This window comes from Caretta caretta, chromosome 19, assembly GCF_965140235.1.
Source record: "Caretta caretta isolate rCarCar2 chromosome 19, rCarCar1.hap1, whole genome shotgun sequence".
NCBI classification, from domain to species: domain Eukaryota; kingdom Metazoa; phylum Chordata; order Testudines; family Cheloniidae; genus Caretta; species Caretta caretta.
Genome location: NC_134224.1, coordinates 569,123 through 641,211, shown reverse-complemented (window position 1 = coordinate 641,211; position 72,089 = coordinate 569,123). Strand labels below are relative to the sequence as shown.

General features: G+C 43.6%; 1 long non-coding RNA gene across 1 annotated transcript; it reads left to right on the top strand.

Moving 5' to 3' along the window:
- The first annotated feature begins 17,992 nt into the window (after window positions 1–17,992).
- Window positions 17,993–47,088, top strand: LOC125624776 (uncharacterized). Its single transcript, XR_007353384.2, has 3 exons — window positions 17,993–18,190; window positions 36,729–36,829; window positions 46,522–47,088. It is a non-coding gene; the product is annotated as an uncharacterized LOC125624776 (long non-coding RNA).
- Window positions 47,089–72,089: the final 25,001 nt, after the last annotated feature.

The window sequence follows — 72,089 nt, the reverse complement described above, 5'->3', positions numbered from 1 at the left end:
ACCATGTGCAAGTCACTTAATCTCTCTGTGCCTCAGATCCCCATCTATACAATGGAAATAATATTACTTCCTTTTCTCCCTCCTTTGTCTGTCTTGTCACATTGTTTGGGGCAGGGGCTGATTTCGCTATGTATAAGTACAGTGCCCAGCACAATGCGGCCCTGCTCGTGGCCTGCATGCACTATAATAATTGGAGTGCTTGGGAATGAACATTTAACACTCATCTCTTAGTTCCATCCACTTCCACTAACAAAAACTGTGTAGATTTGTGTCCCAAGTGTGCCCACTCGTGAAATCATCAGCCAATATACTCCTCTAACGGACACAGTCATGCCTTTACAGAATGCCATTTCTCACTTCAGAATTATATGCATAGTTCCAATTTTGTATGGTGACCGCTCTTTATGTACTTAATTTTGTATGTTAAAAAAGTCAAAAACTGTGGTTCAAAAGCCAATGGAAATTCTGCAAAGCTAGCACAGCAGTTTTATGTCCAACAGGCAATTCAGGATTCATCCCAAATACATTGCCAAAAGTCTGCACGGTAATGTTTGTATTGTCTGTGTAAAGGCCAATGCCCCTTTGTCTTTTATTGGTGTCAGTATCAGGATTTTCTGTATGCAGATGGCACCAAACTGATTAGTCCTTTATCTGATGATTAGTAAATCTTGATCAGATCTGGGCATCTTATTCAAAGGAGTATATAAAATTGTTGATACTGTCTGCCCCTTTCCCCCTAGAACCATTTGTCAGCTCAGTCTCCATCTGCTATTTTGTGTGTACACAGGCCCAGGCGAACGTTAGTTGAGACTGCATTGTAGCTTTGTGAAATAATGTATCTGATTTGTTGGATGACAGTATTTCTAATGGAAAACAACATGGTAATTTTGGAATGTTACTGATTAGATGAAAATGATATTGCATCAAAGTTACTTCCTTAATTTATTCTGAAAAAACAAGATGGCATTCTCTATTAAGATGTTTAATTAAAATCTCTCTCTCTCTCTCCATACAAAATCTATACTTCAGGTCCTGTATGTTTGTGCTGCCTGAAAAGAACAAAGGTTGATTAGCATCTTTTACCCTCTGGTTTTCTTCATGTCACATATACATTCATTACAGCAATTCTAGCCTGGTTTAAATGGTCTGAAAGAGAAGACTACTCTGTTACACAGCTTGGCTGAATAAGGCGGAACAACAAAAGCATGCAGCTGAGCTGTTTAGATTTATAGAGCTAATGCGGGAGGGGGTTAGCTTCAAAAGGTCAATAGGAAGAGCTCACTTTTGTACAGAAAAGGGACTTAGAGTGTGAACTGCCAGTTTGTCAGAGGGAGGGAGAATGTGGGCTGGTGAACAGTTACCACTGCAAGGGAATTTGAGGGAAAGAAATCACAGAGATAACGATGCCGTTTGTGTGATTTCACACATGAAAACAAATAGAAACTGCTCCATCACCCACACAGAGCTCCAGGACTCCCTCCCAGACTAAGACAAGAAACAGGAAATTTGAGCATCAGTGACAGGGGACCCTGGCAGGCTCCACACACACACACACACACACACACACACTCTCTCTCTCTCAAAGAATCTTAAAGAGCCACACTCTACCCATGAGGGAAGCAAAGAAATCCCACCTCTTCTCCACTGCAATAGTCACTAATAAATCACACCTTTTTGAGCTATTCTGGACAGTGAACTGCCTTGTTATTCTGTGATGCCTCTTTTCAACTCCTTCGCCCACCACCAGAATTATTCACCCACTGCTCTGAAAAAAATCACCCGCATTTGAGGGACAGTCATACCTGTGACTTTAGAGGAACATTTTTTCACAATATAGCAACTATGCTATTATCCTAGGAGACATCACATGAAAAAAACCAGCCACTGCAATGAAAATAAAAATAGTCAGCTGTGCTCTGAAGTTTGTATCGGGACTAAATGTCCCTCATACCTGAGCCTCTCTGCGTGGTAAACCAGTGCAATGCTGGTTTAAAACAAGAAGAAAAATCCTTATGAAACAGTTTTTGTAACTTGGTCTTTGTGAGGGCAAAAAGCCCTAACAACATAATATACTTATGTCTGAGAGAGTGGAAGGGAAAATAGGGCCACTTTTTTCTTTGCAAAGTGTTTTGTTACATATTATTAAATTTTTTGCTCAGTATAAGGGTGTTTTATGAATAATTTAGCTACTGGACATTAATAATTACATGACGAAACAGTGTCTGGGGAAACCCATAAGTTCACTCCCTAGGGAGACAAAGTGTCTGATTCTTCTTTCATTTACACTGTTGTGAGGAGTAATGTTGTTGAATGGAATTGTACTGGTGTAAAACTGGTATTCACTAAGAAATGTATCTGGCCCAGGGTGATCAACATATGTGCAGGGTGCAGCCACACAATCTAATGGATAGCAGGAGGCCAGGGCTCCAGCTGGGGAAGCTGCGCACGTGAATCCCAATCACATATTAATATTACTATTAGTACAACAACACGGTTTCACCACCACGGCGTATGGGCACCATGTTGTAGGGACAGTCACGTACACAGCACTGCAGCCTCCTCGCCACCTCAGCCGTCACTCTGTCAATATCTGTCCTGACAGGCGTTTGGGGAGTGAGCGGTGTATGGTGTGGAAGAGGGGCTATGTGGGGGTTGCACGGTCTGCAACCTGCGTGTATAGTCTGCTGTCCTCCCCATTCCAGTCTGCTCTCCCGCATTCCTTGGCTCTCACATAGCAGCTGGCAATGGGGAGGTTTTTCTCACAAGGGTTGCAGGTGAAGACAGGGACTCGGCCAGAGCCTTTGGGCTCAGGGCTGCCATCTGTCCCCTCTCGCTAGGAGAGGGGCACACTTTCATATTCTTCCCCTCCAGCCAGAGGAGATTCTTTCCCCGCCCCCACACCTCCCGAGCTCGTTTCTTCCTTCTGCTTTCCCCTCTGGTGGGACAAGAGCCTCCTTCCCCCTCCCTGATGTGAGCAGAGATGGGGAAGTCACCTCTCTCCTGCTGGGCCCACTCCCTGTCCTGTGAATGTGCAGTGGACTCAACAGTTCGGAGGGGATGGGACTTTCCATTCAGGCACAGTGCCTAGATACTGACCTGTGCGTTAGGCTGGCAGGAAGACAGGCAGAAGGAGGTCCTAGCTGGGGGTGTTTGGATTAACTTCTGCCAGCTTCAGTCAGTGTCACTTTTGATTCAGTGCCATAAACAGCAGCCCAGTCATTCATGTAGCAAGGCCACCCCCTGTTTATTGTACCTTTCTGATGGAGGTACAAGGGCCTACGGCAGCCAGGCCCAGGTGCATTGCAGATCGTGTCAAGCCTCCATCAATGTGTTTTATTAAGCAACTGGCAGCAGGCAACTGGCTCCAACTCCCTTTTTTAGCCCAAACCAAAACACAGACACAAAACACTTCATTTAAAGTGTAACTGCACGTGCTTCTCACAGTGTTTAACGGGGAAGCACTTGAGAGAAGCGTGAAGAACAGCTGAGCAGGAAGCAGATTCCTTCCCAGCCCGAGAGTGTGCAGAGAAAGAGAGCTGCTTCTTCTGCACATTGCCGCAACGGGGGATGGCTGCAAGGGTATGAGTGGGAAAGACCCACAGGGGCTGAACAGGTTGTGGACTCAGGAAGGAAGCAGCAGTAGGTTGGGTACATATGGGCAGAAGGGACTAACAGGTACAGATGCGTAGGGGTGTAGGAGAAAAGGGGCATTAAGAAATGATGATGTTCTGGGGACCAGCCCTGAGAGGAGGTTGTTCTGAGGTAAATTCTAAGGAGGTAGAGAAGTAAGAGGGAAATCTCTACATAACAAAAAAAGTGGAACCCCAATTTCCAATCCTGGAAACACATCCCCCAACCCCAAACCCTCTTCCCCAAAATATGTTAGCAAACAGTCAAGAAAGAACAGCAGCAAAAGCCACAGACACAATTTGTGGCACCAGCATGATGAGGCCATTAACCTCTCCACTCATCCACATCGATAAGAAATCAACAACAATACCTAGCTCTCACATCTGGTAAATGAGGATAATGATCCTGGCCTCTGCTGTATAGTACTTGAAGAAAACTGAAGAAACTTGTACTGCACCAGCCGTATTATAATGTATTAGCACTTTCCATCAGAATTACTTGGTACCAATAACTATCACCCACCGTTGACAGTGTGTTCAGCCCCACACAACACTCAAAGTAAAGAGACCCGCTGCCCCACGGAGTTTACAAACTAAGCAGGACATAGGAGACCAGAGACAGGAACTAGAATTCTCTCTCTTTCTGATTGGGTCTGCAGAGCATCTGCACTTAGTGTACCATTCACTGCTGAGTGAAGTATTCACATAAGGGCAATTGACTGACTAAGTCCCAGGTTTAGCCATTAAAAAAGACCTGAAGCAGCGGAAAACTTGTGCTGGTTTTCTTCCTGGGATGAATTTTACCCTTCCACATTGTAGACTCCTTAGGGCAGGGACCTTGTCAAAAAGGCCATCTTTGTCTCTAAACGCCTGCTATGCCTGGGGGCTACAGAATAAATAACTACAGAACGGCTCTGGTCTTGCTGAGATTTTCCATTTGCATTCTATTGGGAATGGCACTCAGCTTAAATGAATGTGGCCTGTTGTATTGCATTTGAATACTGCATTTTCTCCTGGGACCACTTAATCTCCCTATAATGCTGCTTTTGGGGGGTGACAAGAATCATTTCTCCCCTGAACCCCATAGTCAGAAGTTCAATCCCTATTCAGGGGCCCATCTCACACATACCCACACACTCCTCACAACCAAGCTGCTTCATAGGCAGCCTGCATCACCCAAGCAAACCCTCTTATCCCTAAAGGCAATGAAGAATCTTCTACTAATCTGAGAGTCCTGCATGTTCCCTGCCCACACAGATGGCAAAGGGCAACTAATACTTACAGGGCAGTTTAGTTGTTAATAGCTTAGAGACCTGTATCAGTGACAATGGCCAGTGGAGATACCTAGAAATACTGGCTAATTGACATTGTAAACAAGCATCCAGCCAGCCCCACCTCCATCAGCCTGTACTGTTCTGGTGAGCCCACAATCATATTGCACCTTCTTTAAAGAAAAATCACACACATATTGTGACATTCCCCAGGGTTCAATATGGACCAATGAATAGCTGTGCCCCCTCAGTTCTCCAACTTGGGGTGCCTTTTACACAGCTTTGATGTGAGAGAAACCACCCCGGTCTCCTCACAGACAGCCTCTAGCATGTAAATCACTCCCAGATATGCTGTACGAGCCAGCCACCACTGCATTACACTGCAGAGCAACACCAGTAAATTCCAAGTCCCATTCTTTCCGCTAGAAATGCAAATCTTGCACTGCCTAGCTCTCTCCGGGACAATACAAGGTCATATAAGGTCTGTCATTTTATTAATAGAAAATGATATGCACAAATCTTGTTATCCCAAATGGAGCGTTCCAAACACTTCAATTCAAACACACTGATCGAGATAAAACAAGTTTATTAACTACAGAAAGATAGATTTCAAGTGATTACAAGTAATGAAGCATAAAAGTCAGAATTGGTTAAAAGTAAATCACAACCCCTCACTTAACAAGCTAGAGTGAATTTAAAGCAAAGGTCTCTCTCACCATATGTTCTAGCAGCCTTAAAGTCCTTTCCGTCAGGATTCCTCCCCAAGTCCAAAGCTATTTCCTTTATTCTTCAGGTGTTGTGGATGCCATGGGTGCAGAGAAAAGGAGATTACTTTGGGGCACCTCCTATCTCTTCTTATAGCTCTTTCTCTTCTTTGAGAATCAGCTCCAGCTGAGGTTCAGGAGACAAAGTCTGTGTGGACAGGAACCCCCAGCTGTTTCTTTTGTCAAGATGTGGATTTTCGCCCACATTCTCTTTCCTGCCTAAGCATGACCACTTAACCAGGTGATGGTCCATTTGATTTGAGTATGACTGCTCAAAGCTCAAGTATGAAACTGCAGAAAAACCTGAGAGTCTCTGGATTAAGTTTAGAAGCATGAGCAACAAGGGTGATGTTGTGGTGGGAGTCTGCTATAGACCACTGGACCAGGAGGATGAGGTGGACGAGGCTTTCTTCCAGCAACTCATGGAAGTTACTAGATTGCAGGCCCTGGTTCTCATGGGAGATTTCAATCACCCTGATAGCTGCTGGGAGAGCAAGACAGCGGTGCACAGACAATCCAGGAAGTTTTTGGAAAGTGTAGGGGACAATTTCCTCGTGCAAGGGCTGGAGGAACCAACTAGGGGCAGAGCTCTTCTTGACCTGCTGCTCACAAACCGGGAAGAATTAGTAGGGGAAGCAAAAGTGGAGGGGAACCTGGGAGGCAGTGATCATGAGATGGTCGAGTTCAGGATCCTGACACAGGGAAGAAAGGAGAGCAGCAGAATACAGACCCTGGACTTCAGAAAAGCAGACTTTGACAACCTCAAGGAACTGATGGGCAGGATCCCCTGGGATAATAACATGAGGGGGAAAGGAGTCCAGGAGAGCAGGCTGTATTTTAAAGAATCCTTATTGAGGTTACAGGGACAAACCATCCTGATGTGTAGAAAGAACAGTAAATATGGCAGGCGATCAGCTTGGCTTAACAGTGAAATCCTTGCTGATCTTAAATGCAAAAAAGAAGCTTACAAGAAGTGGAAGATTGGACAAATGACCAGGGAAGAGTATAAAAATATTGCTCGGGCATGCAGGAGTGAAATCAGGAAGGCCAAATCACACCTGGAGTTGCAGCTAGCAAGAGATGTTAAGAGTAACAAGAAGGGTTTCTTCAGGTATGTTAGCAACAAGAAGAAAGTCAAGGAAAGTGTGGGCCCCTTACTGAATGAGGGAGGCAACCTAGTGACAGAGGATGTGGAAAAAGCTAATGTACTCAAGGCTTTTTTTGCCTCTGTCTTCACGAACAAGGTCAGCTCCCAGACTACTGCACTGGGCAGCACAGCATGGGGAGGAGGTGACCAGCCCTCTGTGGAGAAAGAAGTGGTTCGGAACTATTTAGAAAAGCTGGACAAGCACAAGTCCATGGGGCCGGATGCGTTGCATCCGAGAGTGCTAAAGCAGTTGGCGGATGTGATTGCAGAGCCATTGGCCATTGTCTTTGAAAACTCATCCTGACACAGGGAAGAAAGGTAAGCAGCACGATACGGACCCTGGACTTCAGGAAAGCAGACTTCGACTCCCTCAGGGAACGGATGGCCAGGATCCCCTGGGGGACTAACTTGAAGGGGAAAGGAGTCCAGGAGAGCTGGCTGTATTTCAAGGAATCCCTGTTGAGGTTACAGGGACAAACCATCCCGATGAGTCGAAAGAATAGTAAATATGGCAGGCGACCAGCTTGGCTTAATGGTGAAATCTTAGCGGATCTTAAACATAAAAAAGAAGCTTACAAGAAGTGGAAGGTTGGACATATGACCAGGGAAGAGTATAAAAATATTGCTAGGGCATGTAGGAATGTTATCAGGAGGGCCAAATCGCACCTGGAGCTGCAGCTAGCCAGAGATGTCAAGAGTAACAAGAAGGGTTTCTTCAGGTATGTTGGCAACAAGAAGAAAGCCAAGGAATGTGTGGGCCCCTTACTGAATGAGGGAGGCAAACTAGTGACAGAGGATGTGGAAAAAGCTAATGTACTCAATGCTTTTTTTGCCTCTGTTTTCACTAACAAGGTCAGCTCCCAGACTGCTACTCTGGGCATCACAAAATGGGGAAGAGATGGCCAGCCCTCTGTGGAGATAGAGGTGGTTAGGGACTTTTTAGAAAAGCTGGACGTGCACAAGTCCATGGGGCCGGACGAGTTGCATCCGAGAGTGCTGAAGGAACTGGCGGCTGTGATTGCAGAGCCATTGGCCATTATCTTTGAAAACTCGTGGCGAACCGGGGAAGTCCCGGATGACTGGAAAAAGGCTAATGTAGTGCCAATCTTTAAAAAAGGGAAGAAGGAGGATCCTGGGAACTACAGGCCAGTCAGCCTCACTTCAGTCCCTGGAAAAATCATGGAGCAGGTCCTCAAAGAATCAATCCTGAAGCACTTACATGAGAGGAAAGTGATCAGGAACAGCCAGCATGGATTCACCAAGGGAAGGTCATGCCTGACTAATCTAATCGCCTTCTATGATGAGATTACTGGTTCTGTGGATGAAGGGAAAGCAGTGGATGTATTGTTTCTTGACTTTAGCAAAGCTTTTGACACGGTCTCCCACAGTATTCTTGTCAGCAAGTTAAGGAAGTATGGGCTGGATGAATGCACTATAAGGTGGGTAGAAAGCTGGCTAGATTGTCGGGCTCAACGGGTAGTGATCAATGGCTCCATGTCTAGTTGGCAGCCGGTATCAAGTGGTGTGCCCCAAGGGTCGGTCCTGGGGCCGGTTTTGTTCAATATCTTCATAAATGATCTGGAGGATGGTGTGGATTGCACTCTCAGCAAATTTGCGGATGATACTAAACTGGGAGGAGTGGTAGATACGCTGGAGGGGAGGGATAGGATACAGAAGGACCTAGACAAATTGGAGGATTGGGCCAAAAGAAATCTGATGAGGTTCAATAAGGATAAGTGCAGGGTCCTGCACTTAGGACGGAAGAACCCAATGCACAGCTACAGACTAGGGACCGAATGTCTAGGCAGCAGTTCTGCGGAAAAGGACCTAGGGGTGACAGTGGACGAGAAGCTGGATATGAGTCAGCAGTGTGCCCTTGTTGCCAAGAAGGCCAATGGCATTTTGGGATGTATAAGTAGGGGCATAGCGAGCAGATCGAGGGACGTGATCGTTCCCCTCTATTCGACATTGGTGAGGCCTCATCTGGAGTACTGTGTCCAGTTTTGGGCCCCACACTTCAAGAAGGATGTGGATAAATTGGAGAGAGTCCAGCGAAGGGCAACAAAAATGATTAGGGGTCTGGAACATATGAGTTATGAGGAGAGGCTGAGGGAGCTGGGATTGTTTAGCCTGCAGAAGAGAAGAATGAGGGGGGATTTGATAGCTGTTTTCAACTACCTGAAAGGGGGTTCCAAAGAGGATGGCTCTAGACTGTTCTCAATGGTATCAGATGACAGAACGAGGAGTAATGGTCTCAAGTTACAGTGGGGGAGGTTTAGATTGGATATTAGGAAAAACTTTTTCACTAAGAGGGTAGTGAAACACTGGAATGCGTTACCTAGGGAGGTGGTAGAATCTCCTTCCTTAGAGGTTTTTAAGGTCAGGCTTGACAAAGCCCTGGCTGGGATGATTTAACTGGGAATTGGTCCTGCTTTGAGCAGGGGGTTGGACTAGATGACCTTCTGGGGTCCCTTCCAACCCTTATATTCTATGATTCTATGATTCATGGCGATCGGGGGAAGTCCCGGACGACTGGAAAAAGGCTAATGTAGTGCCCATCTTTAAAAAAGGGAAGAAGGAGGATCCTGGGAACTACAGGCCAGTCAGCCTCACCTCAGTCCCTGGAAAAATCATGGAGCAGGTCCTCAAGGAATCAATTCTGAAGCACTTAGAGGAGAGGAAAGTGATCAGGAACAGTCAGCATGGATTCACCAAGGGCAAGTCATGCCTGACTAATCTAATTGCCTTCTATGACGAGATAACTGGCTCTGTGGATGAATGGAAAGCAGTGGACGTGTTGTTCCTTGACTTTAGCAAAGCTTTTGACACGGTCTCCCACAGGATTCTTGCCAGCAAGTTAAAGAAGTATGGGCTGGATGAATGGACAATAAGGTGGATAGAAAGCTGGCTAGATTGTCGGAGCCATTGATCACTACCCGTTGAGCCCATGTCTAGTTGGCAGCTGGTATCAAGTGGAGTGCCCCAAGGGTCGGTCCTCAAGCCGGTTTTGTTCAATATCTTCATAAATGATCTGGAGAATGGTGTGGATTGCACCCTCAGCAAGTTTGCAGATGACACTAAGCTGGGAGGAGAGGTAGATATGCTGGAGGGTAGGGATAGGATACAGAGGGCCCTAGACAAATTAGAGGATTAGGCCAAAAGAAATCTGATGAGGTTCAACAAGGACAAAGTGGAGAGTCCTGCACTTAGGACAGAAGAATCCCATGCACCGCTACAGACTAGGGACCGAATGGCTCGGCAGCAGTTCTGCAGAAAAGGACCTAGGGGTTACAGTGGACGAGAAGCTGGATATGAGTCAACAGTGTGCCCTTGTTGCCAAGAAGGCCGATGGCATTTTGGGATGTATAAGTAGGGGCATTGCCAGCAGATCAAGGGACGTGATCGTTCCCCTCTATTCGAAATTGGTGAGGCCTCATCTGGAGTACTGTGTCCAGTTTTGGGCCCCACACTATAAGAAGGATGTGGAAAAACTGGAGAGAGTCCAGAGGAGGGCAACAAAAATGATTAGAAGACTGGAACACATGACTTACGAGGAGAGGCTAAGGGAACTGGGATTGTTTAGTCTGCGGAAGAGAAGAATGAGGGGGGATTTGATAGCTGCTTTCAACTACCTGAAAGGGGGTTCCAAAGAGGATGGATCTAGACTATTCTCAGTGGTAACAGATGACAGAACAAGGAGTAATGGTCTCAAGTTGCAGTGGGGGAGGTTTACGTTGGATATTAGGAAAAACTTTTTCACTAGGAGGGTGGTGAAGCACTGGAATGGGTTACCTAGGGAGGTGGTGGAATCTCCTTCCTTAGAAGTTTTTAAGGTCAGGCTTGACAAAGCCCTGGCTGGGATGATTTAGTTGGGGATTGGTCCTGCTTTGAGCAGGGCGTTGGACTAGATGACCTCCTGAGGTCCCTTCCAACCCTGATATTCTATGATTTTGTTGACACCTGGCTGAGGCACTGAATAACCTTTTGTCTCTGGGGAACTGGTTTGTGATTCTTTCCAAGACTCAGAACATGTCTTTAGTAATATCATAGAGTAGAATCGTACAACTTTATATACAATGTTGCTACATATATTTTACCAGGACACTAATGATCAGTAAATTATGAGTTTTCAAATGATGCCTCACAGGGCATACTTTGAATGAAATCAATCATAGCCTTGTAAGAGCGGTGAATATAGGGGTACAGGCTGTCACACATATCTCTAGCAATTCTAATACTGAGATTACCCTATGAAAATGAATGCTTCCATCCTGTGCTTACGAGGCTATACAGCAGCTGGCCATTGCTAGAGAGACTGTGACATAATAAATGTCTGTTTCTGCCCACCCCTCCCCTTTGTGAGGAAGAGAGCTGCAGCCTGGGTAGCTGACACTGTTTCCTAAAGTGCAGAGAGAATGCAAACACCAAGGAAAGCAGCAACACATCTTCTCCTGTACTCATGTAAGCAGCCAAGTGTTCTCCTTCTAGAGCCATCAGATAATGCACTTGGAACCAAAATCTCACTATGGACATTATAATGGTTATTCATGCTGTAATTGTTAGAACTGGTGAAACAGTGTTATGACACATTCAGCCACAAGTTATTTTTATATAAAGAATAATCCATGTAACTTCTATGGCAATTCTATTTGACATTGATTCATATTCTGCACTGATCACCGTAGTATCTCTGATAACTGGATATGGCCCATGAACCCACTCATTCCCAATGTGGGGGAGTTTTTCCACTAAACCAACCTGCTCTCAGCCAGGCCCATTAGCAGTTCTGCAGAATGCATCCGATGAAGTGAGCTGTAGCTCACGAAAGCTTATGCTCAAATAAATTGGTTCGTGTCTAATGTGCCACAAGTCCTCCTTTTCTTGTTGCGAATACAGACGAACACAGCTGCTCCTCTGAAACATTCTTATGGGTTTGCATTTCAGACTGGGGGCTCAATTCTGATTCTCAGACACGAGTGAGGAGTGCAGTCAGAGCTGGCGCTATGCATAAGCAGACTCAGCAATCGTGTAGGGCCCTGAGCAGCTCAAGGGGGCTCCTAGTCACTTTTTATTATAAGAACGTGCCTGTTTTAGTATGGGGGAGCAAAAATATTTCTGTGCAGGGCCCTCAATCGACTAGCACCGGCGCTGAGTGCAGTATAAGAACCAAGAGAGAGAAGAATAGTTTGGACACCATTTTCATACCATGTCACCTCACTGACTGCAGTGAAGTTACTCCTGATTCGCATGGGGCTCAGAGAGCTCCGAAAGAGATGACTGGTCTGGTGTACAGGGAGCAGTCCCGAGGCCTCAGACTGGCAGGACCGATGAATGAAATCACCCTTTTAAGGTGACATTAGGGCTGGTGACAGGGCTGATCTCTTCAGAGACAAAACACTCCTTTGGCTGCACTGTGCTCTATGTGAGAGAAGCAACTTAAGTGCCTTTCTGGCAGAAATGTGTGAAATTCACAATTTTTGTCACTGGAAGTTCACACTCAAATTTTTACTTTGTTTCCCACAATTTTACAATGCCCAGGATTTTGCCTTAACAGTACTTTTAAACAAAACAACTATTTTTGCATTGCAAGTTTTTGACACACAGGCTGTCTGCTGGGAAAATGACCCAAATATTGCTTGAAAATTGTGTACACCTGCAAGTAACCTTGAATTGTGATTAATTTCTGCCCTTTAAGAATATCCCAGATACCTCTGTTCTCTAGCTTACATTGCTTAAAAATCCCCTGATTTGCAGTGATACACGCATCCAATGTGGAGCAACAGAACGTGCCCAAGATTGTGCTTTGATCCCTCAGCTGGATGCACTGGCTTTATTACGGATGATCAGATCTAACTCTGAATAAACTTGGCTTTGGTGGGTATAAGTCACAGACTTACCGTGACTTTAACATAGTTTCTGCAGTGTAATAATCTACAAACTGTATCATTTTAAGCCATTCTGGATACAGCACGAGATCTATCACTCCTTCTGTTCTGTGAAACTTGGATACCCTGACAGGAATGCAATTCTGAAGCTAATGCAACGCTAACATGAAGCTAAGTCTTGGTATGATGCTTTATTCCGTATTAGCAAAACCGTGCCAGTACCAACCTGCCCAGATGACAAAGAAAGGAGAGGGAGAGGATGTCATCAGAGAAGGGACAAGGGCTAAAGCAATTTTTTTCAGTTACTTTTCTATTTTTACTAGCCTGTGGCATCAGATTTTTATGTCTGAACTACTGTCTGACATTGGTAATGTCTAGAAAAAGATTTCTGGATTAGTGACAAGGAGTCTTACTCCCACAACTTGCATATGTCTAATTCAAAATCAGAGAAGTGTGTCCAACAGACACAGTGGAGAGACAGGTTGTTGAATATTTTTTCTCTCATCACTAAGAAGGATTCCCTGCTGGGTGTAATCAAGATCCATAAACTTGCAGCTTCTATCAGCGTGAATGCTGGTATCCCAGCATTGCCTCGTTTCATGGTGCTAAATTCAGCCCTATGTAGACATCCGCTTATGTTCTGATCTACTGAACAAGTAGAAGGATGATGCAAGGTTCATTTGATTAATTTTTCAATGTCATGTTCTGATACAGTTTTATCAATTTGTAATAAATGAAAAACCTATATTCTGGACATATTATGCTTCCAATTTTACACACACACAAAAGCCAGGAATTTCAAAGTTATGGTTCCCACAGTAACCATAACCCAGCCATGGAGCCCCTGGCTACTATTTCCTATGACTGTATATGATGATACAAGGTAGAAGCTCGATCCCAGGAGACATTTAAAACTAGACTGGACAAAGCACTACTCAACATAGTGTAAAGAATAATCCTGCACGGGCCTCTGGGGAATAAACTGGATGATTTAATAGGCCTTTTTCATCTCTAACTTCTATGGTATAACTTTCTAACAGAATGTCTGTAAAGTTATAGTAACTGTGGGTGCCCCCTCTCTCTGAGAATTATACACCCCCAAATTCAAGAAACTCAGCCATAATTTTACATGAATGTAGGTTTTTTCATTTAATTTCCTTGGTTTAAATAACAAGAAACCCCACCACTCCCCTGAATGACTGCAAAGTGAAATAAATGCAATTGCATTTATTTGAATGTGCAATAACCAAAATACAATCATTAATTTCAGTGAACTGATATTCTGATATCCCACATTTTGTGCACCTATCATAAGGATCATAACATATGCTATTGAGCTGGCCACTCACAGCTCAGTAAACTGATTCAAGTTTACCACAGTGGCTATTCCTCACTGGGGACTGTGTTCTTCTCAGCTACAAATTTTAAAGCATAACCATTGATTAGTTACCAGTGTGGGAAAGAATCTAGAAATATTTTAAAGGATGGAAAGCTCCTCTCAGAAATGGTCAAACAGAACTGTAGTAAACATGGCACATGTACAAAAATCACCTTTGGGCTGGGAACAAATGTAGTGCAATTCACCTAGAAATGTATGTCTAAAAATAGGGCCCTGTATTCAAAGTGCTTCCTCAGTAATAATTATTGCAGGGTTTTCATGATTTTTACAATATAGTTCAAAAATAAAGAAACCACAGATGATTTAAAAGAAAAGCCAAAATTTCAAGCACGGAGAGGAAACAATATACACAGAAACCGATCTGTCTTTTTCTCTACCTCTACAGCAGTGACAGTATATTGAAAAGCCAGGCTGTTGAATATTTTTTCTCTCATCACTAAGAAGGATACCCTGCTGGGTGTAATCAAGATCCATAAACTCACGGCTTCAGTCAGTGTGAATTCTGAGATCCCAGCTCTGCCTTGTTTAGTGATACTAAATTCAGACCTAGGCTTGGCGTAGACACGCATCCTGTGTCACTCTGGGCTATTGATCCACATTTTAAAGTATTTTTTAGTTTCATTTAATTTCCCATAAGTGTAATCTATAGAATGTACAATCATTTACATTACAGGTCAGTAAATAAGAAGTAATTAAATTAAAACAGTAAAGCTGCACGTGCACAGGCACTGAGAAAGCCCCCCACCCCCACCTCCCCCCATCATCTGCTTCTCAAAGATGCTGTCAGAAATGCAGCTTGTCAAGTAGAACTCCCTAGTACCTGTAAAACATTTATTTGTTATAAGCAACCGTGCAGAATTTTTGATGTTATGCATATTGTTTTCTATTGACAGCACATAGTTACATTCCATGAGAATTCTATGATTGCTTTCTTTGCTATTTGCCAGTCTCACATTATTTCTGTGGTAATTCTTCTTTTGGGTTTGTCTTCTGATGACTTTCTTCTAAGCATTCATTAGTGTGTATGTATGTTGTTAACTGCCAGGGTAGCAGTAACTAGCTGGCCACGAGCTAGCACTTATTAATGGTGATTAACACTGAGTGTACATCTTAGGCAATACCTGATTGTATGTAATTTTACCGGTACGTTATTGTACACTGGGTTCATGCTTTACGCATAGCTTGAAATTATACCAAAAAAGTAATGATGTTTGTATATTTCTGTTTCATTATGTTTCAGTGATGTCTAGGGCTGCTCATACCATCCACCCATATAGGGCAAATTCTACTTTCAAAAAACAAATGCTCTTGCGAGTTGAAAAAATAAATGTAGGCCCCTAACTTGCAGGCCTCTCTGTGTGTGGAACTCCCACTGGAGTCAACTCATATGTTTGTGCAGTGCCTAGTGCAATAAGGCCCTTGGACAGGCAATGGATGTTCCACGTGTGGAGGAGCTACAGGTATGACTGATTATAAAGGGCCCCCTGCAGCTGCCTCTCAAGCTGCCAGTGAAGGGGCGTCACAGGGGCCCATCCATCCCTTGCTTAGAATGCAGGGAGTTCCAGTGGGCTCTGTCCACGCCTCTTGCCATCAACCTAAACCTCATCTTGGCTAAAGCTGAACTCTGAACTTTCTTCATCCCAAATCTCACGCAGCAACCTCTCTGGTGAAGACCATGTGTCTGGAGAATGGCCAGCGCCTTCTGGGTGCTGCCAGCAAATACATTAACTTGCCTGACTTAGCTGCCTGTAGAGTGGTCCTTGTCACAACACTACACCTTGGAGCAGTGCTTGGGAAATACTGCAGGTTTTCATGTTTCTCCTTTTTTATTTCTGGCTGCATGTATTAATAATACAGTGTCTCTTTGGACATATTTAGGTGCGACTCCCTTGCTGGTGGCATGGGATAGCTGGCCCACCTGTTCTGCAATGCACTTCCCTATATATAAAAAACTGAATAACTGATTAAATGAGAAATTAAGGATTTTTAAAAATGTATTCCCTCTTTAAAAAGAGGGAGCTGTTACATTTCACTGTGCTCTGTAGCTCAGCAGCAGATGATACCAAGATTTATGGCCATCCGACCTAAAGTTTCTATGCCCATGTAAGTCTTTTTAGGCAATCACTTTATTTATGAGTTTGTAGCTTTTGTTAAAAAACACCACCACACAAGATCCACCACAGGGACCTCTTCAACTAGCTCAGCCTGATTATTTCCCTGTTCTCTAGGACCATAACTCTTAGGCTTTTGATTCCCTCAGTCCTGAAACTATAAAAATCTTGTTTCTATAAGGTCTTTTATTGTTACCCATATAGTCAATAGTGTCATTTTCATTCATATCATTCTGTAGGGAAGTTAGAGGAAATGAACCAGACAGAACAGCGCTATAAATAAGACTCAGCTACACAGTTCCCACTGTATATTCAAAAACCTTCTTTTAAAACCACAAAAAATATAAATTTGGCATTATGGGAAGTCTTCTATTTGCCTGAATTCAGATATTATTTTCCATGCGGTGGCCAGTATTCATTGTTGACTTTATGTGAATACAAGATGCATTTGCCTAAAACTAGCTCTCTGACTACAAACCTCAGAGCAGCAACACATTGCATGTACATTAGCTCATGCTTAAGAGGAAAAGAGCTCAGGAATGTTGGAATTCTCAGAAACAAAGGATTCCACTCTGAGTGAATTCTTAGTGAAAAGAATCTCTAGGCTAAATAGGGGAAGCCTCACAGCAAATGGATTAACACTGGTTTTCTTATGGGCTTGCTGTGCAGTATGATGGATTGTTTGCTTCACAGCAAGATGATGATGTATAATAACGGTTACCTTTCCTCATGGATATCTGAAAAAATGTACAAGAGTCTACAGGCAGACTTGCTATGCTGTCAAGAATAGCAAGTGTTGGCTTTATGTAAATTCCAGTGAACTAAATAGGATTAGGTGCCATGTCATAGCGCCGGTGATCCCTTGTAGCTTTACCTCGAGCTAGAAGAGTACATGGGGGAAAGTTTGGCAAAAGGTGTCAAAATCTAAGTTTTCATGACCAAACCTGGCAGCGGCAAACTTTGTGCAGATGCTTTGAAAGGAAACAAAGTGACGGTCCTGTAGAAAGCTGACACCTGGCCAAAGGCCTCCTTCCTCTAATGATTATGATGCCTATTAATTTTATACTAGGAGGGTGGTGAAACATGGGAATGCGTTACCTAGGGAGGTGGTGGAATCTCCTTCCTTAGAAGCTTTTAAGGTCAGGCTTGACAAAGCCCTGGCTGGGATGATTTAATTGGGGATCAGTCCTGCTTTGAGCAGGGGGTTGGACTAGATGACCTCCTGAGGTCCCTTCCAACCCTGATATTCTATGATTAACCCCATCCCCTGGCCCCAGTGCTCAGAGTGTTGTACAACGATTAAATATAACAAAATCATTACAAAAATAACGAATACAGCAATTAACACAAAACCCTCAACTAAAAGACAAATAGACAGAGTTGTACAAGGGCAGAACAGAGAAGGGCTACAAGCAGGGCTGGCAGAGATCCCAGTAAAACATCCCCTTGCAAACAGAAGTTTTCAGAGGAGCTGCACAGCCTGGGTGTTTCTGCCTGCAGACGTAAGTTGTCAGGATGAGCTCAGGGAAGGCTCTTCAATATAACCAAGGATAGCGCTCTGAAAAGCCTTGAAAACCAACAATGCCAGCTGGAAGCAAATCTGTGGCTTTGTAGGTAGCCGTGGCAGAGAGCACAGGCTGGGTGTATTATGCGCATGGTTGCTCAGCACAGTGAGCAAACATGCTGCCACATTCGGAACAAGCTGCAAGTGTCCAGACAGTGTCCCCAGAACCCCATGAGATGGGGGTGGGGAGGTGCAGTATTGGGTTTCCTGGCCACAAGGATGTGCACTGCTGCTGCGAGATCATTGAGAAAAGAATAGTTCTGATTCAGACCATTCAGGGAAGGGACCTGATCACAGACATCAGAGAAATTCTTATAAAAATGATGGAACTCGTTCAAGCCATTCCATACCTTCTTCCTCGTGATTTCTGAAATCTGGCAGATCCCATTTGTGCCTTTCAATCCTGCCTGCCTGCACCAGGTGAGAAGCAATTTTCACATGCAGATCTAGATGTATTTTTGTTCCTTCAGAAACCACCAATGGTAGAGAGTGGCACTAGAGAGAGTCCTATGGTAAAGCAAAAAATATTTTTAGTAACAGCACAGAGAGCCCAGGAAAGCACTGGCCAAGTCCTGGATGTTTATTTGCGGGGGGGGGGGGGGGGGTTGGCGGTGATGACGGGACGTGCGTTTGCAATTGTCCACAAAATGATCAGCTCCCTTTGATCTACTTCATTTTGCCTGGGTTGTTATGAATTGGGAGCAGAGAAAACCATGGGAAACTAGAGCTGGTGCATAATGTTTAAAAAGCTATAAATGTATCCAGAGAGCTCCACAGAAAAGTGCATTGTTTGTGGCAGCCCTAAGAGTTTTAAAGAACGTGTATCTGTTTGTGAGTGAATATCCCCCTGGTACCCATCAAGTTTAATTGCTCTTCAGCTGGTGTGGTTTGCAATTTGTTTACTGTATATCATTTCCTTATTTCAGCTGATGTCTGCACGCCACGTATATTTGATCTTTATACATTATATAAAGAAACCTGAAGAAAAGTGCACATTTTTGACACTCCTATTAACGCTTATGAACACCAGAGTTAGAGTAGACTGCAGCGACAACTACAGGGTTTGCTAATTAAATAAATTCATATATTGTATTATCTTTTTCTACTCTTCCCCTTGAGCCTTTGTTATTGGGGGGAGTGGGCCAGGAACAGAGTGATGAAGGATGGACTGGACAAAAATAAAACAAAGCAGCAAAGCAGAAAACACAAAGGCCTAAAGAGAGAACAGACTGGGCAGCTAGAACCACAGAGCACAATGAGACAGGGCACCCAGAACTGACTCACTTTGATATACCTCTGTCTCAGCAAAAGAGAGACTTGCTGATGTAAAACTATACGTCAGGTCCCTGACCCTCAGAGTCAGCCAGACAATCTCCTCCAAAGGTTTGCTTTACTTTTCCTAGCAGGTAATACTTGGTGCAGCCCAATACCAGAGTCCCCTGAAGAGCGTTCCCTTGGAGTACCCAGCTCCTGTCACTGGACACTCACAGAAATTACCAAGTTCACTGTCTCCAAAGAGACGTTGTACACATTCAATTCAGGATTCACACTTTACTTGAAATTACAGCACTGAGATGTACCTATGACAAAACAAGCAGAAATTTATTAGGAAAACAGAGATTTAAGTGATATAAAGCGAGGGTATTGGAAACAGATGTGGTAACAAATAAACCAAAAGTATACCACGCGACTGAGAGACTAATAATAATTTCTAACAAGTTAAGATCTTTATCTAAGATAAGTTTTTCACCTAAAGCAACCCTTCAGCATCACCAGTCCCCAGGGCTAGGATCCAACTTTCATGGATGCAAAAAGTGCTTTCCTTTTTACTCCCTCAGTGATGCATAACAAAGGGGTCCTTTCCCCCTTCTTATAGTCCAGAAAACCTTTGAAATGTATCCTTTTGAAGCATATCCCCAGATAAAGGTCTTCTCTCCTGCTGCTTGGTCTGTCTACAGTGAGCTGATGCCATCTGCTTTCACCCTGCTTTCCTCCTGTTAACTTGTTTGTCCTGTTTACCTCAGATACAAATGTATTTCCCATTGGTTTAGGCTTACCCTGCTTAATTTACCAAGTAGACAGGTAAATTAACATTCCTATGTGTGAAAACATTGTTTATCACCCTGCCTGGTTACCTACTTTAAACATCCTTGCATATAAAAAACTTCTTGACATCCATACAGACATCTCACAATGCTTCTGATGACCAGTATGATATAAGCTTTCATTTATGATCTCGCACAACCTTCTTTACATATAAATACTATGGCACCAATGTGTTAGGTGTCATGAGTGTGTCAGGCCTGAGAGGAGTTGCTGTTACAAACCCTTTGCTAGTTGGCACTGAAGGGCTCTAGGGTCACAGGGGGAACTTTAAGATGTCCTGATGAACCCAGAGAAAGTTGAGTTGCCAGTGATCAGCACCAGTTAAATTTTATCCATACAGGAGAAAAAGAAGAGGATGGCACAGATGTAATGGAATCAGTGCTGATTCCTCTCTGCATGTATCACTGCACCATGTTGTCCATACAGGGTAGTGTGTCTCAGACAAAAGCTAAACCGGTCACTACGCAGCAGACTGCTATAGGAGAGCCAAGACAGCAATGCTCTATGGAAGTTAAAGGCAGGGGAAAATTGTGCAATTACTAATTTATTTAGTTTTCAGAATTTGAAATTTAATGATGATACTTTTGTCACATCATTCATCACTGACAGACACTCCCGAGATGGATGATTAAAAACAAAACAAAACAGAAAACGCAAGTGCTGTTTGTTGCTCAAGGCATGTGCTAGTCTGTTGTTCTCAGATCTCTCCAGTAACTGTTTTTCTCATAATAGTTCTGTTAGTTGCAACTCAAAAATAAAGCAATAAAACATATTCTGCAAATGCTTTGTGGGGCCTCAGCAACGCTCCAAGGCTGGGAAGGCTTGTAGAGACCCATCATTTATGGTATTATGTTACCTCTGAAGATGCTGTTGCTGCATGTGCTCTGGCCAAGATATTGGGGGTGGGGAGGGGGGCTAAAGTTAGGTGTCTACATACAGTGGCCTTATTTTCAAAAGCAATGAACACCTAATAGCTTCCACTTATTTAGGTGCCTAAATAAGGAAACAGGAGCCTGACTTCAATCATTTCTCAGAACTGCACTGTTAATGTCCATTGACTGGTCCATTGGAAGCACTGCCGTCTTTTGGACATTAGTCTCTTATTGTAATAACTTCTAGGCTGCGCAGTGTCCTCTGGGCACAGCTCACTTCCTGTAAGTGCTCCTCTGTTCGCTACACGGAGAACTTTCCTTCCTCTCCTGGGATCACCTCCGGAAGGCACTGGCACCCAGACTGAATGCTACAGTAGGAAGCAGACTGTCAAGGTTCCTCCCCCACTCTGAACTCTAGGGTATAGATGTGGGGACCTGCATGAAAAACCTCCTAAGCTTATCTTTACCAGCTTAGGTCAAAACTTCCCCAAGGTACAAAATAGTCCACCCTTTGTCCTTGGATTGGCCGCTACCACCACCAAACAAATACTGGTTACTGGGGAAGAGCTGTTTGGAAATGTCTTTCCCCCCCAAAATACTTCCCAAAACCTTGCACCCCACTTCCTGGACAAGGTTTGGCAAAAAGCCTCACCAATTTGTCTAGGTGACTACAGACCCAGACCCTTGGATCTTAAGAACAATGAACAATCCTCCCAACACTTGCACCCCCCCCCTTTCCTGGGAAATGTTGGATAAAAAGCCTCACCAATTTGCATAGGTGACCACAGACCCAAACCCTTGGATCTGAGAACAATGAAAAAAACATTCAGTTTTCTTACAAGAAGACTTTTAATAGAAATAGAAATAAATAGAAGTAAAGATATCACCTCTGTAAAATCAGGATAGTAGATACCTTACAGGGTAATTAGATTCAAAACATAGAGAACCCCTCTAGGCAAAACCTTAAGTTACAAAAAAGATACACAGACAGAAATACTTATTCTATTCAGCACAATTCTTTTCTCAGCCATTTAAAGAAATCATAATCTAACGCATACCTAGCAAGACTACTTACTAAAAGTTCTAAGATTCCATTCCTGGTCTATCCCCGGCAAAGACAGACTATAGACAGACACACAGACCATTTGTTTCTCTCCCTCCTCCCAGCTTTTGAAAGTATCTTGTCTCCTCATTGGTCATTTTGGTCAGATGCCAGCGAGGTTACCTTTAGCTTCTTAACCCTTTACAGGTGAGAGGAGTTTTCCCCTGGCCAGGAGGGATTTCAAAGGGGTTTACCCTTCCCTTTATATTTATGACACAGACTCCACAGGAGAGATGTGCTGCACTCACTCTGGAAAGAAGCTGTACCGGGGTCTCCCCAAACACAGTGTCAGACCCTCCCTCAGTTTACCCATTCTCATGTTAGGCAGCAGGTGCATCAGTAGAGCTTCCCTACCCTCAGTGTTTCTTTCTCTTTCCCCAAGGACGTACTTGTTGTTAAAACACAAACACAGTTCAACATCAATCAAAACAGGTACACAGGTCCTGCCACCCGGCCCCTCATAAGGCCTTTGCTCAGAGGGCTTCTGATGCCACCTATGCAGTAGGTATCCCCAGCCAGGTCTCTCAACTCCCTACCCACTGCTGCGCCCCATCCCAAGTGAGCAACTCTCTGGCTTTCAGAAAGACCAAGCAACCTTCCAGCTCGCACCTGACCCCGGCCTCACAGCTTCAGTATTGAGACAGCTGCTTAATCACAGGTGGGGCTGGACCTAACTCCCTTGAAAGGGCCAGCTACGCTGTGACAGAGACCTTTTGCCTTTAACATTTTTCTAAATAGATACCAAGTGTTTTATTTCAGAAATGATGTAAAATGCTGCCCTGAGCCAGTCAGCAAAGCTGTCTCCTGCGGCGGCTCCCCAGGTAGCTACCGCTCACTCAATGCAAAGTGCTGAAGAGAACGAGTTTCAATGCAGAAGGTTCTGCACATGCATCAGGTTCTGGCTGCTGGACGTAGACTTATTTTCCATCAGAATTTTCGCATAACAGATAAGAAAAGTGTGTAAAGTATTTTTGTATCAGAACAGCCCAGTCCAGACAGCCGTGGCAGAGCCGTACGTACAGGCAAATCTCTATGGAGCAGAGCTGGGAGCATCTCCTACCTTCACTCGCACTCAGAGTCCTCTCCCTCATACACACACCCGGACAGCACTCTGCAGAGCAGTGCTGGGAACAATCACCAAAAGTTGGCTCCTTGTGTTCATGTAAACAACTTCTTGCTTTTGTGTTTTTGATTTTAAAACCGCTAGAGATGATGCTGAGGCTGGAAATCTAGACAGCATTTTAATGTTAAAAGGTTCTGAATTTTACTATTTCCCCTATTACCTCTTCTATGGGAACTATTAACTGTAATTTAGGCCCAAAATGTTAAAAGCAGTATACAGATTTAAGGATTTTTTCATACCAATTACAAATAATTTCTAGCTACACTTCAATGCACAGGCTTTTATCTATTGTTATAGTGGAAAAATAACTTTTCTCTTGTAGCATAGGGTATCTGCATAGATTTGTCTCTTATTATTTTTAATGCTATTGGCAAATAGGGAGTTAAAACATTTCTGCTAAATATGTTTGAAGTTGTTGAACTATATACGCCTAAGAAAATTACAAGTTTAAAAATGCAGCTATCCAAAGTTACAGTTTAATTAACATATTAGTAGAATATTCACAACTGATGTCACGTTGCAGTTCACATTGTGCTCAGAGGCATACAGGAGGCTCCTCTGCCATGACTTGCAAGCAACCTAGAAACACCACGATTATCATCTCCAACTTGCTGAAAAATGCCAGCATTTGAAAGACCAATCTCTGCATTTTAAGGAGAGTTCTGATCTCTCTCCTGCAGTTCCTGCAGCAGATTCCTCTTTGTTCTTAAACTACATTTTTACTTTCTTTACGAATTTGTAATCTCGCTTGCGCTCTCTCTTTCACACACACGTATAGATTCTGACATTATTATTGACACAAAAGCCTTTAATTACTTAATCTCTGAATGTTAGCTGTCTGTACAGCAACTGCGATGGATAATGTGAAATAGTCCCTGTCAGACCATTTCAGTTTATAGTCTTTGTCAAACACTCTGGCGAAATGAAAATGGAGAGCTAAGTGGTCCATTTTTCCCAGTGTTTTTACTGAACAGTCTCTCTGATTTGTCTAGTCAAGTCAGTTTGTGTGGGCTATGACCTCTTGGCTCTCCAAAGGTCACTGGATCACGACCTTGTGACAATTGTTTCTCCTTTTTCTGTCATTGTGAATCATGTTCTTACGTTAATGGGGGAGAAGTTTTAAAGAGAAGGGCTCACCAGTTGTGGAAGCCATCTGAGGAAAAATTCAATCATCACATCATAGTAGTAAATGTAATTTGTCCAGGAATTAGGTTGCGTGTATCCATTTGTAAATATTCTTTTCTGCTTGAACTGACAAACTAAATTATAGACAGTGTCCCACCCCTCACAGATGGTCCTGAGACACATTTTGGGGTTCAGCCAGGCCAGTAAGGGGTTCAGTCACTATCTGCCTTGTAACCTTGGCTGTCTTATGGCTGTGCAGCTGTGGTCCAGCACTCTGGCCCCCCACAGCTTACCAGAAGCCCACAAGCCACCCCCGGCTTTGCCCAGCCTGACTACCCCAGCAGGTTGATGTTAGAACCCTACCAACCCTGAATTCACCCCAAAAACATTTTCTTGCAGGGACCAGTCCCTCTCACTGGGCCCTCACAGAGCAGTTGTCAGGTTTACTGCCATTGAAGTGACAGTAAAAAGCCCTGATCTGTCAGCTCTCTACAAACCTGCACTGCATAGAATTTACACAGCAAAGACTATTTATAGTGAGAGCAAAACAAGTGTATTAGCAAAAGAGCCTGGATTAAGTGATACCCGGGAAAAGGGATAAAGGCAGAGATTGTTACAAGCAAATAAAAGTGAAAACACACATCGAAAAGTGACAGTCTAACACTTAGTCTAGCAAGATACAGTCTTTGTTCAAGATGATTCCTCTCACCTCCAGTCTTCCCTGGCTGGCCTGGCCAGCACCCAACACAGAGATCAACTCGCTTGGTTCCTTACTCTCCTAAGGTGAAGGATAAGGATGGACTCACTCTGTTTCTTATAGCCCCAAAGGGCAGGTTTTTGTATCACAAGTCAGGAAGGCCTCCTGGGGATTCAGCCTCCTGCATCTTTCTGGGGTGCACGAGCCATATTAATTCTCTGTCTCGAGTTCAAAATCAGGATAGCCCCCACTGATTTAGCTTGAAAGCTTTGTTTACTGCTAATATGTAAATTGAGGTAAACTCACATTCCTTTGTCTTGGACAGACCTGTGTATCACATTTACCTAAGCTATGCTGTCTGGTCTTAAACATGTTCTAGTAACATCCTACAGAGGGAATTCATAACATCACATATAACTTTAACACATGCATTTTACAATTATATTAATAACCAGTGTGTTATAAGCTGTCATGATACATCACAAGGTGTATTCTGTACAAATATTATTGCAGTAGTGTGTAGGGTGTGAACACAGGGGTGCCTAGAGTCACATCCTGCACCTTGCCTAGTGCGGTGAACAGATAAAAGTAACTCTCAGGTGTGGGAGGAAGGGATTACAATACACAGAAGTGATCTGCCAACAAAGAACTACACACCTGAGCTCCAAGCCACAAAAGGATGTACTGGTGAGAAAATACATGGGGTGAAATCACGGCTCCACTGAAGTCAATGGCAAAATTCCTGTTGACTTCAATGGAGCCAGAATTGACCCGTAGTCTAGTTTATGCCCACTGACACACCAGTCCTACAATTGCATTTGAGTTCTTTTTCTGTGTGTATTTCATGTCACTACTTCAAGGAACTCATCCTCTCACCCAAGAAATCAGACCACCACACAGCCAGAAACAACACCAGCAACTTGGGATATTTCATTGAGTACAACATTTTGATGGTTTCAACCCCTATGGAAGCTTGGAATTAACAAGCTTTTGCCAGCCATCACCTGTCCGAAATCCACCATCTCTTTCTCCCACCCCTTTGCTGTTTCACCTATTGCAACTCTTTTGAGGCAAGATATGTTTTTACAGCAACTAACACAATGGCATTATTGAAAAATGAAAACCAATCCCACACAACAGCGCAGCCCTGTGATATTCTCCTTCTCCTGACCCCCGATGTAACACTCAGAAAGTACTCAGGAACCCAGTATGTTAAAAGAGAGGGCAAAGAAGGTGGAAGTGTCACACTTGGACACTGGCTCCCCACGCGGTGGCACTCCCATGATCCTCCATGGCCCTACTGACTCCTCCCTCACCTTTCCTGAAAACAATAAACGTTACGGTGCTACTCAGATTTGCTTTATGCACCTTTATGCTTAATGCACCTTTCCCCACAAGGCTCTAACATAAGCACTCACAAAAAAGAGGCAATTGGGGCTTCTGTGTGCACCATCTTGCCGGGGTGAATAAGACCCAGGCATCACTCAGTGAGGCTGTTAGCTTTATATGCCTGCCTCCCCTGGGACTAGTTTTATTGGTAATAGCCATTTCTTCAAAAAAATCACTTAGGACTCAGCGATTGTTCCAGCCTCTCATCTTACTTTGCAAAGGGATTTGTTACCCTCAGTTGTGTAAAGCTTCGTTTGATGATGACCTTGGTGATGCTGGGAAAATATTTCCAACTTAGATCTCCCCCAAGGTGACAGACTCCCAATGTGGAGTTACCGAGGGCTTGTCTACACTGACAACAGCGCAACTACACCACTGTCGGGTTAGTGAAGATGCTAGCTACGCCGACGGGAGAGCTTCTTCTGTCAGCATAGGTACTCCACCTCCCTGAGAAGAGGCAGTTATGTCAACGGGAAAAGCCCCCCCCGTCAGCATAGCGCTGTCTACACTGGGAGTTCAGTCGGTATAACGGCGTGTCTCAGGGACGTGGATTTTTCACGCTCCTGAGTGACGTAGTTATACCAACATACTTTCGTAGTGTAGACCAGGGCTGAGAGTAAAGACACAGACAGACTCAGGAAGTAACATCCATAAACAAAGCAAAGTCTCCCACGCCTGTCCCCGTTTGTTGTCCTATCACAGCACTGAGCTGGCAGAGCAAGTGACAGCTCAAATTACAGTCATGCACAGACCTGCAGAGAGCCATTATGGACAAGGAGGGAGGGGGTTGTCGAGACAGGCACTAGGAGCACATGTTCCGGAGTAACTAGACATAGACGGATTTTTGGATGTGTCATCCTAGTTTCCTCAAACACCTTCTCTTATCCTTATTCCTTCGCTCTCACTCTCTAATTACCCTCAGCCATCTGAAAATACACAGCCACAAAGGTTGTGCCTAATTCATGCAGTTCTCCAGTCTTCTGGGGGTGTAATGAACAACAGAACCAATGCATTACACCAAACTGCTCATTGGCAGAAAGCGGAGGCTACACGTTATACTGACAGGATTCACCCCAAAGATACAGAGTGCTTTAATTTTATAGTAAAATGCCCACATCCATCGACAGGAAAACTTGGATTTTCTGCATTGTGGTTACCTTTGCTAGCGCTTCTCATTATAACTGTGATTTATTTACTAGCCCACAGCAGTGATACTTTGAACAATCATGGGGAAATGACATTCAAGCCAGATTTCAGCCTTTGCACCCCCTCTCTGACACTCCTTGAGCTGCCTGTATGATTTCCCTACCCAGTGTTGTCTCTGCAGACTGCTCCGAACAGGAGTGGGCTCCTATCAATGCTGCTCATCAGTCCACCTGAATGTCAGATGGTCACTCCATTTATGTTTCCCTCATTCCCGCTGGAGGCTGCCACAGCAAGGATATAACTTCCACATGCTTCTCCCAGACTAGGGGCACCAGTCGCTGTTTTCAAACTGGTTTTAAGATTTTACAAACCAGAGTTATAAGAGTCTCCTTTGAAAGATACCAGAAACATAGACTAAAAGAACTAAGCTCATGAGAACTTTTCCTTGAAATTATCTTGGAGAGAATATTCAATGCTGCAATATACAATTTAAATTCCTCATACATACCATGCACACCCACACGTGTGTGCATACACAAAGAAGCCAAGCACTGAATTTGGTTGAGCTTCCTTCTGGTAAAGTTGTGAATTACAGAACTCAGATTAATAGGATGGTGACTTTATTGCAATATTAGCAAACCCTACTTTGGAAATATTTTAATGCTCCAACAGCTCTGCATTGAATGAAGGTGCTCTGATTTCTACCTTGCAGAAAGGAAACCCAACTCAATAGAAGATAAGTCATTTAGCATGTACAGAATAAAGACTGAATAATGTAGGAATGTACCTTGCAAGTTTAGGTGTCCTGCATTGCTATCAGTGCAACTGTCCCATAAACTCTGGTTAATTTAACAGTTAATGAAATATCAGTGTTTTTTAAAGCTATAACATAATGGAAGAATATCTACAGAATTCCAGCTTCTTCTTTCATGGCAATGCACTATCATGTCACAGATACTGTTGCTTTTCATGCACACACATTGTGTGGTACTTGATGAACCTTGTTCACAAAATATTTCACATGATCTATGCACACTTTTATGGGGCCCTAATCCTCTTCCCTCCACTGTAAGAAATCAGGTACCTCTTTCACATTCCCAAGGGTGCTGCAATCCCAAACTAAGAGGAAGGCAAATATACCAAAAGGTAGATTGTAAAATATAGTACTGAAAGATTGGAAAAGGGCAATTTGCAGCCATATTTCATAACAGTAATGGACAATAGATATTGCAGAATATACAGAAGCCATTGCTAATAGTTAAGATTTGTCTTTATACACAGCTACAGTTGATAATGTGATACATCTATACTTGTAAAAATGCGATTTTTTTCCCCAAAGTGGTTTTATGAAAAAACTAGGTGCTAGATTTTGATTATTTTAATAAACAATACGTGCACATGGAGGCACTAATATTTTGCTTTTCTTTCTCATTTCTAAACTATTTGTTTTAGTGCTCGTTTTTGTGTTCCCTCGGCTGAGGTTCTGAACAGCTGTGAAGTCTCACAATTTCTGTGCAGCAAAAACTATCACAGCTGTACCAAAAAGTTTGGCTTGGACTTTGTTGTTTTTCACAAAAAACAAAGGCACTTTTGCAGGTGACAAGCTGGGATAAATTTAACTAACTGATAAATTCAGCACTATTCTCTGAAGCAAAATATAGAGGCACAGAATGCTTTAGAAAATGCCTTGGTTGAAAGCTATATTATCTCCCATGAAATGCACAGCTTGGCTACGCTAATCAGATTATGTCATGTTAATATTGTCTTTAGCTGAAAACTGTGTGAAATAATTATATACAAATGTATACGTTATTGGGGGCGGGGGAAGGGAGAGTATATATAATTATTCTTTAAACTAGTATCAGATCTCCCAAAAGTGGAAACCTAGTTAAGTTCCTCCATAAGTTTAAAAACTCTCCTTCCTTTTCCAGTGGGTTTGGGCACCTGCCATCAGACAGACCAATAAACCTGGAAATGATCTTTTCCCTCTTATGCTTTTTTAAAGGTTACCTCATCTCTCTCCTGGCTTCCAAGCCAGTATCTGACCAACAGTACATGCCCTGGAACTTGCAATGAATCCACAGCTTCAGGAAGATCCCACTGTCATCAGTATTTGTTTAGATTGTGGTAACGCCCACAATGTGTCACATGCTTCCCAAACACAGAGAGTGATCCAGTCCCTGCCTCCATCAGCTCACAGGTTAACATGACACGGGGGAAAGGACGTAACATAGCTTTGCAAACACACAGCTGACATGAATTTGTGGCTTCATTTAAGCGAGTGCATGAAATTCCCCTGGCTTGTGCTCCCTCCCATCTTAGCATCATGCAGCAGAATTCAGAAGCATCTCCTCCAAAACAGGCAGTTTACAGGAGACGCTCTTATAGGGCTAAGTAGCCGTAGAACAGCTTGTATCGCCTCTTCAGACCCACTAGTGAGGGCAGAGCAAGGCAACTGCACTCACTTGAAGTGGGGTCTGATGCCTTCTGGTACAGAATTCTCCCTACTGTACAGAACAATAGAGAAAAAAATATCTGCCAGTGCATTAGAAACCACTACAGCAGCTTCAAGTACACCTTATTCCCTGGTATGTCAATTACCACAATGCAGCACGTGCAGACCCCACACCTGGTCTTGCAACACCCCTTTGGCTGGAGCAGGGGACAGTAAGTCTCCAACACTCAGAACTCACAGAAAGGCTGCCTGCCTAGGCAGAGTCACTAGGAAAAGGATATCCCAGCAGGACAGGCCTTCCTGGCTCTGTGCTCCATGTTTCAATAAGTGATTCTGCAGTCCTCCAGGGTATTTATATGGGCCCCATCACCACAGCATCTAAGTGCCTCACAATCTTGAATGTATTTATCTTCACAACACTCCTGTGAGGGAAGCAATGTTATCGCCATTTCACAGATGGGGAACTGGGGCACTGAGAGGCTAAGTGAGCTGCTCAAGGTCAGACAAGAAGGCTGTAGCAGAGCAGGGAACTGAACCCAGGTAGCACCCTAACCATTGGCTCGGTCCTTCCTCTACCCTTTCTCTTTCTCAGTTCCCTGCATTTAGAAGCAAAGAAAGGGCAAAGACTAGCAAAACAGCCTTCAGAAGCCAGCAAGAGAATTCTGGAGAAGAGACATAAATACTTATCAAGGGACGACTCCTCTGAGCACCATATTTCTTTTCGATAGCAACGGGGGAATTTTTTCTTATTGATTGCTTTTTGTAATCGAGCTTAACAAATAGAACTTCCCTCAAATGATTCTTCCAACTAACCTGATAGAAAGCTAACCTTGTTATATTTATTGACAGAACATTGAAATAAATATTATAGGTCTAGAGGGAATGTTTCAGTCCATTGATTTTTTTTTTAAGGAAATAACAAATGGAGCATATTCCCCTTGGCATGTTATGTTGGGAATAATCTGAAAAAATGCTTAGCTTGTTCAAAATAAGGCTCAAAAACTTCTCCTTTCAGTCCCCAAGGAGCAGGGGACCTTTTGCATAAATCTGATATTGCCCAAACAATCAATTTTCAATTTTAATTATTTTAAGGATTCTCTTTTTGTGTTTGTTCAGGAAATTGAAAAGAGAATCTGGTTTTGGTTTTTAATTTGTGGCAGTGAAAGGACATGAGCCCCTTGGGGGAATATTTGTTTCTTGAGGATGGGGTAGGGGCTAGAGTCAGCTATTGATAATCTAGTAACATTTCACAGAATCTTCCAATGTTCTTTGCCCCCAGCCCCAGGAGACGGGGAGATCATGCTGCTCCCACCTGTCACAGGTGCTGGAACTAGCCGTGCAGCCACACCCCCGGCTTAAAGTGGCTTCCATCATAAACAGAGTTCACAGTTTGGTTCAATGGCTCTCCGCACCCCCACTATACAAATGGTTTCAGCGCCCTTGCCACCTATCCATCAGCATGTCTGATCCCACAGCATCCACAGTGCTCGTAGTCTGCCCAGGAACAGTGTTGGTTTGAGCTGAAGGGACTTCTGGGAGTTCCAGTATCTCCCATTTGTAGGCAAGCCAGCTGACTGTCCTGCTATCTACTAGTTACTTGGGGATGCAGACAAACAGGGTACCACAGGAAGGGGCTGGGGACCCTCTGGGGTGTGTGTTTGCTTTTCTTCAAGCAAACCAGGTTTTGTATAATTTTTCAAATAATATGTGATTGAGCAGCAGCAATTACAAAACTCCGGTTTCCCTAACCATGATGCCTAGGTGGCCCAACAAAGCTTTTCAGAAAGAATGAAACACTCAGATACTTAAGGAAAGTGTCGCTTTTCAACAGCATGACTCGAACAGACTCCACACACAGACAGTGGAACAGCCTGCTCTTCAAGGTTTACAGGCAACACTGAACCAGCTTCTGCTGCAAGATGTTAACTTCTTTGACATGCCAACAGTCAGTGAAATCACCTCTCAATGTGGGTTGTTCTGGCTCCCCAGCAGCATGAAGCTGGATAATATTCTATAGTAAATGTGGCTGCGTTATAATGAAACACCAGAAAGGTTTCTATAGGCCAGTCATTCTCATATCCAAACCACTCAATTAATTTATTTCACTACAGGGACTTGCAAAGAAACGAACTTTCTTAAGAAGTTGCGAAGCCTGAGACTAGTCCTTGATATCTGAACACACTGTAAGTAGCTAGTGGATGCCGTTCATGTGGTCTCAGAACAAAGATAATTAAGATTTAGTTGGGGATTGGTCCTGCTTTGAGCAGGGGGTTGGACTAGATGACCTCCTGAGGTCCCTTCCACCCCTGATATTCTATGATTCTATAATCTGATTGGTCTGCACTAAGTCCATACTATGTCAAGCATATAGCAGCAAACTTTGTAAATTATACAGGCTGCCTCTTGGGTTTCACCTCCTTCTGTCTGATTTGGAAAAAGATCATCACATCCTTCCACTGTTGGTCTGAACAATGCTCCTCTACCAGCTGAATAAAACTGATTCAGACGATAGCTAAAATAGCAAGAACACTTGTAGGGCTAGGAGACAAGCGACCATTTTGGCCATAAATAGGATGTACATCATTCTTTCACCACAGGACTCAACATCTGTTATACATACAAATGGCTCCTAGATGTGGATTTTCACTACACCAAACATCTTATTCCTAGCAATGGGCCACACAGGAGTCCATTACAGCCCTCTTGTATCAGGGCACTAAGTGAAGTCACTATGTTCACTATTATAAAAGAAACGTACGAAGCCTTCCAGTACAGTGTTTGTCCATGAAAAGTTGAAAATGATTTTTTCCAGTTCTGGTGGGAACTTCACTTATTTATTGAGTCTGCAGACTCATAATTCTTGTCTGTCCCATAAAAGGATCGTTTCATCCATGTTTCGCAGCAATAATTAATTCCTCCCAGTATATTGTGCCTTGAATAATCAGGGAGATTATTTATTACTTTACTCTGTATACATTAGCGTTGTATGGAGATTAGGCCAGTGCTCTCGGAGGCTAAGGCTTCATGTACACAAATTCCTTATTTTCTCTATTGCTATTAAACAGATTCGGAAACACTAGTTTCCTCCGGAACAAATCTTGGTTGTTGTATTGGTGTAGCTGGTCTGGATTTGGTGTTTAGGATTTGCCAAATAAATTCCTAGTTGCTTTGGGTCCTGTCTACCTAGAAGGGTGCCTCTCTCACCCTGATGCTTCTTAGACACCCTTGAACCCCCAGGAGGGTGAGTATTAATGGATAGAAGAAAATCAAAGCAGGTGTCTAAACCGTTAAAGTTTGTCATTGAGGACTCATATTGTTTCTCAAGTGCTACCATTTAGTTTCCGCACTCAGTGCTGTCTCTGCTAGCAGCACTATTGATAATTAGTGTGTGCACAGTCTATCTGCACCATGTCACTTTTAATAATAAGTGTGTGGAGGGGGATGGGAGGGAGAGAATGCTATTTCTAAGCATGGATGATGTTCCTTCATTTAAATGCTCATGATCCTACACATCTGCTTTATTCTAGCTGGCTTTGTCAAAACCTTCCAGTAGACACTGACCATCCAGGAACAACTGGAAAGCTCACGGAGGGTGACAAAAGGAATTTTTTGCCCCTCCCAGACGCTGTGCTGAGTGCCTTGCATATTCCAGTCAGCACTACAGAGCATAGAATCACACTTATGTCAGATACTTTATAACGATTTGTTATTTATATTGCCATAGCACCTAAGAATCCAAGTCATGGTCCAGTGCTAGGCATGGTACTCATATACAACAGAGAGATGGGCCCACGCCAAAGCGCTCGCAATCGAAGTATAAAAGTCCCAGATGCAACAAAGCAACTGCGCAGATTAACGTATCCTCACTGGAGGGTCTGAACTTCAGCAATACTCCGGCATTCTGCATGCCCCACTAAACACACATTCAGCTAGGTAGTATATAGCTAACTATTAGGAAAACAACATAAACAGCTGCCAGTTTGGACCTAAAAGACAGCCCCCTTGTGGTACATTAGAGATACAGCAGAGTCTACAGCTGTCCTCCAAATGAGTGCTGATCAACAGATGATAATAGATCAGAAGAAAATGAGAAGAATTGAAGCACAAAGCAACCAAGTCTGGAATACCATCTGGCTGGAAATTCCGGTGACTGGCACAGTCTAGTCATCAATATGTAAAAACAAACGTAGAAATATGCCATGAGGAATAAACCCCACCTTGCCTCTGGGAAGGGAGTTGGGATTTGATGCCAAGGATTTTAAGGACAGAAACTGCAGAAGGCCCAAATTCCAGCACTATGTGAACCAAGAAGCTTCACCACTTGCCTAGAATTTGAATATTTAGAGGAAGGGAGGGGCTTCCTGGAGTCACATCCTGGAGACATCTCTCTGTTGGCTCAGTGATGTAATTTATGCAAACCCTAGCATTGTTTTCTGCCATGAAGGAATTGCTGCTGTAGCACTATGCAGATGCTATTTCTCCTTTGGTGTCACTGGCACAAAAGACCAACCCATGAATTTCAGGCTCCCTATAGCCAGCTGTCCGCTAAAATCTCTGTGTTATTGTAATCTGCAAAGAGTGATTTGGAAAAATGATCTGCAATGTTATCTGATTCAGTAGCAGGAGAGGAGCCAGAAAAGGCAATGCTTGATTTAACATGGACAAGATATATATATATTATATAGCTACCTACTACATAGCAATGTGGTGCACTCACATAGCACCATTCATTAGAGAATCTCAAAGTGCTTTGCACCCCGCAAGGTAGGCCAGCATTTTAAACCTTATTTTGCAGCTAGACAGACTGAGGCAAAGAGAATGAAGTAAAGAGCCCAAAGTCTTACAGCGAGCCAGTGGTTGGGCTGGGAATAGGCCCCCACAGGCTCTGACTGTGATCTTCTTTACCCCTGTGTAAATCTGGATTAACCACTGAATTCAGTTCCTTCACACTGGAATAAAACCAGGGAGAGATGCTATTCAGGCCCCTGTCCTCTGCTCTAGCCACTAAAACACAAGTACCAAGCCATCAGGAACTGATATGAAGTGCCTGAATACCCTCTTGCTTGCCTTCGTGATGATCTGTCAACCGCAAAAAGTAGGACCAAAACACTTAATCTGCCTGACCTTTATCCCCATCACCGGCACACAGGCAGGCATTTATAGGGTGGGGTCTGTCTACACTGCAGCCATGACTGCAGACTCGTTTAGACATATTCAAGCTAGCTTTAATTTAGCAAACTCGGGTACCCGTAGCAGGTGAGCCATCACAGCATGGGCTTCAGCATGGGCAGCACAATCCCACCTGGCCCACAGGGTAATTATTCAGGCGGCTAGCCTGCAGGAAGCGCAGGCTACCGCTCCAGCACCCAAGCGAGACAGATTGATGCGGGCTCTACGCAAGCTGCAGGGTAGACAGACCCTAAGCCCGCCAACAGAGAGCCTCTCCTGGGAGCTGCACGACCTACCAGTAAAAGCACTATCTCTGAAGTGGAAGGCTGTGTTATTCTGCGGCCACAGTACCCTATACAGTACAGAACAGGCTTTGGAGTAAAGTAATTCGTGGATGAGATGTAATTAGTACTGCATCATCTCCTGCAGCATTTAAAGTTGTACCCGTGAAATGGGTGCAGAACTTCCGGCAGGTGCAGTAAATGCATTTTAACGGACCTGTTGAACTAGGTGGCTGCTGTGCTGATAGAACCAGGATTACCTCTCTCGTGTCACATAACATCGCCAGAGCAGCAGAAGAACCTTTATGGCGCAGATTGCCCACTGCCTGCCACATGTATCATCATTTGCACCGAAGTATCATGTACAACCATTGACTGACTTATAGACTCACTTCGCACAGCTGTAAAATGATGAATCCAGGAGTGGCGGATTAGCCACTGGGCCAACGGGGCCTGTGCCCAGGGGCCCCAGCCAATTGGGGGGCCTCAGAAAAATGGGCACCCCCGCACCCCACCATGCTCCACCCGGCACTCCTGCCGGGGAGTGGGGTCAGGAAGCAGGAGTGCCAGGTGGGGGGGCAGGGCAAGCCCCCATGCCCCAACCCCATTTCCCTGGCAGGGGCGTGGGGGAAGGGGCAGGGGCCCCCACTTGTTCTGGCCCAGGGCCCCAAAAAGCTTAATCCGCCTCTGCCTCCAGGTACCAGATAGCAGAGAATCAGAAGGTTAGGGAGAAATTTATCACCATTGGTTGGGTGAGATTAACCCCTCATGTTCATGTATGGTAAGATTGACATGACTGGTGACATCGGAGAACATTAAATATTTTAAAACAATAAGATCAGGGTATAAGATAACGTAGTTAAGAGGCGATCCTCCCAAACTCAAGCTGTCCCATTGTTCTGTCTGATAGGCATCTGTGAAATCTGTTCTGTGAGAGACAGAGCTCTTGGGATACCAGAAATTCCACAAAAATATTCTAGCAATTTGCTCAGGAAGTTCTGGAGATTTAGTCCAGTTTTACTCTAATATTTTTTCAGTTTTACTGCCTTAAATACAACACTAACTCCTAATAATCAATATGGATGTTAGTATAAAATAACTTATTTAGAGATATATTACCTTGTTTTGCATGTGACTCCAACTATTATGTACTTTCTAAAACAAACTACTGTGCTGATTCAGGGAATCTTAAAATAATTGTCTTGACCCCAATGAGATATCTCTGAGTATAATATATTTTCAGACAAAGCCACTTAAATATGTCTTTGTGGGTGCTGTGCAGGACCCAGCAAGTCTACAAGAAGAGATGCTGCTGTAGATGATTTTTTTAATAGGAGTATGGTTGAAATTCAAATTTAAGTGAAGGGGTGAGATAAAGACACAATGGGAAAAGAATAATGCTACATTTGGGGAACGAGAAGTTAATTGCATTGGACAAATAATGTGAAAGCTCTTTTACATGTTATCACTGTCCTTTTGTTTACTTGTTCCAGGCTGGATTTTTGCTTAATATGGAGGAATACCGTTTCAGTAAAGCTTTGCTTTCAGTTCCAAGAGGAAGGAATGGATGGTTTGTTTATTACAACTGAGAAAGGTAATCTAAATTCAAGGGGAATATTGCAAACCTGTCTGAAGGCAGCATCCAGTAAGTACCCACAGGAGACAGGACAGCAAAACCACTTCAGGGAAAATCACAAATAAAAGACCATGAGTTACTGTCATTTGATTCTACTGCAAATGCAAAAACAGATGGACCATTCCTCCAAAACTGTTATGAGTTAGGAAGCCCAAGTGAGAGCAAGTATGCAGTGCAATTGGATCACTATTCTTTGGGATGGATGCCTGTGCAGCTAGAGGGGCATGGGAGATCTGCTGGAGTGGCCTTTTTATATTAACGAAATGCTGGGAACTCCATTAATCTGCTTTCTGTGGTCAGGAGACCTCCCGTGAAGCAGCTGTTTTCTGAAGATCTTTCTTCAGTTTTTATGGCAGACTTGCCTTACCAGTCTCCAATCTGAGAGTAAGGACATTCCATTAGTCAGGTAAAAAGGCTCATGTAAATCTCAATTTTTACAAGCAATTTCTGAAAATATAAAGCAAAATTAATCTCAGTACAGGCAAACCCAAAATTCATTTGTTCCTTTGGGCATTTTATAGGAGCCTGGGACAAGAGATGGATTTGAGCTGCTTAAGACTGGTTTCTTTCACTCAGACTTCAAAACCCTCAGGAAGAAAGTAAGACTGAGGAAGAATATGAAAGGGATGTAAGACACACTTCTTGTTGACTAAACTAACCGGCACTCTGCTTTCAGAGTGAATTGTAAATACTGGTTCCACTCTTAGTTACACTGGTGTAAATCAGGACAAACCACATTGGCATCAGTGGATTTGAACTGGTGTAAAATTGCTGTGAAATCAGAATCAGGTCCTGCAACCCAGCTCCAGAGCGGCCAAACATTTGACCTGCAAAAACAGATGACAGAGGGCCAAACCCTCAACTGGTGTAAACCAGTGCAGCTCTTTGACTTCACTGTAGCTATTGCTGATTACAGCCCTAGGAATCGGGCCCAGAGTCCTTTTTCCTCAAAAATAAAATAAAGTACTGTAATTTTTTCCCCTCTGTGTGAGAAAGAACAGCCTCTGAGCAACAGGTTGAATTGTGATGTGTACTTAACCAAGTGACTCTCTGCAGCACCTCCCTCCTGCTCCAGCTTCCTGATAATTCTCTCCCAGAGCTGTTTAGATGATAAGAAAGTGTGACAAAGTTCCTCCTCTGACTTGGTGGGTCCTAGCTTATTGGCGGATTTTCTCGCCTCAGAGGTTCACGGCAGCCCTCAGTTTGGCCACTATCGTGGCTCAAATCTGCCGTTCACTCAGTTAGCCTCATCACTGGCCAGCAAGGGGAAAGGAAGAACAACAATCCCCGCAGTCTCTGCTGATCCACCTAGTGGATCGGGGAACAGGCCAGAGACCTTCCCCTCTGGTGGAACCCACAGTCCAGTTCAACTCCTCCGGTAGCAAGTAGGGAGTTTTGGTGGGTGGAGGGAACCCAGGCCCGCCCTCTACTCCGAGTTCCAGCCCAGGGCCCTATGGATTGCAGCTGTCTACAATAGCTCCTGTAACAGTTGCATGACAGCAACACTCCCTAGACTACTTCCCCATGGCGTCCTCCCAACACCTTCTTTATTCTCACCACAGGACCTTCCTCCTGATGTCTGATGATGCTTGTACTTCTCAGTCTTCCAGCAGCACCTCCTCTCGTTCCCAGCTTCTTGCGCCTCTTGCTCCCAGCTCCTCGCACGCACACCACAAACTGAAGTGAGCTCCTTTTTAAACCCAGGTGCCCTGATTAGCCTGCCTTAATTGATTCTAGCAGCTTCTTGATTGGCTGATTGGTGTCCTAATCAGCCTGTCTGCCTTAACTGTTTCCAGAACGTTCCTGATTGTTCTGGAAATTTCCCTGTTACCTTACCCAGGGAAAAGGGACCTACTTAACCTGGGGCTAATATATCTGCCTTCTATCACTCTCCTGTACCCATCTGGCCCAACCCTGTCACATAGGACAATGGCATCAAGGCCCAATTTATTTCACATGTTGAATTTGAAGTGCTAGGACAAGTTGAAAATTCTTTTCAATAGTTTCATTTTCCAAAAGTAGTTTCAGGGGAAAATGTGAATTTCCACTCGCACATTGACTTAATCATGTCGCTGTATATTTTCCTTGCTGGAATCTTGGGTAATTGGCAGCACAAGGCAGCCCTTTATGAGATAATACCTTATGTTGGTCCACTGTACTGTGAGACCACTAAGTTGGTAACTCACCTAACCAGGAACTGACAGACTACACTGAAAATTGGAAGAAAAAAAAAAAAAGAGAGAGAGATACATTTTTAAAGATAACCTGAAGGCAAATATAATATTTATACTTATTTATCCTCACAGCACACTCATAAGCCCCAAAACATGTCTAATGAGGTGGAATTGCAAAATGGCCATGAGTGCGACGTGCTTGGCTTCTCATTGGTCTCTTAGCAGTCACATGTATCTAGAGTTTTCAACTATGTGACTGCTGCAGGCAAAACTCTTGTAAGGAGCAGTGAGAGTTGCTGCAAATCCCAACTCCCAGTGGTATTCAGCCCCAAAAATGCCAACCCAGGAAAAACAAGATGACTGACAAACAAAAGTTGCTGGGGCAATTAGCCAGAGCAGACAAAACTTAGTGCTCTTCATAAGACTTGGTTTTCCAAATGCAGGGCATCACCTGCACCAATGAACTTCCATCCACAGCTTTTTGGGTTGAATTGTCTCTGATCTTTTGGCATTCGGGCAGAATTAGAAATGTGCACGGAATTGAAAGGTGACAGAAAGGCATTAACTATCACAGATGAATTAGTCCTGGTCAGGTCAATACTGTGCCTTCTGCATGCCACATTTGTGAACAGGAAAGACTGCATCCTATGTGTCTGCAATGTCCTAGCTGATACCAGCTTTGCAGCAGCCCCAACAGGAAGGTGTCTCTGGTGCCCTGATAAGAAGTCTAGGCTTTTCCCGTGGAGTAATTTAGTTTTTTACATTAAACTTAGATGCAGAGTTAGAACAGAGGCAGCTCCTTCTAAGGTGATCAGACATCATGTTTGTTTAAGGATGGTCAGGCTCCTGGCTTGTTTTGATTTTCTCCCTTTTGTCAGAGTTTCCAGAAATTTTTGTCTAGACATTAAAATGCCCTTTTTGTAGGTGCCTGCCAGTTCAGATGTGATATCTAGGAACCTGGTTTATGTAGGTCACAAACCAGAAGGGTAAATCAAGGTAACTAAATTGGCTAGGTTCTCAAGGAGTTTGAGGCCAACATTTTCAAACGTAGGAGCCTAGTTAAGCAGCACATTTATATATGGGCACTTAAATAAGTGGCTTGATTTTCAGAGATGCTAAGCAGCTGCAGCTCCCAGCAAGGTTAGTGGGGTTCCTCAGCAAATCTGAAATTGCCTAAATATGGATCTGTAGACCTCACATTAGGCAACTGAGTTTGAAAATGTGGTCTAAGTGTCCAGATCTGCAGGGGAATTCCACCGCCCCGCCCCCCATCTCTATACCCCTAGGAACTTCCAAGAACCCCATCTTTAAATTAGTATTTCTCTAGCTCTGTGATTTGGATGCTCTGTGGGTGACACTGCCCAGTTGAGTAGGTTAAGCTCTGTGCACAGATATATAACTATGCATTTGCATACAAACTGAACTCACAACCCACAAAATGTAAGCAGAAAAAAATGGAAAAGGGCCTTAGTTATAACACTGCTAAGAGTTCAAAGAAGCCCCTTCCTAGGCTGAACTTGGAGTCACAAGGGAAGAATTTAAACCCATAGCAAGTGAGGTTTCTGACAGTTTTAGTTTTATTGTTCATATATTTTCAAAAGGACTAACAAGTCTCATCCTGCCAAGAGATCTGAGGAGCCCCAAGAGGCTACGGATTTGACTGATTTCCAGAAGCGATTAGCACCCATTACTCCAGCTGGAGAGCTGCAGGTGCAGAGCACCACTGCAAACAAGGCCCTGCCTGCTTACTACTGGCTTTGCCAGGACAAGATCGTTTTCGCTCCTCAGTGCAGGCTTTGTTGCAGGTATAAGACACATAAGACATTAATACCTATGATAGTCTGCGGGAGACAGTATCTAGCTACTTTTAAATCTATTGTATGAATGACTCATTCACATGCTGTTAGAAATATTGTTATGCCGGCTGTTAAGCTGCCTTAAAGGTGCTGCGTCATATTGCTGCATACAGAAGGTGTAACCTAAAAATGCTGCATTCTACCCTGAATTTATAAAGGGGAAAACACTAATCCAGGATCTTGTAACTAACTACTGTAAATGGTGAGGATACGATCTTTTTAAGGTTTTCACTTCCTCCAGCACTACCGGTTTCTGCAAACTTTCATTGCTGAAATGTTGACATTGTGTCTAGATGGCTATTATATTTCTTAGGTGACAGCAGTAAGAAACATCTTCTTTCCTAGTTTATAAAACATCTTCCCCTTCGAAAATGTTTTATAAACATTTATGTAAATAAACAAAGAAAATGAAGAGACTCTACGTGGCTTCGGATACTTTTCCTGCTGACCTACTGAGCCATTCCAATGCTTGCTAGTCCTGCAGTAAGGAAACTGAATGATGACCTATTCGCTAATAAACTAGTTTAATGCCAGGCATTCTCTTTTTAAATTGTTAACATGAAAAATAATTTCAACAAAGATTTGAAAATTTCACTGGAGAAGACAGATGGGCCTTTTGCATTTATTTCTGATCTCCTGTGGAAAACTTGCATTTAGTAGCTTAATCTTCTTGATTCGTTCTCTAGTCTTTCACTTCCAGGACATAATTTCAAATCTATCCCAGGCTAAAGTAACAGAAAAATCTTTGGTTTCAGAGGAACAGCCGTGTTAGTCTGTATTCGCAAAAAGAAAAGGAGTACTTGTGGCACCTTAGAGACTAACCAATTTATTTGAGCATGAGCTTTCGTGAGCTACAGCTCACCTCATCTGATGAAGTGAGCTGTAGCTCACGAAAGCTCATGCTCAAATAAATTGGTTAGTCTCTAAGGTGCCACAAGTACTCCTTTTCTTTTTGAGAAAAATCTTTGTGATCTGAGTTGTCCGGAAAGGTCACGCTTAAAATAAGTTCCTATGTTTTAGTCTGGTTCAAACCTCAGAGAGGAATGGGAGAAGAGCCACAGCCAGGCACATGAAATTTCGTAGTCTCTCGATTGTCCTGCACAGTCTAACATTATTCAGCAGGATCCTGAAAATCTTCCAATGAGGAAAGAACGTGCAGTTCTGATACAGACACAAGCCCATTTGTTCTAAGATGCTTTTCCCGATGGCCTATGACAACAACTGGCAAGTTCTGTGGGGCTGGGTGCAAACCTATTATTCCGTTGTTCCCAGTGCCCTGGAGTGGCACTTAAGTAGTGCCATGGCCAGCTGCGTCTGGGGAGCTGACCTTTTCACGCCGGAGTGGCTGGCAGCTGTGACACAGGTTACATCCCTTCCGAGCACAGTCTACGACACTCACCTGACCCTCCTTAGCAAGGAGAGAGCACATGTCTGTGGTCATAAGGGGCAAATGAAGGCGCTCTACTTCATAGATCCTCACCCTATAAATACTAAGCCATTCATCATCTCCTATGTGCTCTATGTACAGTATGTATCTGGAGTCCATAAGAAGCTTTTTATATTTTGTTTTTATTTAATGATCTCTCTGTCACTTTCCCCCAGGAATAGACACATATAATACGAAAATCACATTAAGTTCTTGGCACTAGTGAGAATGCCTGGAGCAGTATCACACTGTACCATAGCTCTTTGAATGTGGGCAGCTCACTCCCCTCTGCTGATACCTTGACTTATACTGCCTTCTTGGAGCTAGCCACAGTCTCCCCTGCTCCCAACTATTCTCTTATCTAAACCAGATTTCCAAACTATGGTCTGTGGACCCTTGGTGTCTGCAGAGAGCTGGCTGGTGACAGAGTAATGGCTCTGCTCCTGAAAAGTCACATTCGAAGAGACAAAACAAATTGAACACTTTCTTGATATGAATTTTCTATGAAAACATTTGCCACAGGGATGTTATAAGACAGCAAATGGGAGGGGAGGTGGCATGTGTGACAGTCAATGGGAGGGGATCTTATCAAAGTGCGACCAATCTTTATATTAAGATGTGATTCATCCTATGAAAAAGTTTGAGAGTGGACTCCAATTGGCCAGGTATAGCAGGAATGTAGAAATGTAGGCCATGTCCACAATACCCATTTTTGTCGACAAAAGTGATCTTGACACCCAAAAGTCAACATAATAGAAAGCGGAATCTCATGTTCACGCTTGCTCTCGCTGTTGGCTGATTGCGTCCACAGTTGGGGCACCATCATCGACAGTGTGAGCAATGCACTGTGGGTACCTATCCCACAGTCCAGTTCAACACCTTCTGTAGGTAGGTGTTGTGGGAAGGCAGAGTGGATCGTGGTGCATCTTGGGACCAGGCTAAATGTCCCGTGATGCATTGCTTTCTGTCCCACCACTCCATGGGCTTCCAGCTTTCTTTTGCGACATTTTTGCAATGGCCCTTCTTTGCTGTGAACCCCAACATCTTTGTGAGAAGGGATGGATCCCGCACTGCTCTCCTGTGCTCTGTTAACTGTCATGAAGACATCTTGGATGGCAGTGCAGTTAATCATCAAGTTCCTAATTGCGTGACATGGATAGGAGCAACTTTAGATTGCTTTTGGCATTCACAGAGCAACTGCATAGGGTAGACCTTCACTTTTGGGCTCAGGAAACAAGCACTGAATGGTGGGATTGTATTGTCATGCACGTGTGGGATGAAGAGCAGTGGCTACAGGACTTTCAGATGCCGAAAGCCACTTTCCTGGAACTGTGTGTGGAGGTCGCTCCAGACCTGCGGCACAAGGACAAGGACACCAGAATGAGAGCTGTCCTCTTGGTAGAGAAGTGTGTGGCAATCGCTGTGTGGAAGCTGGGGACTCCAGATTGCTACTGGTCAGTCGCGAATCAATTTGGAGTGGAGTGGTGCTGCATTAATGCAAGTGTGTAGGGCCATTAATCGCATCCTGCTACGAAGGGCTGTGATGCCAGGAAATGTGCGTGATATAGTGGTCAGCTTTGCAGAAACGGGTTTCCCTAACTGTGGAGGGGTGACAGATGGCATATATATTCCAATTTTGGCATCAGACCACCTTGTGGCAAAGTACATCAATAGGGAGGGATACTTCTCCATAGTGTTGCAGACGCTTGTGGATCTCCGTGGGCGTTTCACTGACATCAACGCGGGGTAGTCCGGAAAGGTGCATGCATCTTCAGGAACACAGGCCTGTACAAAAAGCTACAAGCGGGGACTTTCCAAATCAGAAGATTACAGTGGGGGATGTTGAAATGCCCATAGTGATCCTGGGAGACCCGGCATACCCCTTACAGCCATGGCTCATGAAACCTTTCATGGGACACCTGGACAGCAGTAAGGAGCGATTCACCAACAGGCTGAGTAGGTGCCGGATGAGAGTTGAATGTGCCTTTGGCAGATTAAAGGCCCGCTGTCAGTGCCTTTCTGGAAGGTTAGACCTTAATGAGGAGAATATTCCCATGGTCATAGCCGCGTGCTGTACATTGCATAATCTCTGTGAAGCTAAGGGCGATGGAGTGCTGAGGCAAGCTGCTTGGTCGCTGATTTTGAAGAGCCAGATCCCAGGACTGTCAGAGGAGCCCAGAGGGGGGCGATTGGAATCAGGGAGGCTTTGAGGCAGCACTTGGACAATGCGGACCAGTAATGTGTATCTCTGTCAAAGGTGCTTCAGTCTTATATTACATGTAGTTTCCCTAGGATGCAACGGTGTCATTTGGGGCCTTATATTCCTGTAAAACAATGATAACGATGCCTGTGCATGTATTGGTGGTGCCTGCAATCTCAATTAATAGAAAAAAATTGAGGTGATTTGACTTTATAAAACTTTGCTTTTATTGCACAAGGAACAGCACGAACACACACACAGGTGCCTCCTGGAAAGGAGGAACCAGGGAAGGGCAGACTTTCACAACTGTATGTAGGTCCAGCTCTCATAGTGAAAATTGTCTGAGTGGGTGGAGTGAAGGGGAAACCGAGACGTGCCGGAAGGTGGAAAGGAATGTGTGGGTGGAGTTGGGGGGCAGGGGAAAGAGTTCTGAATGTGCTGCAGGGGAGGGCGAGCTTGGATCTGCTCCATCGGCAGCACCATTAACGACTTCAGCATTTGCATTTGCTCCTCCATTCCTTTAATCATCCGCTCAGTTACGTCCTTAAACTCATGATTCTCTTTTCTGTCCTGCCATTCAGCTTCCCAGCACTCCTTGCATTCCCTTCTTTCTGCATTGGAGCTCTGCAGTACCTCCTGGAACATGTTCTCTTTGCTGTGTCTTGGGCCCTTTCTTAACGGGCAGAGACACTCGGCCGGGGTGCATGGGGTGTTCCTCAAGGCCACATCTGGTGAAGCACAAGGGAAAATGCACAGAAGCAGGACCACATACCACACAACAGAACCACTAACCCAGGAACTTATCCTTGCAACAAAGCCCGTTGCCAATTGTGCCCACATATCTATTCAGGGGACACCATCACAGGGCCTAATAACATCAGCCACACTATCAGAGGCTCGTTCACCTGCACATCCACCAATGTGATATATGCCATCATGTGCCAGCAATGCCCCTCTGCCATGTACATTGGTCAAACTGGACAGTCTCTACGTAAAAGAATAAATGGACACAAATCAGATGTCAAGAATTATAACATTCATAAACCAGTCGGAGAACACTTCAATCTCTCTGGTCACGCAATCACAGACATGAAGGTCGCTATCTTAAAACAAAAAAACTTCAAATCCAGACTCCAGCGAGAAACTGCTGAATTGGAATTCATTTGCAAATTGGATACTATTAATTTAGGCTTAAATAGAGACTGGGAGTGGCTAAGTCATTATGCAAGGTAGCCTGTTTCCTCTTGTTTTTTCCTACCCCCCCCCCCCAGATGTTCTGGTTTAACTTGGATTTAAACTTGGAGAGTGGTCAGTTTAGATGAGCTATTACCAGCAGGAGAGTGAGTTTGTGTGTGTATGGGGGTGGGGGGGATGTGAGAAAACCTGGATCTATGCAGGAAATAGCCCGACTTGATTATGTAAAGAGTTGTCACTTTGGATGGGCTAGCACCAGCAGGAGAGTGAATTTGTGTGGGGGGGGTGGAGGGTGAGAAAACCTGGATTTGTGCTGGAAATGGCCCACCTGTTGATCACTTTAGATAAGCTATTACCAGCAGGACAGTGGGGTGGGAGGAGGTATTGTTTCATATTCTCTGTGTGTATATAAAGTCTGCTGCAGTTTCCACGGTAAACATCTGATGAAGTGAGCTGTAGCTCACGAAAGCTCATGCTCAAATAAATTGGTTAGTCTCTAAGGTGCCACAAGTACTCCTTTTCTTTTTGCGAATACAGACTAACACGGCTGTTCCTCAGAAGCAGGACTGTTAAATTCATGCACAGCACTGAAACATTTCAGTTAAATTCACCTTTTGCAACATTGCCATCACTTTCTTCCAGGCACACATCTCTGTGAACAGCCAAAGCATGGTGAGTGTTGGTGGGGCAGGGGGAGAGGAGGGGCTGGTCCACATGGGGAAAAGAGCACACACTCTCTGCAAGGCTCATGGTGCAGCATTCTGTGGAAAAAATTCTAAAATTCTCCCACTTTTCCACAGGCAGGGGTCATTCTATCAGCCATCTCACTGCAAAGGATAAGCAGGGAAATGAGGGTATATCTACTACATACTTGTGGCATCTGCCCTGCTCCCTATACTGCTCGCCTATGTGCTCCTTTGGTCCGTGCACAAGTGATTGCCGAATGAAGCGGGAAAGTTTCCTACAATGGGGGAAGGAACAAAGCTGTTCTGCCACGGAACCTTCAGCAGACCATGGCCGAGTACCTCCGGGAAACTTTCCTGGAGATCTCTCTGGAGGATTCCCATGAGAACTTGGCATGTATCAACACCCTGTTCCACCGTACCGATTAGCTACACAGGAAAACGACCAGCTCACAGAAACACATCCAGCCTCCCACATTTCTATACCCTGAACCCACCTCCACACTACTCAGGCCACAGTCACTTACCAGGTGTCTCATCTCCTGCTTCTTGCTCCCCAGAGAACGACTGCTGAGATTGGCTAGACACCTCTGGAGTGGAGAACAGTTCCTGGCTGCCTGCCCCATCGAGTGACCCCGCTGGGAGCTGCATATCCTCATCTAACTCCACCTCTTCATCAGTAAGTTCGTCCTCTGGGTTAGGTCCTCTTTCTGCCGCCGCCGTTCCCTCCAAAGTATCCACGGGGATCTTGGCAGAGGAGGTGGGGTCGCCCCGAGGATAGCGTCCAGCTCCTTACAGAACCGGCAGGAGTTAGGTGAAGCACTTGAGCAACGGTTTGCCTCCCTTGCCTTATGGTACCCCTGCCTTGGCTCCTTTATCTTCTCTCTGCACTGCAGTGTGTCCCAATCATAGCCCTTTTTGCACAAGCCTCGAGAAATGTGTCTGTAGGTATCCCAATTCCTATGGCTCAAGCGCAGCTGAGACTGAACAGCCTCCTCTCCCCATATACTGATCAGATGCAACAGCTCCACAGTGGTCCAAGTGGGAGAGCGTTTGCTGCGATGACCCACCATGGTCACCAGGAAGATGCAAAGAGACCTCTCCATGTGGAACCAGCAGGAAATGGAATTTCAAAAATTCCCGGGGCTTCTAAGGGGGAGGGGAAGATGGCTTTTTCCCCTGGCTGCAGGGCAGTGGAGTTCAAACTGCTGACCAGAGCGGTCAGGATGGGCATTGTGGGACACCTCCTGGAGGCCAATTAAAGCAATGAAATGAAGCGTAGTGTCTACACTGGGAGTTTGTCGGAAAAAAGCAGAGGAAAAAGATGCCAGTCTCTCATCGGGGTGGATGTATTTAGTCACCAAAACTGGGCAGTTTTCCTGACAAAAGTCACATCGCAGTGTGTATGCTTTCACTGTTTGGACAACAAAAGGCAGTTTTTGGCGACAAAACTTGGTAGTGTAGACAAGGCCTTAGAGTGGGAGGCAGCTGCAGTTTTGCATATTGAGCCTGGGGCAGGAAAGCAGGAGACAAACGTTCCAGTCCCAGTTATGCCAGTGACTCTTTCTGTGACCTTTGGGCAAGTCACAAAACTGCTCATGCCTCAGTTTCCCCTCTGTAATAGAAGGATAACCATCCTGAATCATCGACAGTAAAAGTGCTTTTAGGTCTAAAACTGAAAATTACTGTATGATAATTAACAACAGTAAATTACATTGATGAAAGGAAAACAGTGGGTGCTTTTTACAATCATTTGCCACAGCCCTTACAGACCCACAGGTCGAATGCTGTGGTAAAGGCCATATCTAACAAGTCAAATAAAATTAACATTCACAGTTCAACTATGTAATATCTTATTTAGAAAATACATATTGCATTTTAACTTATTCTTGGCTCCTTTTAGTTCTCTGCGTTGCTGCTTTGCTATTCCGGTCTGTTTGATCTGTGCTCTGGTTAATTAATTTATTCTGATTATTTACCTCCATTTTCATTTTTCCATATTGTCTTCCTGTCAGTCTTTTCTTTGTATCACTTTCTGTTTGACTCACTTTGCCCTTACTTCTCTGCATCTTTTCTCTTTTTCCCTCTCTGCTTCTCCCATTTATCATCATCATCATAGTCATATATGGAAAATATATGCTAATACCTCTGAGGAAAAATAATCCAAATCTTAGACACTTGGTGAGAGAGAAGATCCTGGGAAGCTGTGATGCTGAAAGAGTTCTAGCCGAGACAGCAGCCAGCAGATTAGATACGAGTTTGAAATGAGATATGGCTACAAAAAAGGCTAATGTCATCTTGGGCTACCTATGCAAAGACATCACCTCATGTCACAGAATATGGAGATGAAAGTCCCTTTTTATAGGACTCTACTGTTATCTCAGATGGAATGCTGAATTCCGTTCTGTGCGACATGTTGCCAGAAACAGGTCTGTCGTCTATCTAGGAATTTATAGAACTCTCATCCCCACAGTAGCTGCTACAGAGATATTGACAAGGTGGAGGGAGTTCAAAGAAGAACAACAGAAATGATAAGTGGACTTGCAGGACAGTTAGGCAGAAAGATTAAAGGGGCTGAATACGTTCAGCTTGGCTAAGAGGCGCCTAAGGAGGCTCATGATAAGAGTCTGCAAATACATGAAATGCGTGAACATCAATGAAGGAGAAGAGCTAGTTAGTATCATGCACAGGGGGGTAAAACTAGCATTAATGGGATGAAATTAAACCAGGGAAGAATTTAGTCTGCATTTCATGAAAGTATTGTGTAACAGTCACCCAGCGAGGGGTTGGAAGACCCACTGCTTTAGACTTTCAGGTCAACGGCCTGAAAATATCCTTCACTGGCCCAGCAAGATCATCTGGAAGATCCTTCACTGGCCCCAGTGAGGTAGGCTGGAAGATCTGACAGCTCTAAATCTATCTGGTTAGAATATCTGCCAGCACATATTAAATGCCCATAGAACCACTGAGGTTTGCAGTGGTGCTAAACTGGTCTGAGTTTGTTTTCTGCATATCTCTATTAGAAATAGATTCTAAACATGGATGCACATTAGTCTAGAAAATCCTATCTCCAAAATAATCAATCAAATCAAATGAACACAAGCCTCATTCCAATGCATTTCCTCTCTCTGTCGGAAATCAATAAAGGATGCAAACACTGAAATTCCAGCATTACCTACCGTTCAAGAGCATTAATGGCGTATGAGATGTACATTCAACCTTGATGCATAATAAGCTTTAGTTGATATTTCGCCATGCTACAGTCAGTGTTAATAAAAATATACTATAAATAATTAACAATAATTTAAATATTCATATGTTGTTGGGGGCAAGGCCTTTTATCAGGCATTTGAGGATACATTAGTGAAACATGATGTATTTCACTAAGGTTGACTTTATCCTAAAAATGCTACCCTGGTGCATAGAGTAATAAGATATCAGAGTGGCCAGCAGACAGTTTGTTAATATATAACTGCAATATTCTTACTTGATAAACTACAATTTCATAAATGGCTGATGCATATGAGCAAGCTTATAGCTATATTGGAAGCATTAATTTAATTTGACTAATGCTTATATATATTTTATACATTTATATCTTTTTTAAAACAGTCTTTCTTTTATAGTCAGAAAGGAATTTTTTTCAGTGTTGAAAAATGCAGCACGAAAATATCACCTCAAATTGTCACTTAAAAGTAACCGTGGAAGGCTTAGATTTTTATTGGTAAATATCGGTAAACATTGATTTCACCACCCACATACACATAAACTGTCGAAAATATATTTCCATCAATAATAATTGAAAGGTGCAGCTTGGCAATGAAAGAAAAATGCTGTCTGAAAACTTCTTAGAGTCAAAAATCCAGTGATATTTGAATTAGGCTTGTTACAAATTAACTAGTGAATGAATAGTAAAGTTGGTTTGATTTGTTGATTTAAGGATATTTACTTTGCCTCTTTTGACCCGTGATGTTGACAATTTGTGTTTTAATGGTTTATAAAGCTTTAGCTATTTGAATTTCCATGTCAACTGTCATTATCTGTCTGATCCTCCCCCCATAATTTCTCACAACTATGAAAATTTAAAATCGATAAAAAATTAAAAACAAATGCTTAAAAATAAACACTGATATTATCCATCAAAATTAATAAAAACATTAAAATCTTTCTAAAGATAGAGCTGTTCATGGTGTCCCCCAGATAAGCTTGGGATCTATAGTGTACTATCTTGTAAATGTTCGGGTGTAGGTGCTTTGCCTCTGAATCTGGACAGAAAACCAGTGTTAAGGGTATCTTCTCCCATCCATAAACACAAGTACCTTGATATTAATGTGATCTGCACCCATAAAACAGGAGAAAAACTGCTATAGGTAGAAGGAGATTTTTGAAAAGAGATGCAAGAGAAATGGTACCTATCTCCCTATGTAGACTATATTAAAATAATCCCTCTCCCTCGATATATAGACAATACTGGGCATTGGATTCAGCAAAGTACTTAACCATGTGCTTACAGCCCATTGAATTTAAACACAAGCTTCCATGCTTTGCAAAAAGTACATTAAGGCTTCAATAACAATTTTTAAGTGTCTGAAAATGCAAAAGATAGAGTACTTATGGCATTGAAAGCCCAGTCACATTGCACATATGAGGTATCTTCTGCTCCTGTTTTTTCTTTGTAAATGAGAGGCCTAATATATTTCAGTCATGTTAAATATATACAATAAAATATGAAGGATTTATCAGGTGACCACAGGAATATGGTTGCGGTTGAGGGAGCCACTTATGTGGCATGGGCTGCATATACTTTGCTTTTACCAAAAGATGTGATTTTAGCCACTGAAAGCATCATTTCACATACTGAACAAAAATAATTACTTTATAACGAAGTTCTAAACAGGTAAATGGTAATAAACTCAAAAAGGTTTGCAACGAGTTTCCTAATTAATTACAAATGGCATCTCTAATTGATCTGGCATGTTGGCTCAGCGAAGTTCTGCAGTACTGCACTGGCCCCTGACATTTGATGCCATGAATTCATGTCCCAGCCCTACAAATCAGGATTTACAGTCAAACCACCGAGTATGTCAATCTCATTTCAGATCAGGAGGGACTTTACTCATCTCCTTAAAGTACATTCTGTTTGCTTTAATAAGAGGCTAAATGGCTGTCCCTGAGATGGAGGATTTACCTTCCTTCTGTTCAGCAGGGGCTAAAATGTGATCAGTCTTATCTTAATTTACCTGTTGTTTATATTCAAACAAATGAATTAATCCAGCCATTCTAAATCAGCATAAACCAGCAAAACAGATGTAGTGAGCTCCATTGACATTTCTCTCTCACACTAAATTCCACTGCATGACACAAAGTGTGCTGACCTATCACACCAGTCTCTCGAACTTCATCCCTTTGTATGTAAGTGCATTGACCAAAAGAAGTAGCTGAGTCCCATAGAATCCTCCAGCTCTCAGCTCCTTCCCTCCCAGCTTCCGTAAGTGTACTCATAGAGGGACTTGGGCAGGATGAGCAGAAGGTGGAGAATGCCAAGAAATTGGCAGCCCCTCACTGACATGCCTCTTGGCAAGTCTCACCTAGTTTGGCTCCACTCTGCAAAATCAGTGATTTATACCATATGCACTGTCCCATTGAGCGGAGGCAATCTCCTTTCCCCTTTCTAATGCGTTTCCCTTCCCCACTCCAGACACTTTTTGTGCTGAATTATTGCAAGGCGCCATCTCTCTCAAGCCCCCATAGCTGGTCAACACAATAAGAAAGGAAGAGCACATTGGAGAGAAGGTTTTGCAATTACTTCCTAATCTTGGTGACATTCAAAATTCAATTGTCCCTTTGTCTATTCTGTCTCCTGAGTTAATGCTAAAATTAGAAGCCTAGGCTACAGCTTGTGCAGGGAACTGGAAGTCAGGAGACCTGGGCTGCATTCCTGGGTATGCTACAGATTTAGGCTTTGTCTACACTTAAAACTTAGGTTGATATAGCTACACCAGTCACAAGTGAGAAAAAACACGCAACCTGACTGACGTAACTATGCCAATCTCATCCCCAGTCCATGGAAGAACACTTCTGGTGACGTAGCCAACTTCATTTTGGGAGGCGGTGTTCCTACACCAATGGAAAAACCCTTCCATCCGCATATGCTACATCTACACTACAGGTTATGTTGGTATAGTTTTCATAGTGCAGATACAGCTTTACTGTGTCACCATGGGGAAATTACTATCCTCTCCCCAGTCTTAGCTGCTCCATCTGTACACAGGGATTTTGAGAGTGACTTATCTCACAGGAGATTTTAAGATTAAACTTGTTAAAGGTCCTTCACTGAAAGACATTAGAGAAGGTCAAAGTATAGTTTGTACAAGGTGCAAGACCTCAGCCCTAATTAAATATAAACAGGCCATAACATCATTTGTTCAGGGCCAGGTTCCCTCCGATCAATTCTGCTTGGAAAGTTGATATCAAACCCCAGATACATCAAGTGGGAAAGTGGTGCACAAAAGTGAAAATGACAGGGGCTTCTGGGTTGAAAGGAGGGGGATCATGACTAAATTCAAGGTGCAGAATTTTAATTCTAATAAAATAAACTTCATATTAAAACAGAGACAAACAAATGGGACTACTTCCTTTCATCTGTCCTGCTTCAGGATTATACCAATAAGAGCAACCAGATTCTTGTTTATAAGAGCTGGGAACCAAGGCATCACATCACAGCCCATCCTCTGACATGGCTGTGTCCTTCAGTGGAGTCCTAGACCTTTAGATGTAGGTTGGTTCTGACATAAATTTTTAAAATCAGGTAAGTAATATTTCCAGGTTCATCTCCTGAATTTGTAATGCATCCCTTTAAGTTGCCTTCCTGGTATTCCAAATTTCCATGAAGTCTGCCCTATTGTAATTACAGAATAGCTACTGCCTCAGTATAAATCTAATAGACTTTTTGGCCTTGTCAGATTAAAACTTACCTATCAACTCACTGCAGTCCTCTAGATCTCCCTAAATCTGTACTTGGGAGAGAATTTATGACCAGGAATTGCATTTTGCAGAATGATTAAAGTTACCAAACATCCATAAAAAGTTGCGGTAGTAGATATCATCTTTTTGAAAGTCTGCTTAATTTATAAGAGGTGGAAGGTTTATTGTCATTTAGAGTCCATAGTGATGCAGCAATTTAGCATTTTGCTGGAGCTGTACACAGCTGCTGTCTCATTTATGATTTTTACATGGTTTTAAATTGCCATACTTGTATCTGAGGCCTTCTGCACAGTGAAAAAATGTGAGACACTCTTTGCATAGCATTTTGCTTCCTATCCCACTGTTAGAATATGAAGCAGCCCATCTTCCTTCTGATAGCATTGTAGAGTATGCAGTAAGCCGCATTGACATTATATTATCGCACACATATTGTCATCATGGGATAAATTCACCTCGGTTTACACCGGCATAAATGCTACAGTAGGAGCTGGGTCCTAGAAATGCTGCAGGGAGCAGGAGGGTAGTCAATGGCCACAACCTCAAGAGTTCAGAGCATGTGTTTCAGTACAGCCCTGACGTGGGAGCACTGTAGGAGAAGGGGGCCTGGGAAATGGCCTCTGGCTGCACCAGGATGGCAGGTCCCTCAGCAGAGCCCCACAGGGAATAAAACCGGGCTCTCCAGATAAAGGGCAACAGTGAGAACATTACCTGACCGCCAAATCTGTGACTCAACCCTTAGGGACACTGGGTTTAGCTGGCACAGGGAGGTAAGGTTTGCAAACCCCTGCATCACCTATGCAGTAGGTGGCCAATAGCCTGCAATCTCAAATGAAAGGCCAAAGCCTATGAGCCACCGTTCAGATACTTAAGGCCAATTCATGAAGCCAGGGTGACTTTTCATGCAGGACTTTTGTTGGCCTGTTGTGTACTCTGCGTGGACACCGGCCCCTTGCACTCCAGAAGGAATGGCTGCATACGACTGTGCTGGGGAAGCTGGGATATTCCTAATGGAGTCGCTGCTGCCCAGGCAGCGCTGCCCCTTTAAGTGGCTAAAAACAGGCAATAAGCAGCTTTGTACAGCCTAGACCCAGTTCAACAGTAAGACTGCTTTGCTCCAACCCAGCCCAGTGGTCTGCACACTGGATGGGACTCCTCTAACTCAGGGCACTGTCTGTTTCCTAGTGTCTGCCCGCCTTACTCCTCTGGGGGCTGGGTGTACAAAGCCCCGAGTATGGAGAAACCCAAGAAGGTGATCCACAGCCACAGAGTGTCCCCTCATCAAAAGGGAATCCCTCCCCATTCACCAGGCTCCAGGAAGGCAACGCAGATCTGGAGAACGGAGTAAAACCAAGCTTTGGAATGCCAGCATGCATATTAAAAATGTAAGCATCAAATATCAACTGACTCTTAAGATCTTTTACAGTTTAATATGTCTGATTCTGTCTATTGCACACAGCTCTTCAGCCACGGCAAAGCCTGGGCTGCTGAAACAATTGGGACACAGAAAGGCTCCAGTCCCGCCTTCTCAGCAGGTTCCCTAGACCATGGAAAAACTATAAGCCAGGACTAAAAAGATCAGAATGGGCAACAGTTCTGTCCCCACAATGAAGAAGATTCAGTCTGATCCATCAAGAAATTCAACAGCAAGCTCCCCAACACAATACTGACTGAAGGTGGATACCACTTGTATCTGAAATCAGGTAAACTGGAAGGCTAGACATGGAAACTTATAATAAAACAAACTTGTTTCTTCTTTGCCCACTTAGCCATTTTCTTTGGAAGAATTTCTTCCATCCTTTGCTCAGTCAGCCAGTGGCAGAGATGGGAACAGGAGTCCAGATGCCTATTCCTATATCTTCCCCAGTGGCCTCTGTTTGCCCTAAGCTTGCAGTCTGAATGCGAGACCAATTTGGAAAAGCATCTGAACTCCTGGGGGCTCATCTGAACTGAACTACTGAAACGTCTGAGGTCTGACGATTATGATGTATAATCTCCAACATCAGAGACGTGAGTGTGATGGGAGGTTGCTTTGACTGTTCAGTTCATCCTACTGTCATCAATATCTTCTGCAGCTTTATCCTATTTTGAGTTTTAGTTCAGTTTGACAAAGTTAGCTCTGTATCTATACAGAACACTAATTAAAGACATTATAATTTATCTTTGTAGGAAATCCAGTCTCGCTCCCGTGAGCATTACATTTTTCCAGCTTAACTGAATTCTACATTGTGTTTATGCTGTAATTTTAAGAATCCCCTAAAAACAAACTCAAATGGCTCTTTTCATTAATTCTGAATTTCGTCTGCAACAGGCCGCGGTGGAGAAGGCTGGAGTTTTTTGTCAATTGTAATAAAATCCAATTGCTGCTTAATAACTGGAGTGAAGTCAAAAGGAGCCACAACAATGAGGAATTAGAGATTAGCTGGAGTAATCATGGGCTAATTGAAACAATAAGCTATTAACTGGTGTTTTGGCCATTCTCACAGAAAGAAGCTGCATTTAACTCAAGTTGGCATTACTAAGCATAAAGGCTCATCCTCCTTAATGAAATCCCAGCCTTGCCAGGAACAGATATTGCACTTTCCTTTTGTCCTGGGATGCTCTGGCAATGGGCACCTCATAAACGTGTGTGATAAAATAAAATGATAATCACTGGCTTTTCATTAAGCCTCACAAATAGGAGCATATTTCATGCTAAAGCATCACAGGTTTATCCGAGTCTCCTCTCCGTATTTCATCCAAGTCATCTAAGAAAGTTTTCCATTTTTAAATTGTTTAGCTTCACAAACCCTACTGGAAATAACACAGTGGTGCAAACACTGGCTCCTTGAACAACTTGTTTCATCCTGTGGGAAATGTTTCCATAGCATGTAAATATCACATAATTAGCACATGGAATGTTTAAACAGCCAATCCATATTAATATAAAGAATTTCAAGATGTCAGCATCAGCTGGAGTGAGGCAGCCGCACAGAGTGTTCAGAAAAGGCACTCCTTTTCTAGATGCCAACAAGGACCAGCCAATTCTATGTCAGTAAACCAGACAGCAATACGTCTCTGTGAGGGACATGGTGCCACTCTCCACAGTATAACATCCATCACAGAGCAGACCCCATTTATCTGACTGTACAGAAATCTAACATGGGTCTCTCTTCCATTTCCCAAGATGGGACACCGGCACCAAAAGCAGAGAACACGGGAGCAGCTGTTTTATGGGCATAAATAGCGGGCGGCCTCAGTAGCCACAACAGCCTATTCAACCTCTATCCTGCTTCCTGTGAATCCCAGCAGAAACTGAAAACCTCTTTATCCAAAAGGTACATCTGAAATAAAGCTCATTAGCGTGTTTGGAAGGCACATTCAACTCCACCTACAAGTCAAAATTATAAATGTTCTCTGGACTGTACTCTGCAGCCCCAACATTGGTCCTGCTGCTCTGGAGAGCCGAGAGAGAAGGGAGGATATGGGCAGAATCCAGCTCTTCAACAATAATTCTCAGAAGCAGAAAGAGAAGAAAACTTGTAAAAAAGTATTTATTTCAGTAAATTCTAGAAAAGGGATGTGGCATCAGCACCAGCCATCCTGCAAGGGATCTGTGCTAGAGCTGACAGGCTAACAGCCTAAAATCCCCAGACCAGAGAGGTATATGATGTAAATGTTGTCCATCATAAAAATCAATGGTTCTTTTGCTAAGTGGTCAATATTTATTTGGCTTTAGCATTGTTTAATTCAATGCACCAATTAAAGATAGTGTAATGTCTGATTTGGTCCCAAGCCGCTGTTTCTATTTGTCGTTACCTCATCTGTTTGATATCACTCATGTCTGTAAGTCTATGCTCTTTTGTCCCCTTGCATAACTCAAGGACAGGAGTAATTGACATGAAACTTTTAAAAATTAATTTCACCGCATATGCCACTAACAGAGAGTGCAAGTCCTCAGAATCATTTATAACTTCACGGTGATTGGCCCTGACAAAACAATACCTTAAAAACTCCCGAAAGTAAATTATGGTCCAGGCAAATGGCTGAATGGTAGCTGGGCCTAAATCTTGGAACACAGCCAGGCAAAAACAAAGTAATGCGCTTTTGATATTAATAACAGAGATGATATTGATCTGCAAGCCAGTGTCACTTCTACACTCAGGCAAGGAGATTGCTTCAGGCATTTAGTCCACTGAAAGCCACTTTCCATATAGACCATTTAATTCTGTGAGTCTTTAATTATATGAAATGGAACCCAGTTAAAGGGCCAGATACCTCTTTCACTCATCTTAGATGTGGGCTGTGATTCAGGAAGCTGTCAAAAATGTATATAACTCAATTCCTAGATTTCAAAATGCAGTTGTCTTTTAAAATGTTTATTTCATCTCTGTGTTTCTTTGGCTCACAGACTATGAATCTGTAGGTACAGGAACTCTAATTACAGGATCACATTTTTCAAAAGACCTAAAGTTAATGTTTCTAAATTTTATAAAATAAAAGAAAGGAGTAACTCAAGGAGAGAACCAACTTCTCTTGCTAAAAGACAGAGGAAGTCAATATAGAATTCCAGTGCTCGAAACCTCCTGCCACCCAAAAACCAGGCTTGTCAACCTTGATCAAAGGTGATCAGATTTGTCTCCAGTTGAGTAAATAAGTGGATTATTTGTCTTTTATCTACTGGGATAGGCTGTCCATTCAAGGCATGGCCTGAGGGTAGGGAATGGGAGGAGGTGCATCTCCCCAGGGGAGCTGCTAGTGGCAAACTCAATTTCCCTGCGGGATCATGGACCCTGCTGCACCTTTTACCCTCCCTGGTCCAGGGTGATGCTTGTGAAACCTAGCTCCAAGGCTATTATTTTCATATTTGGCTCCTACCAATCAGTGAGAAAGACCCAGGGTGCCTCTTCCTGAGGTTGGAGCATCTTCTTTCTGGAACATAAGTTAGTCTTTGACATAAAGGAACCGTTGTGATGTGGCTTATTTAGCTGTGTGTATTACCCAGCAGCTATCTGAGGAGTTAAAATCTCCATGTGCACCATGTCCTAAGGCTGAGTGCACTCTGGGAGCTGGGCCAGGGATTTTTGTCCTTTCTCCTGTCCCAGGGGACTGATCACAAGTTACTAAAGTTGTTCCCACCTTGTTTCTCATCTAGAGAACCAGATGCTTTTCCTAAAACTTCAGAAGCATGACCACGGCAAACAGGCTGTGTCCAAAATGGGTTTGTCAACAACCTGGAGCCAACCTGCTGAATTAGAGGCAGAGTAATGCCATTTGGGGGGCACGACTTACCCTGGCACTTGAATTCTGCTATCCTACAAACAGTCACATGGACTCTAGAGACCTTTCCTGACTGGTGCAGCAACAAGTGTGCGTGTACTTGTCACTGCCTGATAGCAGCAAAGCCGTATGGGGTAGGTGCCTTCCCACACCAGGCAGAGCCAGGAGAAACAGACTCTCTCCCGGAAGAGGAGAGAACTGCACATGGGTGCCAGTGGGTACAAAGGAGCTGAGCCGTTGTTGCCAACCCTGAAAATGATGGCTGACTCGGTGGCAATCCTCCACCCCGCTGAATGTGCCAGTTTCAGCCTTATGCTAACAAAATGTGATTTCCACCTTGTGATAGCTCCAGGAAAAAACAAGATGACCACGGTTGGACTCACTGGGGTGAGCTAGAGTAGCCTCTGCTTCATGAGCACTGACAAGCTTGTGGGGCTCATGCACGTAGCAGCATGAAAGCTTCACTAACACTTAAAGACCAGCTCCAATCCTATTCCTACAGACAATGGCTCTTTACAAGAGCTTCCTTAAATCTCTCTGGCTAGGTCTACACTACTGGGGTAAGTCCACCTAAGTTATTCACGTAGCTGGAGTTGTGTAATATAGCTGGAGTCGACGTAGCTTAGGTTGACTTATTGCGGTGTCTACACTGTGCTGAGGCTCTCCCATCGACTTACCTCACTCGTCTCATTCGGGGTGGAGTACCGGGGTCAACTGGAGAGCGATCTGCGATCGATTTAGCAGGTCTTCACTAGAGCCGCTAAATCGACCCCAGAGCATCAATCTGGTGGTAATGTAGACATAGCCTCTTTCCTGGGGTCCAACTCATGTTCGACACCAATGAATCCCGAAGAGTTTGACAAATGTCATTAGCCTAATAAACAGAACCTTTAACTAGCACACATTATAAAGCATCTCTGGTTAGAGCATGCCTCAGCCACCATCCTTATACAGGTTTTCGCCTTCAGCTGCTCCTTCAGTCACAAAGCAGAACACAGGCCCTCTTCTCCTCCCGCCCCAGGGCTGAATTCCATCTGACCTGTGTAAAGCCTGAGTCTTGGGCTTAGTGCTGAGCACATGGGGAGGTGAAATGAACTCCCCAGCCCAAGTCTTGGATGCGGGACTGCTGCATAGCACCCCCATTGCTGCTTCTCCAGCCTTGCACTGACCTTCTGTCCCCATGAGTTTCACCCATAATTAAAATAATATTCTTCACAATTAGAGCTGCAGAAGGCTTCAGTTAACAGAAAGCTAATTCTGTCTGAACACAGGTGTTAAAATCCACTCTCACAAACAGCAACACTTTACAAACAGCAGAATGGTCCCAATACCAGTGGATGCCAACACAGAAGAAGCCAAGAAGGGGAAAAAGAGCCAAGGTGGATGAGCTTTACTCTAATTGCATGGTGGTCAGTGGTGCACAGCTAAAAGTATTGTACTTTGAGACCTTGAATCAGTGATAGAGGAATCCAAAAAGCCCTGCACAGTCTGCTGTCGTTGTACCAGTTAGTTGTGGTATTATTCAGATCGTTCAGGGGCCTACAGATAACACCTAGGTTAAGCTATATCTTCTGCCTGGCAGTGGGGGGGGACAGATTTTTTTGAACAATGTCATGGGGAAAGTGAGCTGTACACTAAATACAGCTGTGTCCTAAGCTGTACCTTCAATGCAGCCATCACTTTTCAGCCCTCCTTTTTGTGCACATAGACATGTATAATATGGAAAAAATACTATTCCCTATTTCCTTTTTTTGAGTCTTTCCTAATGCCTGTATTGTGACAAATATACCCCAATCAACAGGGTATTTCACCACCCCCATCATTTGAGAGTCAGATTCTGTATAATTAATGAGCCATGATACTAGCTAGGAGAATATAAGCAAACCAATTTAGAAAGGATGAAGTTCATACTGCTTTCATGTGTTGCACTAGCCTTAGCATATTACAGGTAGGGCAGATATAAACTGCACCAAAGAGGCGACAAGATTATCTGTGCAGAATTGACAGGCTACTGTGCTGGCGAGAAAATGGTTTAATAATGATTTACAGTGCTTACCATCTTTCAGTGGATAATGATACTTTCATTTAGCAGGAAAAGAAGCCTGAAGTACAAGTGACTATTGAGTCACAATGTTTTACCATCCGGAACTATTGAAAGGTTTATTATTACCAACACAAATTATGAAATGACCATGAAGTTACTTGTAGTTAACAATGCATATACATTGTTAACCGCTAAATAGGAAAGTAAAAGAGAACATGAAAATGTCACTCCACTCGCAGCTTTTACTTTAGGAAAAAATAAGCTCTGCAGCTCGGGTTGGTAGCAAACCTAAAGACACTAGCTGAGCTATATGCATTTGCTCCAACCATCTTATCTTTCAGCAGTTCTCTCTGAAGGTGCTCACCGGTGTTTATAAGAGTATCTATAAGTGACAGTCATTCACGGCATAAGGTTTAGTTGTAGTCACAGGCAGAGAGGCAGATAGAGAGGGGATACATGATGGCATGTCTTGTTATGGTTTTAACTCTTCAATAGTCTGGAATGGCAACCTGACAGAAAAGTGCTGAAGTCATTAATGAGTTATGAAGGTTTTACTAGAAGAAGTCTGGGTAACACCCAATGCTGTCCTGCACTCAGATCGAGCTGGGTGTCCATTGCTGTGGTGCCAAGGGGTATTTATTTACTCTTTTAGGGATATCCAAGAGTGCTTTAGGCATTTCTTGGGGCTGTGTTCTGTCTCTAGTCACAGGTAAAGCTAGGTCCCTCAGTTACCAGGGGCCTATCAGTCGTTCCTACACAGATACCAATGGGAGGGGCACTGGGGAAGGCTAACAGTGAGCGTTCCCTTGGAATTTTCCCCAAAGAGGGTTCATGCCCTTGCAGAGCGGGGAAAGCATCTGTCCCTGGCTGGAGTCCAAGGATCTCCCCTGATCTAGGTAGATTTCAGGGGGATCTATGCAAAGGCCTTGTGCCTCTCCAATGGCTTTGAAGACCCTTTCCCCACTCCAGCTACCAGGCAGTGTGGCGCCATTGAAGCCCCACTGCAAGGACTTTCTGGCTGGTAAATGCCTCCAGGACCCCATTTTTAAATTTCCCAGTGGAGAAGGTGAGGGCCACACAGGAGCTTCCACAGCCTCAGGCTGCACTAACTACTCATGTGCATTTCCATAGGGCTCGGAGGGGAGCTGGCGCCATCCTTCTCCCCAGCTGCAGATCCTCTGCTCTGAAGAGGGCTCTCCATGGGGCCCAGGACCGGGGCCTGGTACAACAGAGATTGCTGACCTTCACCCACACATGGAAATCCCCTCCTCATAGCAGATACCAACAGGATGGAGGATGGAGTCTAACTATCCAGGCCCCTGCAGGGGAGAAAAATTACAAAGAAACCTCTCAAATGTGCCTAACAAGGCACTTCCAGTCACTGCTTTGGCCTCTGATATCATGGGACCTTCCAGGGCAGGGAGCAAAGCTGTGTTCCTCCAGTGGGGCGCTGGGAAAAGCTGATTTTAACTCCACTTCTGGTTCAAGGCCAGACAGTGGCCATCTTGCCCCCTCAGACCAGGCTTGTTTGTGAGAGAATTAAGGAAATGCTTGTAGCAGAGTGACTTTTGTTTTCAATGGGAGCTGTTAGAGCTGCTTAAAGGTTTGGGATAGCAGCCCAGGCACCAGGGAAGCTGAATGAGTCAGCAGAGTACATCAGCGATGTCCTTTATCAATAAGTACACGAGGGTGTGGTGTGACAGAGGTTTTATCGTCACAAGTTTGGGATGGTGGCATCACTTACAAACGGCAAAGTGAGACATACATAAGTAGCTCCTTTCCCTAGAAGCCTCTGTTCTTAGCACTGCTTCCTCAGCATTGTGGCTAGAAACTGATCCCTGATTACGCTCTGTTTTTGTGATGTTTGCATTATTTTGATTTCACTGAAAGCTCAGATGACATTCTCTTATCTACAAAGAACAAATTATCTCACTCATGTTAATCTTTTTTATGATTACAAGATTATAAATTATTAAACAAAATCTGAGAAGTGTGTTGAGATTTACCCTGGGACTGACGCAAAGAATCCTTCCTTTCAGCATCAACATTAATTAATAAATGCAGTTTTTGCATACCCACTTGTTAGAGAGATAACAGAGCTGGCAGACAGTCAACAGAGAAGTGCTGTCTAGAGCCAAACAGTCTTGCACTTGACATAATTTGTATCTTTAAAGAGTACATTGTCCTTTGATAAAAACAGGGGAGTGTTGGGGCATATGCAATGGATTAGCCAGGGCGTCACTGACATCATTGATGCGGCTTCAATGCGAGAAGTGATTTCAGGTTACAATGCAGAAAATAGCAGGGTGTCTAACATACAATAAATGGCAGCACCCAAAAGCTTAACAGCGACTGGATCCTGGTCTCCACATACTCTGGAATTGAGGACAACGCAGAGCCTGGATGAAATCTTGGTCCCACTACAGTCAACAGCAAAACTCCCCTCGACGTCCAAGGTGCCAAGATGTCACCCCCTGTTTAGAATGAAGGCAGGGGTGGGATGGGTGGGGAAAGGAGAAGAATCGTAATTCAGGTGGCACAACTTATTAATACAATGAGCTAAATTCTGTCCTAACTCACAAATGAAATGAGTTTGAGAGTCTCAGTCTAACCCCTTACCTCAATATCACAAAACTATCATTTCACTCAGCACCACTGTCAGCAGTTGTTGTAACTGACACAGCTGAGAGAGGAAGTTTGCGTGGCCCTTGCCCCTTCTAGAGCTTGCTCTTAGCAAGCCTGTTAGGGCAATCCAATGGCACTTTGCATTTATGGACAAGTAATAAAGCTCCCAGACCCTCACTAGGTAACCAGTGCGTATGATCATTGCACATTTCATAGATGAGGAAACTGAGGCACTAAGAGGGGAAGTGACTTGCCCTAGGTCTCATAGCCCCGGGGTTAGAATTGAGGACATCCTGGAGCTGTTTTATTAGGTAAACAACTGAAATATGTTCATTTTCCTAATGGAATAGTGCCTGGTTGGAGGGGCAGTTGTTTTTTTCAATGTGTCCAGGAAATGTAATTATTTTTGGGAGGACAATCTCAGGCTACTCGGATTGCTCCTTCTCACACTCCGCAGTAACCAGCGCCCTGTGTACTGCTGGCTGGAGGACGGCAACTGAGCACTTTCTTTTGCCACCACTGTTCATTAGTTCCTAGATGAAATCAAAGGACGCTATTGAACTCTAGATAGATATGCAGCAATTAGATCACATCTAGATATATCTGGAGAGTAAAACAGATGGAATTTGCTCCAGTGTTTGGAACTAATTTATTCACGCTAGATGAGAAAAGGTGAAATTATGCAGCAAAACCTCCACTCCAACACTCCATTTCATTTGGGAAAGTGCTGCTCGTAACATTCAGGCAGCTGCCAGTAATGAGAGCCCGACGCTGGCTTGCGTGGTGCGCTTGGACACCTCACCTAGGGAGCAGCTAGACTACTCTGCCGCTTCTACTCTAAACGAAGCAAAACAAGGGGAAATGAGAATCACCTGGGTGCTTGTATCTGGTACATTGCTGAGATGGAAACTCCTCTGAGAAAGAGCATCCCATTCCGCTCCATAGCAAAGTTAAGGTGCCCTCAGAAAAAGAGAGAATGGTCTTTTAACTCATGTTACAAAACCTTCCTGCGAACATTTAACGGGGGGTGATGGCAGAGGAAGATTATTGCTGTTCTGGACATATTGGAGGTGGGAGAGCGGAAGAGTGGGGAGACCAGAGAGGAGGAGGTTTTGGAAATCAAGACAAAAGATAACCAAGGCTTGAATACAGGCCTTTCCTGTCAGAGGGAAGGGGAAAGTTCAGATATTAAGGGGATTAGTACAGAACAGAAAGGGAGTTCTCTGTCTTGTATGTAGGACCCCAATGCCCCACTTCTCAAATAGTTATATTGTTCCAAAATCATATAGCACCAAAACCCCAGACACATCTGAATAAAATGAAGAACAAACTCTGTGGACCAAATCCTGCTGGCCATACATGCACAAATAACTAATGGAAGTCAAGAGTCCATTGCAGCAAACAAGACCAGCTGGGATGAAAAAGGTGAACAGAATTTGGACCTTGTGTTAACATGAATATGTACTCTGTAATTTGTTCCATTTCCTTTTATTTTCTGTAAGTAAATGAGACTGGTCATCTACCTAGTTACTGCCAGGACCTCCAACTGCCCTCTTGCATGTTCTTTTGTTTTGTGACTGGAAACCTCACAAATGAAAGAGTTAATTCACTTTCTGTATTAAATATTTACATAAAAATGTTCAGGAAGGTGTGTGTAAATTATAAATAATGTAAGGCAGGACTGGTCTTGGTTAGAGCTAAGAGACCCAAATTGTATCATCATAATACATTATTCACATATAATGCATCTATTCTCCTCCATTAGTGCTACTAGAAAAAAGCCCCTGAGTGCTTAACTTGAATTTGGAAGAGTGTAATAAATGTGAGATAAACAAATAGCAGTGGGGAATGCATCTGTAGTTAAACAAGTGTAAATTACAGTTCAGCCTAATTCCTCCAAACTGCACCTAGGACAAACATGTCATGTTTTCCAGAAACAAGAGATTGGATACAAATAGCAAAAGAAGATGCAATAAATCCAAATTATCTGAATTAATTCACCTAAAAAGAGCTTTCCGTGGAGAATGGCATCCTGCCCAACATTCACAGGCACAAAGTTACATTTAAATAACATTAAGATTGCGACAGAGACTGACAAATGCACAAAGTGCAAAGTTAAAGCCCACACTTGGTCTTAATTCAGAGGGAAAGTGCCTGTAGCAAGTTGGCTGAGAGGAGAACAGAGATGTAACGTACACAGAGTCCCTTGCTGCTGCTGGCTTATGCTGCAGCCCCAGTATCATGTACACTAATTTTAAATAGATGAGTTATAAAAACGTAGTAGGTCCTCCTTTCTCGTACACATGCGAAAGTGTGCATGAATACTGAGAGTGCGCATGCTTGTGCACATGTGTGCATAAATACTATGCACACACAAATGGAGCACATAGGTATTTATTTATTGATAGGATTGATTTGATTTGTAGGGTGGGCTCATCACCATACTTTAGCTGCACAAAGTACCCCATCACTACTAAAAACAAGCAGAATACGTCAGCTAAAACAATGTTAACCTGCACATTCAAACATCCCCCATGTAGTAAAAGGTCATGTCTTTGCTTGAGCTTTGTCCTTGCATGGTCACAGGCCTGTGGAACTCTTCTAACATCTCTCTTTATCCAGGCATTTTCCATCATAATGTAGCAATAAAACCTGAGGAAAGCATCATTAGCTTACAAACAGAGCATGCTCAGCTCCAGCTTTGTCTAGTTTGAGCTGTGTCCCCTGTCTTTCAGAACGCTAGAAATTCAGTTTTTTAAAAAACTGTTTGACTTTCTCATTGTTTCCAGAAGCCAGTTTGGGTTTACCCTTTTACAGAAGAATTTCACAGCTTATTCTAGTGGTAACTGGCCCTTTAAATCTGGGAAAGAACCAGCTGCAACTCTCTTGATGCCCATTTTGGAACTCACTTCCTGCCAGCTAATGAATATTAAGCTTCTTTAGTGTGCTGTGCTGGCTCTCTCCTTTCTTCATTCATAAGGGTTGGCACATCCTCACATGGCTGACTCCTCTTAGAAGCAGCCCCATTTAAGTCAATGGGCCGGCCACAACTTTGAAACCATTGTCTATAAACATCTATTTTTAGAGCCTTAGCACAAACCCCACTAACCCAAGTCTGTTGACCCAGGCGAGGACGCTTACTTCAAAATGCTGCGTATACATACCCTCCTTGTCAAGCTTCTCAAAAGTTACTGAATTTTGGGTGCCCATTATTCATTATTGGTGCCCATTTTGAGACATGTTAAAAAGGACCTAAATTTTAAAAAAAGGGCTGAGCCTCCCCCACCTGAAAATCAGGCCACACTGTAGGGTGTCTGAAACTGGGGCTCCCAAAAAATTAGATACCCCAAATCACTATCACTTTGAAAAGGCTTAGCCAGATTACTTCCATGAGTCAGGTGAGCAGAATCTAACTCCCATATTTTGGATGTTTCTTGTTCACATTCAGATTTTAAACTGCAAATGCTTGTGAGTTACACAGATTAAAAAAAAAAAAGGAGTACTTGTGGCACCTTAGAGACTAACCAATTTATTAATTTAATTTAATAAATTGGTTAGTCTCTAAGGTGCCACAAGTACTCCTTTTCTTTTTGCGAATACAGACTAACACGGCTGTTACTCTGAAACAGATTCAAAAGCACAACTTAATTCAGATAAATTCCTCTTATTTTTGTCTAGTTTAAAAAATAGGGTTTCTTTTCAAACCAAGAGAGCTGGCTGGAACATTTTTAACCAAACATTTTTTCATCAAAAAATTCTGTTTGACTGAAGCCAAAAAGTTTAATGGAAACATATTGGATTTCAACAAGGGTTTAAACAGTAAGATTTCTGAACTCCAGGAGAAACTCTCCAGTCAGAGGGAGAAAGACCTGAATAGAAAACCTGACCTTTTTGATCTGAAAATTGATGTTTTGACACAAGTCTGTTTTGTAAAAACATCCAAAAGGATTTATTCCAATGCAGAACAAAAAAGAATTTTGAAACCTTGCAAGTTGTTGCCAATGGAATTGTTGTTCTCCAGTCCCCTCTATAAACAAATAAGACAGTTTCAGGAGTGAGACTGTAAACAGGCAGCCTGCTAAGCTAAGAGTGACTGTAACACCCAGAGCTGCAGCGTGATGTAGAGACAATGACGACTTATTCCTTTTCTACATGCTTTTACTTAAAGCACTGCAATACATAATGTGTTATTAAGCAGCATAGCCACTCTTAACCGTGGCCATGGTAAATATAGAGTTGAATGGAAACTAAAAATAAAATGAATTAAACTGAGATACAAACATATGTAAACAATTCCTAAGCAAACTTATTAATTAGAAGAGGAAGAATTGCATTAAAAATTACACAAGGAACATCACGTTCTCAGCAGACCCCTTCATATGAGTCACATCCAAAGCAATCCAGCAATGTGCAACAAGGTGCCTCTGCAAAGGGCTTCTCTATTCAGCAGCGATGCTACGTCAGTACCTATGCCCTGAGAGCCACAGATTCAAAGCTGTGGAGTCCTTTTGCCCCAGGGGTGGAAGAGGCAGATCCTGGTAACTGCTGATTGGGAGACCAGGACCTGGCACCACCACGCTGTATTCTCCTCTCATCAGTCCAAGGACTGCAGAACAGCTATGGCAGGAGATACTTCCAGGGCCAGAGGATCTGGCAACAACAAACAGAGGCCTTTTATGCTGGCAGAATAAAGGGGTAGAATTCAGTGGAGGAGATCTTGGAAGAGCTTTACAAAGTATTAAATTTCTATGGCTAACAATGTGTATTCCAAATCTGCATGTCCAAGAGGCTTATCCCCACTGCTCTCTCACATGTTTCTTTCCACTACAGACGTTAGATGTCTGGATATAAATTTGATCTAGGATTCTTCTCCCTGAATCCAGCAGAATATCAGCTCCCGATTACTGAAGATTTAGTGGTGATTTATGAGTTGCTACTTGCTGTCGCATTTGGAACATGACCATGTCTGATAAGAGTTACTGAAACCTTGGGCTAGTTTTGCCAGGTGTTTTCTTGTGCCTTGAGCCACTCAAATTCCTTTCCACACTGGATTCTGTTACTATCAAAAACAGGTGTGGTATTGTTTCAATTCTCGGGGCAGCTTTTTCCTTTTTTATATTTTCCCAGAAGCAAAATAAGTTTAAAAAATGCCCTGCTATTTCGAGTTCTAACATACACGTTTTGCTGCAGCCGACAGCATCCCACTCCCCAGGAACACCACATTTTGGAAACCAACTTTGAATATGGAGCCCACCATACATAGGAACACACGTATTGCTAGACACTGCTGGTAGCTTGTGTAACCCCAATGAGAGAACCAAGAGCAGCCTATCCATACAGTAAGTGCCAGGAATGCTAAAAAATTAAGTGATTTAATGAGATGACCTCCACCCATATTTACAATTGCTTCTCACCTCTGACATAAAATCCCCAACTCGACTGCTCACTGGAAGGCATGTTGAGCCGAGACTAGGTGATCACAGCAAATTTGGAACTAGCTTTGTTCTCAGTGCCCCTTCTCTGCCACCATCCTCAGTCCCTTTTACAGATCACCTCATGTCTCTCCTCTTCTGCCCAGGAATGGTAAAAGGCTACCATTATGCCTAACACCAGAGGTACTTCCAATTGGTCTGGCAGGTGACGCTGATGTGCAAGGTGGTATTTTTCTCCTGCATTTGTTAACACGTTTAGAAAGAATGTGAAGCATGCTGCCTACGGGCAGAGCCATTCTGCATAGGTACCAGTCCAACCAGCAGGCAGGATGAAGGAAAGTTAGGGACACTTTGCAGCTTCTACCACCAAATAGCGAGAAAGTTTCTTACTGCAATATGTATTTGCTGGAAGTAGTGACTTGAACATCTAACCTGCAAAATTAGCATGCACGGCACTGGCGAAGAAAATGGCATGTCACACAGCCTGAACAGTCACATAGCTAAAGGAAGGAAATCTGTTGCTTGAGGCCAGCTTCTTGATTTGATATAGCACAAAGGTCTGAAAAACACTGGGAGCAGGTGGGAAGCACCGAGCACGTTGTGGAGAAGGTCTGTTAGGGGAGCAGCAATATCTATTGATTACAGCAGGATACAGAGAGTCAGGAAACGCAGGTAATATTCCTGTCTCTGTCACTAACTCACTGTGTGATCTTGGGTTAAAGCTACTGCTGCTCCTCAGTTTTGTTACCTGTAAAATGGAGATAAGGATGTCCAAGTGTGTAAAGTGCTTATAAGATTCTCAGAGGGAAGTCACTCGAGGAGTGTACAGTATTATCACTATTAATTATTAATCTACACACGGAAGTCCGGTTATAAATTAAAGGATTTACAGTATAATATGCTCAGTCCACACATTGCAGTGCAAACAACCAGGCTTAAATGAGTCAATTGAAACTGCCTCTTGGAAGGGCTGAATAAATAATACTCCTGCCATCTCTCAACTCCAACACGTTACGTGAATGGTAATACTACTGTTGGATATCAGTTGTTCTTAGTATGTGTTCCTGCAAAGCACAGAGGTTCAAGAGGCAAGTGGTTTAATGCTTTGTCTGAACTACAACTCAATTAAACTTCGAATGGCTTTACGTCGAGTGAGTCTTTCTGCTATAAGGTTGAGCACCTCAGCCTTGAGGCAACAGTACAATCCCTCTTTTTTCTGCCCACAGCGCACATATGGCTTTGTTACAATAATGAAGTTTAATAGCCATATAAGTGAAACAAGAGTAAACTAGTCATCGTCTTGGCACATGGAACACTTCCGCACAAAGAAAACTAAGTTTGTAAGTTACTGATGTATGAGAACTTGAACTGTTCTAAGACAAGGGTGGTTAACGTGGAGTCATAAGAGGGAATGAATTTATATTTTTGTATTACAGTAGCAAATTTAAGATGCAAGTGATACCTAGGCTTTACTCTGGCCCTCTGCACAGGGATAAACTTCGCCCTGAATGAACAAAGTGTAGCCAGGACACCATAAAGGGTTCCAAATCCCATAAATAAGGGCAATGGCACCTGAGTACTCTACACTACACACACACCATCACCACCGAGTGCAGACCAGACTACAAGCCCCTCACCTTAAATGAACGGTATTTCTTGAGATGAGAGCCTATGGCCATCCTATGTTGCACCTATGGCCAAGGAAGGTGAAAGAAACAGGAGTGGGCATCCCAAGCAAGGTAAATACAATTAAATCAATTTATTAATGCCTGACAGGAAGCCAAAGCAGTTCCTGTAATCTGGGTTGTTACGCTCAGAAATCCTGGCTCTCTCAAACTTCTAGTAGCTGAGCTCTGCAGCTGTTGCAGACGTTTAAGGGGACTGTAAGTAGACTAGCAAATGATGAGTTAAAATAAGCCAAGCAGGAGATGATACAAAACAGGTACAAGTGTCTCTGCCTCCTGGTGAGACAACACAGGTCACACCCTGGAGAGATTCCTCAAGACGGTAGTATGACATCTTGACTGTCTGATTAAGATGATCCTCCAGAGAGCTCAGAATCAAATGCAGCTCCAAGGTTATGAGCCTTGGGAACAGGATGAATAAGACAACCACAAAGGGAATGGACAAGGAGGACAGAAAGGATCTGCAGCGAAAGATGCTAATCAGCATCAGACTGGTTTTATCAGCACTGCTCCGGAGTGGAAGAAATGGAGGCTTGAATATTCCACAGACAGCCACAAACCATAGGAAGGGCTTTCTCTGGGTAGGCAGGGTGAGAGAGGTAAATCACAGCCCTGCCACCACGTACATGGCACTGGGATGCCAGGAGCAAACATCACAATCCCCAGTTAATCCAGGACAAAATAGGATCCAAAACCAACCCTCAAGACTTCAGGGCAATTTGGACCTACAGTGAAGCAAACAGGATGAAAAGTATGAATGGTCTTTGCAGATGGAAAGAAGTTTCAGACCCAGCCATGGTGTCCCAGACAAGCCAAAAGTGATGGCCAAAAGGTTTCATGACACTAACTGTGAAAGGTGCTCTACCCTAGAGATCACTGCAGAGGAGCAGCAGGGCAGGCTTTCTGCTGCCAGGTACATATAGGGCAGGGCTGGAATGCCCTGTGAAATGTCCAGTTCCTGAAATAGGACAGGTTTCAGAGTAACAGCCGTGCATCCGATGAAGTGAGCTGTAGTTCACGAAAGCTTATGCTCAAATAAATTGGTTAGTCTCTAAGGTGCCACAAGTACTCCTTTTCTTTTTGAAATAGGACAGTCACTGCTCAGTGATATCAGAGGTGGGCAGTGACTGACTGAATCCCACTGGGGAGAAGCAGGCTCTTTATGGGGTGCCAGCTTCAAACAAGCAAGAAAACTATCTTGAGAAAACTTACATCTTACAGAGCTTAAGAAGCCTTCAACCAACCAGGTGGGCCAGCGATCCAAAGAGGTAGACAGCTGAGTGCAACCCAGAGAAACCTACATTTCCTTCACATCTGTCACTGTGAGCTCAGAAAAGGTGAAGCAAGAGATGGATGGGCCCAGCACAATGGGCCCCCTAATACAAATAATACATAATAATAGCAATCAGGTAGTCCTGTAATACACACTTGAGAGACCGACAGAAAGTCAACCAAAGAGCTCACCAAATGAGAAAAACCTCCAGTGAAAATTCCTTTCAGAAAAGTAACTACTTTCTTAAAGGAGTCCGGTGGCACCTTAAAGACTAACAGATTTATTTGAGCATAAGCTTTCGTGGGTAAAAACCTCACTTCTTCAGATGCATCTTCTTCAGAGGTTTTTACCGACAAAAGCTTATGCTCAAATATATCTGTTAGTCT